The 72,089-nt window shown below is 39.3% G+C and overlaps 2 protein-coding genes and 1 long non-coding RNA gene across 3 annotated transcripts; 2 read left to right on the top strand and 1 right to left on the bottom strand.

Annotated features, from left to right (window-relative positions):
* Positions 1 to 35,644: 35,644 nt before the first annotated feature.
* LOC143876901 (uncharacterized) lies at positions 35,645 to 36,262 on the top strand. The gene has a single exon (XM_077378581.1). The coding sequence runs from the start codon at positions 35,645 to 35,647 to the stop codon at positions 36,260 to 36,262; it is 618 nt and encodes a 205-aa protein (XP_077234696.1).
* A 22,673-nt stretch (positions 36,263 to 58,935) lies between these two features.
* LOC143877125 (AIG2-like (avirulence induced gene) family protein) lies at positions 58,936 to 60,136 on the top strand. Its single transcript, XM_077378978.1, has one exon. It carries the CDS (start codon positions 59,123 to 59,125, stop codon positions 59,642 to 59,644), a length of 522 nt encoding a protein of 173 aa, XP_077235093.1. The 5' UTR covers positions 58,936 to 59,122; the 3' UTR covers positions 59,645 to 60,136.
* A 7,758-nt stretch (positions 60,137 to 67,894) lies between these two features.
* Positions 67,895 to 68,939, bottom strand: LOC143877124 (uncharacterized). The gene is made up of 2 exons (XR_013250562.1): positions 68,838 to 68,939; positions 67,895 to 68,192 (listed from the first exon to the last, which is right to left on the bottom strand). It is a non-coding gene; the product is annotated as an uncharacterized LOC143877124 (long non-coding RNA).
* Between the last annotated feature and the right edge of the window lie 3,150 nt (positions 68,940 to 72,089).

The following is a 72,089-nucleotide window of genomic DNA, read 5'->3' as shown; positions in this document are numbered from 1 at the left end:
AGCCCAAGCCCATCCTTAAGGGACTTGCACAGTCCAAGTAGCCGTCCCCTAGTTTATTTTTAAGACTTGCCTAAGTCTTTTAGATGTACATTCCTTAAACCATTGGTCCTCTAACATTGCCAGGGCAATGAAAGAGATATCTGGAGCCCCTCTCTTTTTGGAGACCTACTTAGTCTCATTGACACCCCTCCTTGTCTCCCCTCTTATTTGTTTAGACTTACTCAGTGTTTAGAAACCCTTATAATTTGTCCTCTCATTGCAAGGGCAATGAAGGAGTTATCCAGAGCTTACCCTTTTAGAGAGACATACTTTGTCTTGTAGGGAAGCTTACCTTCAGGGAGACACCCCTCCTTGTCTCCCCTCTTATTTTTTTTAGACTTACTCAGTGTTTAGAAACCCTTATAATTTGTCCTCTCATTGCAAGGGCAATGAAGGAGTTATCCAGAGCTTACCATTTTAGAGAGACATACTTTGTCTTGTAGGGAAGCTTACCTTCAGGGAGACAGGCTATGTCTCATGCAGAGAATGTTCTATCTTTTAGAGACAAGCTTTGTCTCATTAGTGAGTCCATCCCTAGGAAATATGCCATGTCTCGTTAGCAACTCTCTTAGAGTCATTTGTTTGAGAGTCAGTCATTTAGCATAGGAATCTGTCCTTAGAGAGTTAGTATTTCTTTCAAGAGTCAGTTCTATCATCATAAGGGTTAGGATTTTGTCCAACCTCTCATGAAATCATGTGATTTTATCCAGTTCCTTGCAAGGTATAGGATGCTGTCCAACCCTTATAGAGCTGTGTTTCTGTTCTTTCCCCCCGCAAAGCATATGATGCTGTCCAACCTTTGCGGCATTTCAGGAGTCTGTCCTCCCCTTATTATGATAGGGATTTGTCCTCTTGTGTCAAAAACTCAAAAACATTCAAAAATTTCAAAAGCACTTGAAAACTCAAAAAACATCTGAAAAATCAAAAATCTCAAAAATCTTCAGTCATTAGGAGAGTAGTTAGGAATTCTATTCCGAACTACATTGGCTTGATCCCTTTCAACATGGTACGTAGTGCAGCTTGGGATTCATATCCCAAGTCCAGCCAAACCTTTCAAAATAAACATTTTAAACCTTCAAAAAAATATAAAATTCTTCAAAAACCTTTTAAAAAATATCTTCCCCTAGAGTTAGGAGTCTGTCTTAGTTGTTTGAGGTATTTTACAGTTAGGAGTCTGTCATGATTTGTATTGATATGATGTGTCTTGTCGTGTGAGTGTCCCTAAAGTTAGGAGGCCTCGAGTTGATCAGTTAGATATTTAGTCGAACTGATGGCTAGACTAGGAAGCAGATAGTCAGCCCATGATTTTTATTAGGATGCACAGCCTAGATACACATAAAATGTACGGCCCACCTGTATTAGCTTAAGGCTAATCAACTTGCATTAGTTATGGCATATAGAGAGTCCTAAAAACTACAATTCACTTGAATTTAAGCAATCGTACAAAAAAACTTTAAAAATCAGTCGAGTCTAGTGGATCGAGTCTAGGATAGCGGTTCTAGATGGTTAGACATTGTAGTTTAGAATAGGTCATCGAACTACGTTGACTCCGATTCTTCCCGAGGCCGGAATACGTAGAGCAGCTGGGATGGACGGCCATCTTGGTCTGAGTCAAGTCGCATTAGAGTTTTAGGATTCATCTTGTCCAGTCATATATAGAATTATTTTGTGTTGTATGTTTTGCTGTGTTTTCTTTCTTTCATGTACAGATCCTATACTTTTAGCTGTAGCATGCATGTGTTTGCACACCAGAACTCAGACACCAACTAGGTATGACACTCATAACCTAGCTATTCTTAGGCGACACTTCTTTCATTTATTTTGTGTGTGCTTATTAATCATCTCCGAGACATGCATGATTAGATAGACGTCTTCTCGGAGATATTCATTCCCATTTCATATGACTTTCGCCCAAAACTCTTCAAAATCAATAATAAATGGCATAAGAGACCAGGTGCTTGCACTTGGGCGGACGAGGTACTCTTCAGACCTTCTAAATTCGTAACCAGGAACGAACCTTCTTTTTATATCTCTAGTTATCTGTGGCAACAGAGCAGAGTATGGGATCCTTGGCCCACTTCCTTGGATGGCGACTCTTCTTTATTTAAGGTACGCCTCTGTAGACACCCCATTTTGACCGTACCCTAAACCTCCCACGTTTGAGCAAAACCTAACCAAATCAATCAGCTAGGGCCTCAAAATTCACCCTAAGCTAGGTTAGGATCCCAGCTAGGTCCCTGCAAAATTTCGTTGAAATCTGAGTGTGTTTACCTAGCGAACGAACCAAAGAGGTGTTCGTGGTGTAAATCAGAAAGGGGGTGAGTTTATCCTGAGAGGAGGGCGAATTTATTCCAGAAAGGACATGATTTCTCCGCCCGCTTATCACTTTTTTCGCGCAACCGCGCGCCCATCACAAATGGTAGTGCCATTATCATCACCCGAAAATGCCTAATAAATATTGATTTTTTCGTCTCATTTGCTGGGGGGGATTTTTGCAGAAATCAGATCTGAGAAAGAGGGAGGAGGGAGTCGATTTCCAGATCTGTAAAAGGAGAGAAAGAGAGAAAGAAAAATCTGTTCAAAGCCCTAGCTCGTTTGCATCTTCTCCGGCAAATCTCCGTCCGGCATCTTCTTCTCCGAGGAGAAGAAAAATTCGTCTGAAGAGAGAGAAAGCCGGTGAGAGAAAGTAGATCTCGCCGTTCTTTTCTCCGATCGATCTTCTCCGGCCAGATCCACCGGAGCTCTGCCAAGATCTGCAACCTCCGATCATATTCTCCATCTCTTCTTATTTACAGCCTCAAACCCTTTCCTGCAGCTAGAAATGCTAGATCTACTCTTAGAACCTCTTCTTCTCCGGTGATCTTTGATTTCTCCGGTCATTTTTCCGGTAAGCCTTCGGTCAATCCCTTCTTTGTAATAATCTTGCAGTTCTAATCTTCCATTGAGCCTTAAAATCCCTATTCCTCTTTTTCTTCTTCGGCAAAGTATTTCTCTGTCCGATTGTCCTGTGAAATCTTGGATTTGTGTTTAAAAATCTTAAATCCGATTTGTATAAATCCTTCAGATCTACAATTTTTTGTATCCAAAACCCCTTTCTTACCTCTTCCGTTCACCTACTCCGGCAAGAACAGATCGGCATATCTTTTTCTTCTCCAGCTATGCTCAAACCCTAAGCGATCTTCTTCTCCGATCAATTCTTACCAGAGCTCCGTTCAATTTTTGGCAAATCTGATTCTTGTTCTTATTCTGCTAATCTTTCTTCCTCTGTTATCATCCCTAACCATGGAGCCTCGGATTTGCCTTCTAACCTTAGTTCTTTTCCATTTCTTCCTCTCTGGCTTATCTCCAATTGAATTCCTAATCGGTTTCTGATATTTTCTCGAAGTTATTACATCTTTAGATGTTAGAGCTGCTCATACTTCCTTTTTCCTCATCTTCAAACCCTAGCAAGTTATCTCAATTTTAAATTTATACATTTAAGTCCTACATTGGAGTTCTATGATTTGTCTCATTTCAACCGAACATTACTCTATTTGGATCGGATTAAAGCTTAAAGTTTAGTAAGCAAGGAGCCAATTTGGACCTACAACACAGATTCTCATGATTTTATTCACAAAGAGAGAAGGTAGCAAAAATTTGGAGCAAGAAGTAAAGGAATCCAAAGAAATTAAGAGATTTCAGGTATTTTGTATATATTCTTTTTGTTTGGTTTCCTTTGATTATACACTGATGTGCTGGAATAACTTCTTTAGTCTTTATCTCTTTTGATTAAATTCTTTCAACTGTTTGTGATATGATCGATTTCATGTGCTAATACTTGCGTATGTTAGTAAGAGTCATATACTATGTTTTATAAGATTTAGGTTAGGGTGTGTTTTGAATTCTTAGAGTTCCTTCAAAGGTTAGATCGATCGAAATTCTCAGGTTCATAAATTTTTGTACTGTTACTGCTATTGTGAGCCTTTATACTCTATGGCTTTAATCTCTATGGGCTTGAATGAAATTGTTAAGACTTTCAATGACTTAACCTGTTGTGAATGGGGTCTCTGTTCTTTTGTATTTGCTAAGCGTCTGTGTATGTTCTAGTGGTCTCAGTAGTTAAATGAATGTGAAGAATCAATTATTCGAAAATTCTTTTTGTCTTTGGTTAATGAATATAGCTTTGTGTACAGATGTTCGTAAATTTATCAAAGACAATATTATTCCCTTGATTTTGTGTGATCGGATACAAGTTGTCTGGCAGCTTTGATTTCTTATCTTTTAGTTTCTTCATCTCATTCATATGGTTTGTAGAAGATAGCCTTGTGCTTTTGTTTGCCTTCTATCTCATTGTAAGCTAATTTCTTTGGGGTTTCGGGCATGTGATTGGGAGTTTAGATTCGGCCATGGTTATGTTCCCTGTTTTAGCATAATTCAGCCATGGTTATGTTCCCTGTTTTAGCACAATTCAGCCTATGATTATGCTCTTTGTTTTGTCACATTTCAATCCTTACATGTTCCTTGTTTGGCTTATCTAATTTTGAAGCTTGTATGGTCCCAATTTTCCTTCTTGTTAGTTTAGCTTGAGCTTTATATGATTTGTAGTGTAATTTTCCCATATATGCTATTGTGGTCTGTTGTAAATATTACCATCTGTTGGAAATTTAATACTTATTTTTCATACTAAGCTTTGAGTTAAGGTTCGAAGACAGTAATAAGTGGATTGTTCAGGTGAGATTATCTCAAAGCTTATTATACTCATTCCTATTTATTTAAATAAATTGTTAATAGGAAGAAGGAGATCAGATGACTACTCTGTTCGATATCATCGACATGAGTACTGTCTGATCTCAAGGCGGGATTAGAAATATTATCATGTGTATTTGATATCAGATGATTACTTTGGCATCATCTGATTTCATTGGAGTCCCCGTATTGGGGTTTGTGGTTGGTTTTGAAGTGTTTGATATTGTTTTTACTTTATTAGGCTATCCAGCGGCTGGTCTGGACTAATTAATGTTATTTATCATTTTATGATTGCTATTAGATTGTATATTCTTCTTTGCTTAGCATTTGATTTATTCTTAGAATAAAATTTGCGATTATCTGGTATCCTTTTCTTCTCTTTTTGATAGACTAACACAGTCTTATAGATTTCTGTTAAAATTCTTTAGATATTAGAATTCTCTCTCGTTGCAAGGGCGATGAAGGCGCTAGCCTAAGCTCATCCTTAGGGGACTCGCTTAGTCCAAATAGCACTCCTCTCATTTATTTAAGGACTTGTCCAAGTCTTTATGATGTGTATCCCCTAGAAATTAGAAATCTATTCATTGCAAGGGCAATGAAAGAGTTCTCTAGAACCCTCTCAGGGAGACAGGCTATGTCTCAGACAGAGAAAGTTGTATCCTTTAGAGACAAGCTTTGTCTCATTAGTGAGTCCATCCTTAGGAGACATGCCATGTCTCGTCAGCACCTCTCTTGGAGCTCATCTTTGTGTTTAGGAGTCTCACCCAATCTCATTCTCTTACTAAACCTCCTCTTTGTGCATCATTTGGTTTTTGGGAGAACATCCTACTCGGCTTGGCAACATACCCCTTACCCTTATGGGTATTGGGTTGCACATTTGTTGCACCCTAGGGCTAGGTAGCTGTCCGGGCCGGCTGGTTGTTTTACCTTTGCCAAATATGCACAAGGTTTCTTTTTCCTTATTACTTGTTGAGCTTTATCTTAGTTTGATAATTCACTAGCATAGGAATCCGTCCTTAGTCTAGAGAGTCAGTCCTCTTGTTCAGGAATCAAATTCTATCATCATAGGGGTTAGGATTTTATCCAACCTTTCATCAGATCATGTTTCTTCTATCCTCTCTTGCAAGGTATAGGATGCTGTCCAACCCTTGCAGAGTCGTGTTTCTGTCTTTTTCCCCCGCAAAGCATAGGATGCTGTCCAACCTTTGCGGGATATCGGGAGTCTGTCCTCCCCTTATGATGATAGGATTTGTCCCCCTTGAGTCAAAAACACTTAAAAACAACAAAAACATCTGAAAAACCAAAAATCTCAAAAATCTTGAGTCATTAGAATTAGTTAGGAAATCTGTTCCGAACTACGTTGGCTTGATCCCTTTCAACAGGGTACGTAGTGCAGCTTGGGATTCACATCCTAGGTCCAGCCAAACCTTTCAAAATAAACATTTCAAACCTTTCAAAAAATTACAAAAATATTTCAAAACCTTTTTCAAAAAGATCTTCCTCTAGAGTTAGGAGTCTGTCTTAGCTGTTTGCAGTGTTTAGAGTTAGGAGGCTGTCCTGATTTGTATTGATATGGTGTGTCCTGTCGTGTGAGTGTCCCTAGAGTTAGGAGGCCTCGAGTCGATCGGTTAGACATTTAGTCGAACCGATGGCTAGACTAGGAAGCATATAGTCAGCCCATGGTTTTCCTTAGGTTGCACAGCCTAGATACACATAGGATATAAGGCCCACCTGCATTAGCTTAAGGCTAATCAACTTGCATTAGTTAGGGTATATAAAGAGTCCTGAAAATTACAATTCACTTGAACTTAAGCAATTGTATAAAAAGCTTTAAAAAAATCAGTCGAGTCTAGTGGATCGAGTCTAGGATAGCGGTTTTAGATGGTTAGGCATCATAGTTTAGAATAGGTCATCGAACTACGTTGACTCCGATTCTTCCCGAGGCCGGGATACGTAGAGCAGCTAAGATGGACGGCCATCTTGGTCCGAGTCAATGCATTAGAGTTTTAAGACTCATTTTTTGTCCAGTCATGTATAAAATTGAATTGTGTTGTATGTTTTGCTGTGTTTTCTTACTTTTATGTACAGATCCTATACCTTTAGCTGGAGTATGCATGTGTTTGCACACCAGAACTCAGACACCAACTAGGTATGACACTCATAACCTAGCTATTTTTAGGCGACACTTCTTTCATTTATTTTGTGTGTGTTTATTAATCATCTCCGAGACATGCATGATTAGATAGACGTCTTCTCGGAGATATTCGTTCCCATTTCATATGACTTTAGCTCAAAACTCTTCAAAATCAATTATAAATGGCATAAGAGACCAGGTGCTTGCACTTGGGCGGATGAGGTGCTCTTTAGACCTTCCGATTTCGTAACCAGGCACGAACCTTCTTTTTATATCTCTGGTTATCCGTTGCAACAGAGCATAGTATGGGATCCTTGGCCCACTTCCTTGGATGGCGACTCTTCTTTGTTTAAGGTACACATCGAATCTGGGCTAGTCCCCGAATCGAGAGGTATCTCACCTTTGCATCGCCACTCATGCTGTGAGAGGCACATTCTTTCGAGAGTTCCTTGGTAGAGCTCTCCATTCACGTGGATGATCCATAGACTGTGAGGCGTGGGGGCACGTCCCCCGCCGTCTCTCTCGGATCGGGGTCCACAGCCTCGAATCTGGGCTAGTCCCCGAATTGAGAGGTATCTCACCCTTTGTATCGCCACTTATGCTGAGAGATGGGACGGGCCCCACATGAACAGTCTCAGGATCATCCACGTGAATGGAGAGCTCTACCAAGGAACTCTAGAAAGAATGTGCCCCTCACAGCATGAGTGGCGATACAAAGGGTGAGATACCTCTCGATTCGGGGACTAGCCCAGATTCGAGGCATACCTTAAATAAAGAAGAGTCGCCATCCAAGGAAGTGGGCAAAGGATCCCATACTATGCTCTGTTGCCACGGATAACCAGAGATATAAAAAGAAGGTTCGTGCCTGGTTACGAATTTGGAAGGTCTGAAGAGCACCTCGTCCGCCCAGGCGCAAGCACCTGGTCTCTTATGCCATTTATTATTGATTTTGAAGAGTTTTGGGCGAAAGTCATATGAAATGGGAACGAATATCACCGAGAAGACGTCTATCTAATCATGCATGTCTCGGAGATGATTAATAAGCACACACAAAATAAATAAAAGAAGTGTCGCCTAAGAATAGCTAGGTTATGAGTGTCATACCTAGTTGGTGTCTGAATTCTGGTATGCAAACACATGCATGCTACAGCTAAAAGTATAGGATCTGTACATGAAAGTAAGAAAACACAGCAAAACATACAACACAAAATAATTCTATATATGATTGGACAAGATGAATCCTAAAACTCTAATGCGACTTGACTCGGACCAAGATGGCCGTCCATCCCAGCTGCTGTGGACCCCGATCCGGGACGGGCGTGGAGGACGTGCCCCCGCGCGAGTCTCTCTAGATCGTCCACGTGAAGGAGAGCCCCACCAAGGAACTCTCGAAAGAGTGCCCCTCACAGCATGAGCGGCGATGTAAAGTGAGATACCTCTCGATTCGGGGACTAGCCCAGATTCGAGGCGTACCTTAAACAAAGAAGAGTCGCCATCCAAGGAAGTGGGCCCTGGATCCCATGCTGTGCTCTGTTGCAACGGATAACCAGAGATATAAAATAGGGTTCGTGCCTGATGACGAATGGGGAAGGGATTAGGCGCCCCCAATTCGCCCAAGTGCTAGCACCTGGTCTCTTATGCCATTTATTATTAATTTTGAAGAGTTTTGGGCGAAAATCATGCGAAATGGGAACGAATATCTCCGAGATAACGTCTAGCTAATCATGCATGTCTCGGAGATGAATAAGAAGCACACACAAAAGAAATGAAAGATATGTCGCCTAAGAATAGCTAGGTTATGAGTGCCATGCCTAATTGGTGTCTAAGTTCTGGTGGACAAGCACATGCATGTTACAGCTAAAGGTATAAGATCTGTACATAAAAATAAGAAAACACAGCAAAACACACAACACAACATGACTCGACACACGACCCGACACGACAAACCCTAGACTCTAATGCAATACTTGACTCGGACCAGAATGGCCATCCATCCTAGCTGCACTACGTATCCCGGCCTCGGGAAGAATCAGAGCCAACGTAGTTCGGTGCCCTATTCTAAACTACGATGCCTAAAACTCTAGGACCGCTATCCTAGACTCGATCCACTAGACTCGACTGATGTTTAAAGCTTTTTGTGCGATTGCTTAAATTCAAGTGGATTGTAATTTTTAGGACTCTATATGCCCTAACTAATGCAAGTTGATTAGCCTTAAGCTAATGCAGGTGGGCCCTATATCCTATGTGTATCTAGGCTGTGCATTCTAAGGAAAACCATGGGTTGACTATATGCTTCCTAGTCTAGCCATCGGTTCGACTAAATGTCTAACCGATCGACTTGAGGCCTCCTAACTCTAGGGACACTCACACGACAGGACACACCATATCAATACAAATCAGGACCGACTCCTAACTCTAAAACACCCTAAATATCTAGGACAGACTCCTAACTCTAGGGGAAGATCTTTTTTGAAAAGGTTTTGAAGTTTTTTTGTATTTTTTGGAGGTTTTGAAGTTATGAAAAATGGTGAAAGGGTGTAAAAATGGTGACTGAACTCAGGGTGCCAGCAGCACGCCTGAGCTGCCTACGTACCCCTCAGCTAGGGATCAAGCCATCCGTAGTTCGGAACGAATTCCTAACTACTCTGCACATGACTCAAGATTTTTTGAGATTTTTGATTTTGATTATGTTTTTGGATTTTGAATTGTTTTTGAGATGTTTTTGAATTTTCAAGTGTTTTTTGGAATGTTTTTGTTGTTTTCAAGTATTTTTGAAATGTTTTTATTGTTTTTTGACACCAGAGAATAAAATCCTATCATCATACGGGTAGGGAGACTTCTGGAATCCCGCAAAGGTTGGATAGCATCCTATGCTTTGCGGGGGAACGAACAGGAAAATAACTCGGCAAGGGTTGGACAGCATCCTGTACCTTGCAGGAGCGGGTAAAGATCACGACTTGATGAGAGGATGGACAGAATCCTAACCCCTATGATAATAGGAAAAACTCCTGGACTGACTGAAGGACTAACTCCTGTGCTGAAGACTGTTATAATTACTATTTATAATTACTATACAAGATTACTATTCAAAAATACTATTCATAATTACTATTTATAGGTACTATTCAAAACTACTATTCATAATTACTATTTGTAAGTACTATTCAAAACTACTATTCATAATTACTATTTATAAGTACTATTCAAAACTACTATTCATAGTAGGACTCGTTGATGTGGGACCCGCTGTTGTGGGACCCGCTGCGGGACCCGCTGTTGTGGGACCCGTTGATGTGGGACCCGCTGGGACCCGCTGATGTGGGACCCGCTGATGTGGGACCCGCTGATGTGGGACCCACTGCTGTGGGACCCACTGTTGTGGGACCCGTTGTGGGACCCGCTGTTGTGGGACCCGCTGTGACCCGCTGGGACCCGCTGTGGGACCTACTGATGTGGGACCCGCGGATGTGGGACCCGCTGTGGGACCTACTGCTGTGGGACCTACTGATGTGGGACCCGCTGTGGGACCCGCGGATGTGGGACCCCCTGTGGGACCCGCTTGTGGGACCCGCTGTGGGACCCGCGGATGTGGGACCCGCGGATGTGGGACCCGCTGTGGGACCTACTGCTGTGGGACCTACTGATGTGGGACCCGCTGTGGGACCCGCGGATGTGGGACCCCCTGTGGGACCCGCTTGTGGGACCCGCTGTGGGACCCGCGGATGTGGGACCCGCAGATGTGGGACCCTCTGTGGGACCCGCTGTGGGACCTACCGCTGTGGGACCCGCTGTGGGACCCGCGGATGTGGGACCCGCAGATGTGGGACCCTCTGTGGGACCCGCTTTGGGACCCGCGGATGTGGGACCCGCTGTGGGACCCGCTGTGGGACCCGTGTGTGTAGTGCAAAGAATGAATAATTAAAAAATAAAAAAAAAAAAAAAAAAAAAAAAAAAAAAAAAAAAAAATGAACTTACGCCACAAGAGATCCAGGAAGGTGTTGACAGAGTCGTGCTTGTGTGGGGCCCGCTGATGTGGGACCCGCCGATGTGGGACCCGCTGATGTGGGACCCGCTGGAGGTGGGGCCCGCTGGAGGTGGGGTGGAGGAGATGTGGATGCCGGTGGAGCTCCGGTGGTTGGTTGGGAGGATGTCGGAGAAGGTGGCCGGAATCCGGTTGGGTTGCCGGAGGAGAAGAGGTGGTGGTCTGTGGTGGATGGAGGGTCGGATGATGGTGGTGGTGATCGGTGGATGGCCGGTCGGAAATGGGTTTGGCCTCGCCGGATTCCGGCTGGGTTGCCGGAGGAGAAGACTCTCTCTCTCTCTCTCTCTCTCTCTACAGATCTCTCCTCTCTCTCTCTCTCTCTCTCTCTCTCTCTCTCTCCCCTCTGCAGATCTCTCTCTCCTCTTTCTCTTTTTTCCTCTGGTTTTTCCTTTCTTTTCTTCCTCTCGTTTTTCTTTTTTCTGTGTTTTTTTTTTTCTCCCTTCCCCTTCTGGTTTCTCCTCGCGAGAGAGAAGAAAACCATCATGAGTCATCATGAGGGGGAGAGAAAGTGAGAGTGGTTGTCCCCCTCATGTCCCCCATTTTCTTAATTTTTTTTTTTTTTTTAAAAAAAATAAAATAAAAAATCATTACATGCATAGGATACCAAAAGAAAACAAAAAACATAATCATTGCTTACAAATTTTAAAAATCAAAAGAAAATGATGATGTCCCCTTTCTTCTTTCTTTGAATATAATCGGATCCCACATCAACGGGTCCCACACAAACGGGTCCCACACCAGCGGGCCCCACACAAGCGGGCCCCACACAAGCGGGTCCCACACAAGTGAGCCCCACACAAGCGGGTCCCACATTATATATATATATATATATTTTTTTTTTTTTTTATAAAAACAGGGTGGTGATATTGACACTACCAATATTGATGGGCGCACTATTGGCGGAAAAATTGATGGACGCACCATCCAATCGTGTCTTATTCGAAATCTGCTCTGCACCGTTCCAGGATAATTCACCCCCCTTTTCTGGTTTACACTACGGTCCTTTCTCTGCTCGTTCGCTAGGCAAATGTACTCGGATTTTGACGAAATTTTGCGGGGACCTAGCTGGGACCCAAAGCTAGCCTAGGGTTAAGTTTGGGACCCTAGATCATTGATCTGATGGGGTTTTGCACAAAATGGGAAGGGTTTAGGGCACGGTCAAAATGGGGTGTCTACAGCTGCTCTACGTATCCCGGCCTCAGGAAGAATCAGAGTCAACGTAGTTCGATGACCTATTCTAAACTACAATGTCTAACCATCTAGAACCGCTATCCTAGACTCGATCCACTAGACTCGACTGATTTTTAAAGCTCTTTTGTACGATTGCTTAAATTCAAGTGAATTGTAGTTTTTAGGACTCTCTATATGCCCTAACTAATGCAAGTTGATTAGCCTTAAGCTAATGCAGGTGGGCCCTACATTCTATGTGTATCTAGGCTGTGTATCTAGGCTGTGCATCCTAATAAAAACCATGGGCTGACTATATGTTTCCTAGTCTAGCCATCAGTTCGACTAAATATCTAACTGATCAACTCGAGGCCTCCTAACTCTCCTAATGACTGAAGATTTTTGAGATTTTTAGTTTTTCAGATGTTTTTTGAGTTTTCAAGTGCTTTTGAAATTTTTGAATGTTTTTGAGTTTTTGACACAAGAGGACAAATCCCCATCATCATAAGGGGACAACAGACTCCTGAAATCCCGCAAAGGTTGGACAGCATCCTATGCTTTGCGGGGGAAAAGAACAGAAACACAGCTCTACAAGGGTTGGACACATCATCCTATACCTTGCAAGGAATTGGATAAAATCACATGATTTCATGAGAGGTTGGACAAAATCCTAACCCCTATGATGATAGAACTGACTCTTGAAAGAAATACTAACTCTCTAAGGACAGATTCCTATGCTAAAGGACTGACTCTCAAACAAATGACTCTAAGAGAGTTGCTAATGAGACATGGTATGTCTCCTAGGGATGGACTCACTAATGAGACAAAGCTTGTCTCTAAAAGATAGAACATTCTCTGCATGAGACATAGCCTGTCTCCCTGAAGGTAAGCTTCCCTACAAGACAAAGTATATCTCTCTAAAAGGGTAAGCTCTGGATAACTCCTTCATTGCCCTTGCAATGAGATGACAAATTATAAGGGTTTCTAAACACTGAGTAAGTCTAAACAAATAAGAGGGGAGACAAGGAGGGGTGTCAATGAGACTAAGCAGGTCTCCAAAAAGAGAGGGGCTCCAGATATCTCTTTCATTGCCCTGGCAATGTTAGAGGACGAATGGTTTAAGGAATGTACATCTAAAAGACTTAGGCAAGTCTTAAAAATAAACTAGGGGACGGCTACTTGGACTGTGCAAGTCCCCTAAGGATGGGCTTGGGCTAGCGCCTTCATCGCCCTGCTATGATAGAGCATCTAATAAATAATTTTTAAGAGACTAAGTCAGTCTCACTTCTGAAGGAAAAAGAAAAGAAAAGAAAGTGATGACAATGAGACTAAGCAAGTCTTAAAAAGCAAAGGAAAAGGAGAAGATACAGACCTAAAATGATCATGAGAGGGTTGTTTTAATAGAAGATAAACATGCATACCAAAATAGAAGATGTCATAAATCACAAGGAGCAATGTTTTAATAAAGGCCTTGACTGATTAAGCACAATTATGTTGATATCTACTCTCACAGGAATACTAGAGAATAGGACTCGTTTAAGAACCAACAAAAGGAATTGTTTGAGTAATATAAAAAATCAATGGCATGAGATGCAAGGCGAATTGACAAGAATATGATATACCAAGCAAAACCAAGTAAGAAAGAAATTATGAATAACTACAATATACCCTTTAATTCATGTTTCTTTTTTTTATTAACTGATATGATTAAATGGTCTCTTTAATGACTTTGCATCAACCAAGAATAATAAAATGCATAACCTGTAAAATCAAAAAGGACATCCCTAAGGTGAGAAAGTTATGGCCTAAAAGGGATTCTAAGAGGTGAGATAAAAGTGAGAGAGAGTCAGGAGATAGAATTATTGGGTAGCTCGGCTGATTTTAAGAGGCCTAGAAAATAAAAAGAATTAGAGGATAAGGAATGTATAGTAATAATGAAGTGATATCATTCAATGACCCTAAACCATTTAATCCCAAGATTTTTTTATTTAGGAATCATAAAAGCACATGAAAGAAAGATATACTAGCAACAGACATGAACTCCTCAGTGTAACAATTATAGTTAAAGTCACATTGTGATTAGGCTAAAATCCGAATAAGTGACTTGACATACATGTGTAGACACCCCATTTTGTTTTGTTTTAATCAACAAATAAATTAGTGTGTTAAATCCATGTGAGAACCCCCTCTATCATTGATTTATATGTTTTAGGTCATTAATATCTTGATCTGACTTTACGGATCATCAATCGGGACAAAATAAGCTAGGGTCACTTCATAGCCCGGACCCTGATTCCATTCCGAGACCCGATTTCCGTAAATCGTTAGATCAATGGCAGATCATGACCTGGGTCTAACCATCCAAAACCACCTAACCTCTCCTCTCATCCTAACCATTCAAACCTCACCTAACCTCACCTAACCTCTCCTCCCATCATAACCATCCAAACCTCACCTAACCTCACCTAACCTCACCTAACATCACCTAACCTCACCTAACCTTACCTAACCTCACCTAACCTCACCTAACCTCCTATCCCATTCTCTTATAAATACCCTCTCATCTCACCAAAGAGAAGGAGGAAAAAAAAAGAAAAGAGGAGAGAACCCCTCTCTTAGAAAATTCAAGCCCTCTCTCTAGACCAAATCCCTCTTCTCCATAAGTTTGCATGGAATATCGTCTACAAAAAGGTATGTCTTTTGGAATTTTATTTTCTTTTCTATATTTGTAGGATTGAGTGTTGTTTTGCGTATATTTTGGTTGATGTCATGTTTAATTTTGTACTAGTTTGGCCTTGGTCATGTTCTCACTTATGCTAAATATAATTAATGTGTTAGGGTCATTAGAACCTATTTGCGATGGGATGTTGAAATCATTGGCTTGTTAGGGAATTTAGATTTCTTTTGGGAAAACAATTCATTAAAAATTTTATACATTTACAAGAAAGAAAACTTGAATTTTACATGAATTATCAAAACCCATTTAATTTGGCTTACAAAACCTCCATCTTTCAATTGATAACAACAGCCCCCACTCCAATTTGATAACAACAGCCCCCACTCAATCTCAAGAACCCAATATCCATACCCCACCTTGCCAAGTAGATAAAAACAACCCCTTTTTCAAACATCCCATTTGAATCTAATCTCAGGCCCATTCAAGCCATTTTTCATATTCACCGTCTTTTAATCACTAAAAAAATAAGAACTATCAAAAGAAAACATGGGGGTGCCAATATCATTCCCGTCATAGTGCTAGCTGTTAGACTTTAAACAGATTTTTCGACCTCTAAACAACAGAATCGTGGGAAATGGTTAACTACAAAGTAGTAGATATTTTCGTGCCGTTTCCAACGAGTATTCGTGCTAGATCAGACAGCGAGCGGTTAAAAAGTTAAGTCCAAAATGGTTGCGGCACACCTTTAGGCATTTCCAGTTTAATGTTGCTGTCCTTTTGTTTGCAACACAAATTCGAACCTCTAAATCACAGATTTACAAACAATGGAGAACTACAAAGTTGTAGCCCTATAAAAGATCTTTCCAACGCATGTTTGTACGTTGAATTTGGCCAAGCGGTTAAAGAGTTACGACAGTTTTAGTGGGCTGCATTTGTCAGATCTTTTAATGGTCAATGGTTTGTCGAATTTGTGCAATTGTCAAAACTTGGTTGTGTTAACGTCATTTTCCAAACCAAAATCGAAAGACATTAATCTAAAGTACATCCAACCTAAAATTAACAAAACTAAAATTCACCCATTTAAAATCCACTGATAAAAATCCGTTAAAAGCCATTAACCAAAAGACCACTAAAAATTTCAAATGAAACTAAAACCTTCTAAATAAACAACTTTAAAAGCTACCAAACACACTAAATACCTTCAGATAATAAAAGCTTCAAGAAAACTCTAAAAGTTTCCACAAACCCAAAAGAATTCGAGATTCCCAAGAGCCGGTGGATTCAAAATTCCTTTAGGAACCCTTAGAGCCCAATTTAGGAACACTGGTGTCGTGTCGTGTCGTGTCCTAAGTTTTAGGGAGTCCTAGGTTTTAGGGAGTCCTAGAGTCAGGAGTCCAGCCTCATCACGGACGTTTGCTATGTATAGCAACCGTGCCATAGGTCTAGTTACACTAGTCACCCAATCTTTCCCTAGGACAAGCCTAGTAAACTAGGATGTAAGGCAAACCTGCATTAGTCTAAGGGACAACTTGCATTCAGATAAGAATCATATAGCATCTTAGATGAAATCCTAAGATAATAAAATCCTCAACTTGAATTAAATAATTCCTCTTAAAACTGTTGAAACAGTCAAATCCGTCTAAGTCGGTGTCCTAGTTGAGTTAGGCATATGTAGCTTAGCTTAGGTGCACCGAACTACGTCGACTCTGATCCCAGTGAGGCTTGGGTACGTAGGCAGCTTGGATGTCTGATGGCATACCACCCGCGAGTCGGCACCACAAACAAATTGTGGTGTTTTGTATATTAATTTTCTTGTAAATGCTTAATCAAATCACTTAGGACTTTCCATGAAATTAGAATTTTAGGAGAACTTTCACTTAGATTGAATCCAGACAAATTAATAAATCAAGATACACATTTAGGATTCACATTGAAATTAGATCATAGGATGCATGTCACTTAGTTCGCACATTAACATAGAGTTGAATGAGCCATTTAAAATAAATTTAAAAGAGTTAGCTTTTGGAATCGAAGACCGATTATCGGGCAAGAATGGTGCATGTGGCGGATAACTCCCCATACCTTCCATTCTCGTAACCAGGTAGCGAGTCTAGATTTCTGGTTAATTATGGGTCCTAGATCCCACATCTAGGTGGCGACTCTGTCAGTCTCTTTCGTGTGGAATTCGGATTGCCTTAGTGATCCCAAGTTCACAGGAAAGATTAATTCAAATCAATAATAAAATGCACACGCCAATCGCGTGGATACGAGAGACCAAGAGAGAAGGCGCGGCGGCTCGAGCCACACCCCTCTCGCGGGATCAGGGTACCACAGTCTGGCGACTCTGCTGGGGATCACCTAACTTCATTAAAATTTCAAAAGATAATTCATTTGAATTTAATTTAACTGGCTCATAAAAACTCTATACTTGATAGATTACTTTGTCTTGTTTTATTTTCTCATCACATTTTACTTGAACTTAATCTAACAAAACCTGAAGGCATCGTAGATTGCGCAAACATATTGCATACACTTACATCACTTGCATCTAAACCCTTGCATCTCACGTGCACACACATCCTATTTTAGGAACCCGGAGTGTTATCTAGCATGGTTGACTGGGATTTCATCACCTGGTGCCTCTGTGCTAGAGAAGCATTCCACCCTTAGCCTAGTACCTTTATGGTACGTAAACGGATCTCTTGTTCACGTACTGATACGCCGGACACTGGTACAGTATATCGAACATGGATTCGCGCTAAGGGAACTCTTGGCCTTACCCCTAGATTAACCCACACATGCATGTAGTATACGAACACATGTGCATCACGTGTGTGAGCCTAGTTTAGGATATCCTACCTATTTGTGTCTAGATTAGGCCGTAGTCCATCTTCCAATGGCTACGATCGGTCCTTAGATACACGAACAAAGTCATGAGTCGAGATCCTCTCTCCACTCCGATAGATTAGGATTAGGGTTGATGCCTTCAGGTAACACTGATAAAATGTGAAAAAAAAAAAAAAAAAAAAATTTCCCTTTGGGTTAGGATATAAATCCCATAATTTTCAAAGATCTCATAGGATTAGTCATTCATGATCTATCCGTTGAAAGCAATCTTATGCTATCTCATCTAATCTTTTGATCGTGCGTCTTTCGTTCTTCTGTCATACGATTCGATCGTATCTTCATGCCATCCCCTAACTGGCAGATGCAGAATCTCACAATCTTTCGATTATGCGTTCTCATGATCTGATCATGCCTGGTCCAGATAATCCAATCTTGCTTGTACCCCTGGTCTGTTCCTCCTCTAGGGGCTACCTTTTTCAAGATTATTTTGCTAAGTCCTTCAGAGTTCACTCTCAGAATCATTGAGCTAGGGGCATTTCCCTATGCGAATCAGTCATCATTGTCCAAAATTGAAAGTATCAGCCATGATGATGTTCAGAACGAACCAGCCTTCGCCGAGCCTTCAACGCCAAACAGTTGCAGCAGTTAAACTTTTAGTCACTTACTATTTTATGTTGAGTCAGTCATCATGGTCAGTATAATTGTTGAGTCCGGTCTTACAGTTAAAGGTCAATGCCTAGTCCAGGCAAGTTATCTTCTGTTTCTCTTTCTTATTTAGAGTTGTGAATCGTGAGCATGTTCAGGATAGGTCGTCTGATGTAATAGCTTTTCTTTAAATAAAATTTCAGTCAGTTCCAAAAAGTTCACTTGTGTCTGTTCTTAAGTGTGCTTCTGGTCTTAAAATAAGACTCCCTCCTCAAATGAGGACAAAATTGACGAAACTCCACTTGAGTCACAGCAATTACTTGAACGAGAGGAGGAGCGCCAATCCCAACCTTTCAAAGATGAAATTGAAATGATAAACACTGGCACTGAAACTTTGATTCAGTGAATGCCGATTGAAAATACATTACCCTCTAAAGAGTGTGAAGAATTGATAAAATTATTTCAAGAATAAGAAGATTGTCTAGAAAAGCTACAACCGATACCAGGGGCAAGACATAGATGGAAAGCTCAAAGAAAATGAAGAAAGTAAGAAGATATATGCTATACAAGGGGCATAGAGTGGAAACAACTTTCATATTTCCAATCAATGACCTTGGTTCTCAAATTCATAAAGCCAACAAATTCAAGATGAAAAGTTCAAAAGCAAACAATGAAAAGTGATCATCAGATATCGAGAGTACGAATCCATAGATGGAGGATGTCAAAGAACAAGTTTCGCTCTATGAAAGTCAAAAGCACATATTAGAATCTTGAAAGAAGAAGATCCATTATCTCTTACCTGGAAATGCCGTCAAACTCCGCGAAAAAAAAAAAAACAAAAGAGAAAAAAAAAATAATCAGTACCAGAGGGACTCTAGTAACCTAGATCGATTCCCAATCTGAACATCGAAAGGCCTCCTTTGGCCGATTAAATCCCAAAATCAAAACCCAATGTCAAAAGAATACCGATTTGCAAACCCTTCGAGCCTAAATCAAATTTTCTTGAAAACCCATCAAACTTGGGGCATTCCCCCGAACTACGCGAGACCTGATCCCTATACTGGGGTACGTAGGCAACTCGGTTGAACCGAGTTCGGTCGATTCAAAAAGGAAAAGAAATTCAATCCTTTCAAAAAAAAAGAGAGAGGGACAAGTTCCAAAAGAAGAGAAGTTAATTGTTCCAGAAAGAAAAGAAAAAAGGAAAAAAAAAATCAAACAATTTATCTTCAAACTAGGGGCATTCGCCCTGAACTACACACGACCTGATTCCTACCTTGGGATATGTAGGCGACCTGTTCACAGGTTCGGTCGAAATCTTTGTTGAGCCTTAAGCCATTCTTTGAAAAGCCCTATCCTACCTATAAAAGTCCTTCTGGTGTTCAGAACTAATGAGCTAGGTCCTGAGATACAATAAAAAAATGAAATGATGATGAATAAGAAAAATAACGGAGTTTGAAGATCTGCTAGACTGAAAACCTGAAAGGGCGGTCTAGGCAAAATTTAAGATCATTTCCCTGCTAAGTTGAAAACCCGAAAGGGCGGCTTAGGCAAAAGCTAAGGGGATAGCCTGCTGGATCGAAAACCTAGAAAGGTGGTTCAGGCAAAAGTTAAGGCTAGCGCGGTCCGCCAAGTTAAAAACCCTGAAGAGGTAACTTGGTCACGGTAAGAGAATCAGTATAAGAAGGCTACAGCCGGTATCAAGACTGAAGATCAACTGAAATTCAAGCAAATTCAAGTGATATCCTCAAAACTGGGGGCATTGAAGCTAAGCAATCTTAAGGGGTGTAATTAAATCCTTGAGGCATTACTGTTTCAAGGAAGAAGTCCCATGTGCACCAATTGAAAAAAAACATTCCTTGAAAGGATAGACTTACCAAATAAAATATTAACTAAGTCAGAAGTATTACTGTGTCTGTCAGTGTAGTCAGTCAATCTTTGTCATTCTATGTTCACTCCTTCAGAGCTGCTCAATCTTTTGAGTAGTGCATTTTATCTAAGTTTTCTCTTTAGAAAGAGTCAATCGTCGTCCTGGTGTCCAAATGATGCAACTGTCTCGGTGAAGAAGGCCCAGCCTCGTCAGCTCCCTGCGATCGTATGAAGGAGTTCGAGAATCTAGTCAAACAGCTACATTTCAAAGAAGATCAACTCAGAAGAGTTCAGAAGTAGAAACATCAGAAAGCCCAACTTTCGTAAAAAGATCATACCCCAGGAAGGCACCTTAAGCTTGGAAGAGCCCCAGATGCAATGGTGGTTGAGCCAATTTCTCAGAAAGATGAACCATTAAAATTCAGAATCTCCTTCCAGTTGTTAAATACTATCCTGGTCAAGAAATGTTTATCTAAACACCTGTCAAGAGGCAAATCCCACTTTTCCATGATTATATCCAAGAGAGCCATTGTTCTAAATTACCAATCTCAACTGTCTTGTTCAAGGTTTCAGTTATCAAAATCCCCAGAAGACAAGACCAACAGTCTCATTGAGAAAAATCTTGTTGAAGTTTCATAAAAGTGTTCCTAATCCATCCTTGTTACTAATGGTTCTTCGTTCATAAGGTTGGTCGTCTCATCATTCGTCAAAGTCTTGGTTTCCAATATCTTTACTGGGCACGATCTATAATGTCCCCGATTTCATTGAGTTCAAAAAAAAAAAAAAAAATCCAAAATTCATCAAATCCAATTCTACGTCAAATTCAAATTCATGAAAACCTCTAAATTCTTCGAGCCCGTTTGTGAACGGTGCCACTTTTCTCGAGGCCATTTGGGAATGTTCTCGTCTTCTCCTTGAGCCCGTTTGTGAACGGTGCCTCATTTTCTGAGTCCATTTGTGAATGGTCTCATGTCCTCCTTGAGCCCGTTTGTGAATGGTGCCTCATTTCTCGAGTCCATTTGTGAATGGTCTCGTCTTCTCCTTGAGCCCGTTTGTGAACGGTGCCTCATTTTTTTGAGTCCATTTGTGAATGGTCTCGTCTTCTCCTTGAACCCGTTTGTGAACGGTGTCTCATTCTCTGAGTCCATTTGTGAATGGTCTCATCTTCTCCTTGAGCCCGTTTGTGAACGGTGCCTCATTTTCTGAGTCCATTTGTGAATGGTCTCGTGTCCTCTTTGAGCCCGTTTGTGAACGGTGCCTCATTTCTCGAGTCCATTTGTGAATGGTCTTGTCTTCTCCTTGAGCCCGTTTGTGAACGGTGCCTCATTTCTCGAATCCATTTGTGAATGGTCTTGTCTTCTCCTTGAGCCCGTTTGTGAACGGTGCCTCATTTCTCGAATCCATTTGTGAATGGTCTCGTCTTCTCCTTGAGCCCGTTTGTGAACGGTGCCTCATTTCTCGAGTCCATTTGTGAATGGTCTCGTCTTCTCCTTGAGCCTGTTTGTGAATGGTGCCTCATTTCTCGAGTCCATTTGTGAATGGTCTTGTCTTATCCTTGAGCCCGTTTGTGAATGGTGCCTCTTTTCTCGAATCCATTTGTGAATGGTATCGTCCTCCTTGAGCCCGTTTGTGAACGGTGCCTCATTTCTCGAGTCCATTTGTGAATGGTCTTGTCTTCTCCTTGAGCCCGTTTGTGAACGGTGCCTCTTTTCTCGAATCCATTTGTGAATGGTATCTTCCTCCTTGAGCCCGTTTGTGAACGGTGCCTCATTTCTCGAGTCCATTTGTGAATGGTCTTGTCTTCTCCTTGAGCCCGTTTGTGAACGGTGCCTCTTTTCTCGAGTCCATTTGTGAATGGTTTTCTATCCTCCTTGAGGCCGTTTGTGAACGGTGCCTCATTATCCAAGTCCATTTGGGAATGCTTCTTATCCTCGTTGAACCCGCTTGTGAGCGGCGTCTCATCTCCTTCTAAAAACTGTTTGAGAGCGATCTTTGTCCTTTCCCTTCAGAATCCATTCGAAAATGATATCTCATTCTCTAATTGCCCGTTTGTGAACGGCGCCGCATCGAGTTTTTATTATTATTCAAGTTCTAGGGTTTCATCTAAGGTTTTGCATTATGTTAAGGTGCGTTGTATCTAGAGAGTCCTTTGTCGATTAAAACTACGCAAAATGGTTCTGTCATTTTTAACTTTGGTATTCAATGACTACGTCATCTCTACCAAAGAGGGGCATCTGTAGACACCCCATTTTGTTTTGTTTTAATCAACAAATAAATTAGTGTGTTAAATCCATGTGAGAACCCCCTCTATCATTGATTTATATGTTTTAGGTCATTAATATCTTGATCTGACTTTACGGATCATCAATCGGGACAAAATAAGCTAGGGTCACTTCATAGCCCGGACCCTGATTCCATTCCGAGACCCGATTTCCGTAAATCGTTAGATCAATGGCAGATCATGACCTGGGTCTAACCATCCAAAACCACCTAACCTCTCCTCTCATCCTAACCATTCAAACCTCACCTAACCTCACCTAACCTCTCCTCCCATCATAACCATCCAAACCTCACCTAACCTCACCTAACCTCACCTAACATCACCTAACCTCACCTAACCTTACCTAACCTCACCTAACCTCACCTAACCTCCTATCCCATTCTCTTATAAATACCCTCTCATCTCACCAAAGAGAAGGAGGAAAAAAAAAGAAAAGAGGAGAGAACCCCTCTCTTAGAAAATTCAAGCCCTCTCTCTAGACCAAATCCCTCTTCTCCATAAGTTTGCATGGAATATCGTCTACAAAAAGGTATGTCTTTTGGAATTTTATTTTCTTTTCTATATTTGTAGGATTGAGTGTTGTTTTGCGTATATTTTGGTTGATGTCATGTTTAATTTTGTACTAGTTTGGCCTTGGTCATGTTCTCACTTATGCTAAATATAATTAATGTGTTAGGGTCATTAGAACCTATTTGCGATGGGATGTTGAAATCATTGGCTTGTTAGGGAATTTAGATTTCTTTTGGGAAAACAATTCATTAAAAATTTTATACATTTACAAGAAAGAAAACTTGAATTTTACATGAATTATCAAAACCCATTTAATTTGGCTTACAAAACCTCCATCTTTCAATTGATAACAACAGCCCCCACTCCAATTTGATAACAACAGCCCCCACTCAATCTCAAGAACCCAATATCCATACCCCACCTTGCCAAGTAGATAAAAACAACCCCTTTTTCAAACATCCCATTTGAATCTAATCTCAGGCCCATTCAAGCCATTTTTCATATTCACCGTCTTTTAATCACTAAAAAAATAAGAACTATCAAAAGAAAACATGGGGGTGCCAATATCATTCCCGTCATAGTGCTAGCTGTTAGACTTTAAACAGATTTTTCGACCTCTAAACAACAGAATCGTGGGAAATGGTTAACTACAAAGTAGTAGATATTTTCGTGCCGTTTCCAACGAGTATTCGTGCTAGATCAGACAGCGAGCGGTTAAAAAGTTAAGTCCAAAATGGTTGCGGCACACCTTTAGGCATTTCCAGTTTAATGTTGCTGTCCTTTTGTTTGCAACACAAATTCGAACCTCTAAATCACAGATTTACAAACAATGGAGAACTACAAAGTTGTAGCCCTATAAAAGATCTTTCCAACGCATGTTTGTACGTTGAATTTGGCCAAGCGGTTAAAGAGTTACGACAGTTTTAGTGGGCTGCATTTGTCAGATCTTTTAATGGTCAATGGTTTGTCGAATTTGTGCAATTGTCAAAACTTGGTTGTGTTAACGTCATTTTCCAAACCAAAATCGAAAGACATTAATCTAAAGTACATCCAACCTAAAATTAACAAAACTAAAATTCACCCATTTAAAATCCACTGATAAAAATCCGTTAAAAGCCATTAACCAAAAGACCACTAAAAATTTCAAATGAAACTAAAACCTTCTAAATAAACAACTTTAAAAGCTACCAAACACACTAAATACCTTCAGATAATAAAAGCTTCAAGAAAACTCTAAAAGTTTCCACAAACCCAAAAGAATTCGAGATTCCCAAGAGCCGGTGGATTCAAAATTCCTTTAGGAACCCTTAGAGCCCAATTTAGGAACACTGGTGTCGTGTCGTGTCGTGTCCTAAGTTTTAGGGAGTCCTAGGTTTTAGGGAGTCCTAGAGTCAGGAGTCCAGCCTCATCACGGACGTTTGCTATGTATAGCAACCGTGCCATAGGTCTAGTTACACTAGTCACCCAATCTTTCCCTAGGACAAGCCTAGTAAACTAGGATGTAAGGCAAACCTGCATTAGTCTAAGGGACAACTTGCATTCAGATAAGAATCATATAGCATCTTAGATGAAATCCTAAGATAATAAAATCCTCAACTTGAATTAAATAATTCCTCTTAAAACTGTTGAAACAGTCAAATCCGTCTAAGTCGGTGTCCTAGTTGAGTTAGGCATATGTAGCTTAGCTTAGGTGCACCGAACTACGTCGACTCTGATCCCAGTGAGGCTTGGGTACGTAGGCAGCTTGGATGTCTGATGGCATACCACCCGCGAGTCGGCACCACAAACAAATTGTGGTGTTTTGTATATTAATTTTCTTGTAAATGCTTAATCAAATCACTTAGGACTTTCCATGAAATTAGAATTTTAGGAGAACTTTCACTTAGATTGAATCCAGACAAATTAATAAATCAAGATACACATTTAGGATTCACATTGAAATTAGATCATAGGATGCATGTCACTTAGTTCGCACATTAACATAGAGTTGAATGAGCCATTTAAAATAAATTTAAAAGAGTTAGCTTTTGGAATCGAAGACCGATTATCGGGCAAGAATGGTGCATGTGGCGGATAACTCCCCATACCTTCCATTCTCGTAACCAGGTAGCGAGTCTAGATTTCTGGTTAATTATGGGTCCTAGATCCCACATCTAGGTGGCGACTCTGTCAGTCTCTTTCGTGTGGAATTCGGATTGCCTTAGTGATCCCAAGTTCACAGGAAAGATTAATTCAAATCAATAATAAAATGCACACGCCAATCGCGTGGATACGAGAGACCAAGAGAGAAGGCGCGGCGGCTCGCGCCCCGCCCCTCTCGCGGGATCGGGTACCACAACATGATAGTAACAATTTCTCTCTTTGATTCATACATATGCCTAAGATACCATGATTTTGACAGCTTTTCACAACTAATGATTCCATGTATATATCAAATATCCCCCATTAAAATACCAATAGTGCAGACATAGAACACCCATGTATAATCCAAAACCTATATTAGCAGTGAGATCTACTACTACAGCATTATTTAAGAATCAACATCATTTTAGCCAATTACCTCAAACAAATGCTTCCAACCATGTATCAAGTGTCACTCTCAATTCAGGGTAAAGTTTACTAGGAAATTACTAAGAATTAAGACACAGATCAAGATCCAAATGCTTTACTTATCATTCAAAAGAGAATCACTAAAGAAATCACTAGAAATTAATGCATCATTGACAATCTAAACATTTCATTCCTCAAGAAAACAACTAAAACCAAAGCTTGCTTTCAAAACTAAACCTTTCTATGATCATCGTCTTGTTCCAAAGAAAATAAACACTTCAATTTATAAATTATTTACAAAATGATGAAATGATATCTTTGACCTCATTTTTTTTTTTAAATCTATAAAATCTGAACGAAATCCATAAAATTTCTCCTCAGCTTATACAATATGAAGAATCGAAATGAAGAAAATTCATAGAAATCTTTTTGATCGATCTATTAGAGAACATCTCAAGCAAGAAACAATTATTCATTTACACTGGACATTTTTATCACATTCAAAAACATATAACAAATATAAATGAAGCTAATTACCTAAATTTTTGCCAAACTGAGGAATGAAGCTAGTACATCTGATCCAGATAACCTTATCTTACTTGAGATTGTTCAAAAACTACCAGATCTCAGCCAAACATGGTGAGATTTATACTAGCAGAGACCGGATCCAAAATAACAACCAAAATGATCAAATCTAAAGGGTTAGGAATAGTAAAGATGACTTTGTACTTTGGATCTAAAATTCTGGCCAGAGAGATAGGCTAAATCTTGAAATAGGTGAGATTAATGATAGATCAGAGAGTTTTTGAAAAAAATAACTGATCTATGATTTTAGGGGGAAGGTATATGATAGATCTAAGGTAAAAGTGAATTGATTTGCTAGGAAAAATTAGATCTATTGGCAGAAACGATCAAAGTTAAGGTTAGGGTTAAAGAGATGATCGAAATCTCTGGTTTGAGCTCAACAAAGAGGCGAAAAAAGAGTATCTAATCAAAATAGCAGTATGAAAACATGACCAAAATACTCACCGATGGCGAGAAATATGGTCGGAGCTCGGGTGTTGCCGGAGAAGAAGATAAGGATTTGGAGATTTTCTCCTCTGCCCTCTCTCTCTCTCTCTCTCTCTCTCTCTCTCTCTCACAGATTTTCCTTCCTTTTCTCAGATCTTTACTCAGATCCATGCTTGAAGTGTACAGATCAAAGGTTAAGAGGATTGCTCCAGTCAAAGCTTGGCCAGAATCTGTTGAGGTCGGCCGGAGAAGAAAGATCTATCGAAATTTAGGTCGGAGCTCGCCGGAGATGATCGGAGAATAAGGTGAGTATAGATAGATGATGACAACTGACCGGAGAACAAGGAGTCATGGCCGGGGTTTATCGGAATCCGGTAGATTTCGCCGGAGAAGACGAAAAAAATGAGCTAGGGCTTGGCAGATTTTGGGAATTTCTCCTCTCTCCCCCTCTCTGTAAACGAAAATGAAAAAAATCCTCTGTATTACGAATTTTTTCTGATTTTTATATAAAAAATATGGGTGGTGATATTGGCACTACCGAAATGGATGAGCGCGCGGTTACGCAGGAATCGATAAGCGCACGAATGAATCGTGTCTTATCCGGCCTAGGATCGGCCCTCTCAAGGATAATTCGCCCCCCCCTTTTCTGGTTTACGCTACGACCTCTCTCAGCTCGTTTGCTAAGCAAACGCGCTCAGATTTCGACAAAATTTTGTAGGGACCTTGGTGGGACCTTAAGCAAGCTTAGGGTGAAGTTTGGGAACCTAACTCATTGATTTGATAGGATTATTAATTTTCACAGAGAGGTTTAGGGCCCGGTCAAAATGGGGTGTCTACAGCCATTTATTATTAACTTTGAAGAGTTTTGAGCGAAAATCATGCGAAATGGGAATGAATGTCCCCGAGATAATGTCTAGCTAATCATGCATGTCTCGGAGATGAATAAGAAGCACACACAAAAGAAATGAAAGATATGGCACTTAAGAATAGCTAGGTTATGAGTGTCATGCCTAATTGGTGTCTAAGTTCCGATGGGCAAACACATACATGCTACAGCTAAAGGTATAAGATCTGTACATGAAAGTAAGAAAACACAACCCATGACTCGACACGACAAACCCTAAACTCTAAGGTGATACTTGACTCGGACAATGATGGTCATCCATCCTTGCTCCTCTACGTATCCCGGTCTCGGGAAGAATCAGAGTCAACGTAGTTCAGCAACCTATGCTAAACTACAATGCCTAACCCTCTAGGACCGCTATCCTAGACTCGATCAACTAGAGTCGACTAGTTTTTAAAGCTTCTTGCTATTACTTAAGTTCAAGTAAATTGTAATTTTTAGGACTCCCTGTATGCCCTAACTAATGCAAGTGGATGCTACACCCTATGTGTGACTAGGCTGTGCGTCCTAAGGAAAACCATGGGCTATCTAAGTGCGTTCTAGTCTAGCCATCGGCTCGACTAAGTGTCTAACCGACCACGACTCGAGGCCTCCTAACTCTGAGGACACTCACACGACAAGACTCGACAAAGCAACACAATCAGGACAGACTCCTAACTCTATGACACCCCCAAACATCTAGGACAGACTCGTAACACTATTAGAAGATCTTTTGAAAATGATTTGCAAGGTTATTTTGAAGAATTTTTGTATTTTTGGAAGGTTTGAAAGGTTTTGAAGCTATGGAAGTTTTTGAAGTTGTGACTGAACTCAGGATGCCAGCTGCACGCTTGAGCTGCCTACGTACCCCTCAGCTAGGGATCAAGCCATCCGTAGTTCGGACTGGATTTTCCTAACTACACTCTTAATGACTCAAGATTTTTGAGATTTTTGATGTTTTGAAGCGTTTTTGTTATTTTTGACACAAGAGGACATAATCTTATCATCATAAGGGTAGGACAGACTCCTGATATCCCGCAAAGGTTGGACAACATCCTATGCTTTCCGGGGGAATTGGACAGAATTACGACTCTGCAAGGGTTGGACAGCATCCTATACCTTGCAAGAGCGGATAAAAATCACATGAATTGATGAGAGGATGGACAGAATCCTAACCCCTATGATGATAGGACAGACTCCTGAAAGATTGACTCTCAAAGATGGAAGGACGAAATCCTGAACTCTATGAAGGTTGGATAGAATCCTATATTCTATAGAGGTAGGACAGACTGATGAATTTTAAAAGGGTAGGACAGACTCCTAAACTTTAAAAGGGTAGGACAGACTCCTAAACTCTCTATTACAGACTCTAAAGAGGAAGAAATCCCTTAACCTGTGAAAACTCTAAGGCAGGAAGGGAAGGGGTTGGCTCAAGAAGCATTCCGTCATAGCCAAGGCCCGAAGGAAGGCCTCCGAAAATCAATGGAAAGATCAAACGCCGATAGCATTCCCGAACGTTAATGAAAATACCACAGCCATGGAGAAGCTCTAGAAATCAGAACCCTAATATTAGACCATGCTGTCCAATTCAGGGTGGACTCCAACCTTAAGCATTACAAGAAGAATAGCACCAAAGAAGACGAGAAACATAGGACATTGAGCTGAATTTCCATTTGCTCATGACATCACTATCGTGAAGATCAGATGCCCAACAAAACATTAGAGATGGTTCAACACCTATACCGAAAACAAAGCCATCTGATATACAAAAGAATATAAAGCTTGCAGGAGCAAGAGCTACATCAACCCACAAGTACATTTTGGCATATTCCATAGCATCTTAACAGAGCTTTAGAAAAATTGCATCATAGATGAGTATAGGGTCAACAATTAATCTACTAAAAAGGGTTCTCTATGAACAAAACATGGTTGTGGGGATATCAGCCTTCAATGAATGTCTCATGGAGATGGCACCCTCACAACAATATTTTCACAATGGTATCAACTTACCTTCTCTTTTATTATACACAGAGCCATCAAATGCATTTATAATCTGGAAACAGCCTGTGATAAAAAAAACAATAAAAGGAGAGGAAACGACAAGGTAATTTCCTTGACACCAAGCTTATCCTGTTTTCTCGGTCACATAAGGCAAGCTTGTGCAATCATGAAGACAGAACATGATGATACCATTTTCCACAAGGAACAGAGAAGGGGAGTCTTAATCTCTTGAACATTAGCAACTAACACACAAAACCCAAAATTACATCGTTACCTTGATCTATGATCTAATCATGAGTAAAAATGAAAGGGAAAGAGGATTACCTGAATCTGTCTGGGGTAGAATAGATATCAATTCTATAAGAGCTCTTTCTATTGATGTCTCACAAAATAACCAATCCGGGGATGATCCCGCGCTACGAGAGCATAGTGCTCAGTCAGAACTTCTCCTGGATCGAACGTAATATCAGCGATGACAATGATGACCGAAGCTTATGCCGGTGAAGATGACGATGATCGGATCCAGGAGAAATCACAGGAATCAATAGTGATTGTCGGAATTAATGGCTTCGTGTCCGAATCGGGGTAGGGGATACAAATGATTTTCGGACAGCAGGGGGGAGCGGAGAGATTTGGTGATGGTTTAGAGGTGGGATGGAAGATCTATTGACGGTTTTGATGTGGGTTTCGACTGGAATTTGAAGGTGGGTTTGCAGAGGCAGAAATTGAGTTGGGTATTGACAAAGTAATGGAGATTGGAGGCTATTGAGGATAGAGGTGGTCGAATTGAAGGCAATAGGGGTGAAGATGGGTGTTGATGAGCTGGATTTGGGTAGTGAAGAGGGTGGGTTAGCTAGAGATGGAGGTTAGAAATGGGAAAAGGGTAAAAACAGGGGAAGTTGAAAGTGGTGGTAGAGATGGTGGCTGGCGGTATGGAGATAGGAGGTGGCTGCAGAATCCCCTTCTTCCTCTCTCTCTCTCTCTCTCTCTCTCTCTCTCTCTCTCTCTCTCTCTCTGCAGAAAGCCCTCTTTTTTTTCTTTTCTTCTTTCACCCTCTTCTCTGCAAACAGCTCCGGCGATGGGGGCCAGAAAAATATGGGAGAATGACCGGAGGTGGTAGAAATTGTTGTTAATGGGTTTTGGGGTGAAGAAGTAGTTGGTGAGGAAGATGGGGGTTAGATGTGGAGGAGGAGAATGGAATGGCAAAGAGGGTTTACCGAAATCTGTTGAGGATGGGTTTGGATTCCGGTGGGGTTTGCCGGATTTCGGCCGGAGAAGATGGGTTTTAAAAAATAAAAAAAATGTAATGGGTGTGGTTGATGATGGTGAGGATGACGATAAGGTGGTCGGTGGTGAGGGCAATGGTGAATGGGGAGAAGGCTGGCCGGAGAAGGAGTGTCCGGAGGTGGAAGAAGGGTTGCAGAGGTTGTGGTGGCTGGGCTTTTAGAAACAAGCTTATGAAAATGATGTGGGTTTGATGGGGGAGATGAGGTTCGGATGAGGAGATGGTGGTCGGTGGTGATGGTGGGTGGCTTTAGTGGTGGCCGGAGAAGAAGGTTTGATGGGGGAGATGGAAAATTTCAGAGGAGGGGTTTAGAGAAGATGAAGAGGCGGCTGATTTGGGGTTGAAGAGAGTGGCGGCTGGTGGAGCCAAGGTAGACGTGGCGGTGATGGTGGGTGGAGCTTGAGCTCCCTTCCTCTCTCTGCTATTCTCTTCTCCTCTCTGTTTTTCTTGATTTTTTTCTTGCAAAATGAGGCTTTCGTTTTTTGAGAAACCCTAGCCGATCATTTATATTCGAAGGGAAATGATATATTCCACCCCCTTTTCTGCCTAGGAACAGCCCCACAATGATTTATGACTACCCTTTTTAATTTCTAAAGGGGTGGTCCAGGTAGAAAAGGAGGCAGAAATTTTCTTCTTTTCAGATGATCCTAACCCTCTAATTCGATCCAAAGGCCAATAGGGCTTGCTTACACCTTAAGTAATTTCAGAATTCCAAAATTACCCCTCTAAGGTTGGCAAATCACCTTTCTACCAACAAAAATATCTTGTCTTTTACAGAAAAAGGAGGGTGATATCTACACAACCAAGCTTTGATAATTCATACCCTATCACAACCCAGTTTTGATTATTGCACAAACTTCGCCTATCTTTCTTTACATTTTTCGCCCGATTGCCATGAAATTTTGCAGGGGTATCCCTGTGAATACTAACAACCTCCTGGGGAATTTGTACCCAGGAATACGCAGAATAAGATGCTCAAAACTCGAGCCTTCTTCTCATTTTGGGCTCAGTCCTTCAGGAATTTTTGAGATTAATTTCGGGATATTTTGGGACTCGGAATTTGAGAATTTCATTCGATTTTTGAAGTTCTTATTCGATTTTGGGGAATTTTAGGGTCCGGTCAAAATGGGGTGTCTACATCCGGCGGCGTACTCACATGTTTGAACTGAGAAAATCCGGCGGCGTACTCTATATTCCATCGGCGTACTCTATATTCCATCGGCGTACTCTAGAATCCGGTAGTGTACTTGATATCTTTGAACAATGGGTGCTTCTTGAATCCGGCGGCGTACGGCGTGCTCAAGAATCCGGTGGCGTACGTGATATCTTTGAACGATGGGTGTTTCTTGAATTCAGCAGTGTACTCAAGAATCCATCGGCATTCTAAGCGAAAAGAGACGTGGGAAAAAATAAAATATTCAATAACGTTACCATTCTAAGCCAAAAGAGACATACGTGATTTGGCCTGACAAGTGGGAAACTTTAACGTTTTTTTATGATATTTTCACTCCCCACCATTGACGTTCTCATCCTTTAAGATTTTTAAAGATAATGTTGATGTTCTCATCCATCAGGAAGGGCAACATATGAGGACTTTGATCATGTCAGAAGGGTGTCAGGGTCTTTTTTTTTCACTCCAAAAGTACTCAAAATCCGTAATTTCTTGAAACTAACACTCATTCCGTACTTTTCTCTTAATAAAACACTATAGAAGCCCATTTTCAAATGATCTTGGTAAGCACCACCAGGATAGTCATAATTGTACACTTCCCCCCACTTTTTCTGTTTTTATTTTGCAAATGGGACGTTATCCGACGACCAAGTCTTAATTATGGGACTAACTCACCATGATTTACATTTTCTAACGAGGTGTTAAAGGCATTACTGTTCTCAAAAAGCTCTCAGCAGCCAATCACAGTGTAAAACAAAATGAAAAGTTCCATTATCAACACATGGTCATGGGGATATTAGCAGCCTTTTGTGAACGATTCTATACTTTACCATGAGAAGTCGCTTGATAAGCCTAATCTGGGCCCACCAAAATGCAGTTAGAATGAACCGGAGATTGTTTCAAAGGTCTAATCAATGGATTTCAAATATGGCTTGTTGCGTGGAAATGGGCAACATTTTAAAGTCAAGTTCGTTCGATATGCCATCTACAATCAGTAGGCCTGAAGATCAACGATCCAGAATCATTCTTACATCATGTGGGTGCGCCCAACTCTAGCTTTTCATATGAAAATAAAGACTCATAAAGCAGCCATTGAAAAAATAAAATAACAAAAGAGTCAAACGCTTAAACAATTCGATTTAAGGTTAAATAAAATGCCAAAATTCAACAATAGGGAAAAAGAAAGCAGTCAAATTATTGAAACGAGGGAGGATAGCTTTTCCTATGGCCACATTTGTGTTGGGAATGGGCACAACACAAATTCCCTTATATATAACACATCCATATCCACCCATTTTTCCGATGTGGGATGATTTGTTTTTGCATGGAACACTGACAATCTCCCCCTCCATGCGGAAGCAACATGGACAATCTCAGGCTTGTAGGCTTATGAGATAGTGCACCACATGAGAGCATTTTAATTTTAATTCTTCATTTACTTTCCCCCATGAAATATTTTTCCGACCTCTTTGTTTTAGATTGGGAGAAGCGATTGTGAGTCCAAAGCCGATTACCAGAATCAAACTTGGGTTTGTTTAATATTTTGAGAACCGATTGTGAGTCGAGAGCTCATTATGGTGGTACTCACAAAATTAATAATTTTGAGTACAATAATCAGTTTTGGACTCACAATCAGTTCTCATAATCCAAAACAAAAATTACTTTAATTTTGAGTCCAGTAATCAGCTTTGGACTCACAATTATTTCTCAAAATCCCAAGGTCCTATTCTTTTTAGACCATGACAAGCAATTTTGAGTCCAGTGATTGGTATTGTTGTCATAATCTATAAGGAACAGGCCCTAAACAAAGAGGACCTTAATAATTACTCCTTATTTTGCAAGAAACGAAGGAAAATAATTAAAACTTAATTTAAAAATAATACAGTAGTATTTATTCCGCCCTTTGATTTTCCAAAAGCAATGGACCCCCCCCATGAAATGATGGGACTTACCTGCAAATCGTGTCAGTCTCTCTCACTTTTAGACTCTAGTCATTCTCCATGAGCTACAGTGAGTGGGCCCACTATTGCTTAGTGGGCCCGACTTTTGTTTGATATGAACTGTCCACTCGATAGGCCTTGCCTTGGATCTCCTATGGCCCACAGATAATGCCAATCATAATAATCCTATCATAACATCTAACAATATGCATTTTTTTGTCTATTAACATGGTTGGTCAAAAACTGCATATGGGAAAGTGTTAATATTCAAACACAAAAAAACACAAAAAAAATGCTATATATGCTGAAAGTCTGAAAATATGATGTGCTTTGGATGATCCAAATTCCAAACCGTGACCCCAATGTCAATAGGTTGTGCTTTGAACTGAAAGTTTGAAACTCTGACCCCAATGTTATATATGCTTTGGATGATCCAAATTCCAAACCGTGCATTTGATGGGCAATAATGTAAATAGGTTAGGCCTAAAAAATCATTAGCGTACGATGATTCTAACCCTCCGATCAAAAGAGGGACTCACAATATGGCAATTTCTATATATCAAACGGTCGAGATCATCCTATGGCAATGATTTTTGGAGCACGATCTATTTACGATGTGGGCCATCAAATGGACGGTTTGGATCATCCTATGGTGTAGGTTGTAACGTCCATCTTGAAAATTAAGGGGTGAATTTATCGCCGGCAAAAAAAAAAAAAAAAAACTGTTTTGGAAAAAATTGTGGGTTGACCCGACCCACCTGCACTGGGTACGGGTCACTAGTTGCTGACCCGTAGGAATGCGGTTCATTTTGACCTGTAACCTATGTGAAACCCGACCCGACCCACCCGTTTGCCAGGTCTAAGATCATCTTAAACATCAACAATGTGGCCCACTAGATTTGTATAGTATAGAGTGTGGTACCATGAGAAATCTGATTCGGAATGGCCCAAATGATGTCATCCTGATCCTGATCTTGCATCACTTGATCTGAAATTTCCAACTGTTGGATGGTTGAAATTAAATGTAAATCGATTGCTCATCTTCTTAACGATCCATTTGCAACCTAATAAAAAGACAATTAAGATAATCCAATAATTACGACTTTCTGGCCATGTCATGCCCCAAATGCAGCCTATAAAATGAAGAGCCCAGATTGTGTTAGTGTCATGAGAGAAAGCCTAGATTAGGCTTCTCAAACACTCACCATTTTAAATTGGACTGTTCATCTGTATGTGCTAGGTCCTACTTGCGTTGTAGAGTTTAAGTGTGTGTGTGTGTGTGTGCACAATTTTTTCAGTCAAAGCAACCCTCTACCTGCATGTGATAAATCTAAATATTTTAACAAAGATATTAATATGATATCCATCTGAGCATTAAGTCTGTAGGATTAGATTAATGTTCAGAGGAAGATCCAAGAGGTATGAGCAAAAAAATCAACCTGAGACTTTGTCTGTTATGTCATCAAGGAAGGAAGACAGAGTGATAGAGGATGAAAATATGATTCATAAATGCTCTTTCATTTCAAACATTTACAGCATGCTATCTAATCTAGAACGCTCCAGTGGTGCGAATTATCCTCCAGGGGTGCGAATTTACCGTCGCCCTTTCTGAATTTCTAAGATTTAACTCGAGTGCCACTTTGGTGGGCCTAGTGTGAAAACCCGTAAGGGCGTAACCAAGACTAATCCCAAGTCCCAACCCAATACTGGCAAAACCAAACCAAACTCGAGGTATTTAACCGCGGTTAACCTAAACCTAACCCTGATTCTAACAGAGCACACCTCCCAAAAATCTACACGATCCTTTCTCTATTTAAAACCAAACGCAACTCACTAAAACAGAAACGAGTAGAAGAGAGGGCAGAAAGCCATGGAGATTTTTACAGACGATGACGAATATTGGAAATGCCAAAAACACCCTTCCCAATCCAGAAATGGCGTTTGCCCCATCTGTCTCAAGAACAGACTCAACCTTCTCTGCCCCCACTGTGCTAACGTGCGCCCCTGCTTATGCTGCGTCCCTTCCTCCTCATCTTCTTCCTCCTCTTCTTCATCTCTCTCCTCCGTCGAAAAATACGGCACCGGAGTAGGTTCCGTCGGCCGGATCTCAATCCTCATCGACAGCGAGCCTGCCTTCAAACCTACTTTCAAACGATCCAGATCTGCCGCCTTACCATTCCTCCGGCAGAATCCCGGCGAGAAAGTTGCCGGAATCCGGCAACCGGAGTACCATAGGAGCAAGTCTACTTCTTTTTTCCTGTCTCTTTTTAAGGCCGAAAAGACGAAGAAGAAGGTTGACGTAGGTAAGAATATGACGACTAAGCTTCCGAGATCGAGATCGGTTGGTTTTGTTTGTTACTCAGATCCCGGCGAGATTTCCGGCGGTGAAGTCAGATTGAAAGGGAAAGGGTGGTCTTTTCCGAGCCCTAGCAAGGTTTTCCGGCTGCCGAAGTTCGTTCACGAACGATCGCCCATGCGGCGAGGTTGAAGTGAAGACAAGAAACGAAGCTTCTCGTACGTTTGTTTTTTTTTTTTTCTCTTTTTTGGTACAAATTTTTATAATTTCATTTTTAAATGTTAGATTTGTATATCTCTATGCTTACATGGAAAGCCTTTTCCTTTTCTTTTTTTTTCTTTTGTGCTAATTTTAATTATATCTAATCAATTTTATTTATGGCAAAGACAATTTTAATAAATATAGTACATGAGTTTTTTTTTTTTTTTTTTTTTTCTCTTCAATCGAATTTTATGATTTTAATGAATAAAAAAAGTTGGTGGCAATTTCCAATTCTGATAATGATGGATGTAAAGAGGTGGAAAAAAAGGAGGTCAAATAGTGTTAGAAACGTAATCCCATTACTTAAAAAGGGGTTTCTGATTATTCTAAGCATGTATGTATGTATGTATGCAGTCGTCAGAGGGCTTTTCTTGACTGCTGATTCATCGCTTGACCCTCGCGAACCCATTTTCCAAAAGCCAATCTCAAGACATGTTTGGCAACCATGGATACTTTTCCATGGAATATTAGTTTAGTGGGAGGGCATGACTGAGTAGAGCGTGGGAAAAAGGCTAAAAATCACTCAAAATATTAAAGGGTGACGATAAATTCGCACCTCCTGTAGGATAATTTGCACCCACTTTGAATTGACGTCACAAAATGTCAAAAAAGGAGGGCATGTGGCAGACTTCAACGTTTTTTTACGTCAATTCAAGTTAAAGGGGTGTGAATTATCCTATAGGGGGCGTGAATATATCATTGCCCAAATTAAATCATATTTTGATTACAGCTCAAAATATGGCCTGTCCTCCTCCTTGTTTTCCAGCCTTCCCTCATTCCCTCTTAGATCTCCCTCCCTCATCGTTGAGTAAACAATTATTCCATGGAAAAAGAATTCATGGTTGCCAAACATGGCTTTTCTTCATTTTTTTTCTGTATATTAGAAGCGTGTTTCTTATTCAATGTGTACACAATGTCACCAACCTCTACATTTTGGATTTCTTAATACAAAGCCATTTTTTGTGCTGTAATAGTTCGCAATTTTACGTGAAACTGAAGTATTTTTTTTGCTATACTTCTACGTATCTTGATACATGCGACTGTTATTAGCACCACCATGTTTTAATAATTGCACTAACTTCTCCTTCTTTTACTCTATAAATGAAAAGATCTTAGAAGCCAATTAAACCAGAAAAGACAAGCTGAGTTTGTGCAATTATTAAGATGTGGCAGTGCCAATATCATTAGCCCTGATATATATTGTTTTAGGAGAAATTAATGCGGGGAATGATATCCGTACTCATGTTTTATTTACGGGACTGATAAATCGACTCCCCATGTGTGTTTCTCTCTCTAACCCAGAGGAGAGAGAAAGACACATGGGGAGTCGATTTAAGATATTTGAGAGTTATGATGGAAGTCAGTCCACCTTTACCTAATATTTTTAGTTGGGATTTGCTTGTAAATACTGTTATAAAGTGAGTGCCACAATCAAATTTAAGAGAGGAAATCATGTGACTAAAACATTTACAAGAGGTTGGTGAATGATGATACTGTTAATAACAACCACCTTGAGGCTGACTAAAAGAAACTGATCTTTAAAGTCGTTTAGCTCTTAATTCAAAGCCAGAGCCCCCATTATAGGATCCATGATGGGTTGATGGGGGCAATGGATGACTTTTCCCATTCCTATTTATTTAGTCACCTTTTTCGTTTTCTTCTCCGGGAGGGGTGATGACTTTTGTAAAAGGTAGGTCCAGGCAAAACGCACTCAATAAATGTAGTTACCTCTTTGCATGGGCAGTGCTTGAAAGATTGGTCAAAGGCAAAAGTATTGGGATGGCTTAGATCATTATGTACAACTGCCTAACGAATTGCTCAAAGATTACGAGGACCAAGACAATGGTCTTAGTTAGGGGCGTCAACGGATCCACTTCGGATTTGGAACCACCTTTGTTTTAGTCACCATCCATTCAAATCTTTGGAACGGATTCATAGTATTCTTTGGATCCTACTAACAATGCTCACATTTATAATTCTCAAAAGATGGCAAGGGTGAGGAAAGCCACATAGATGGTGGCAAAAGGAAGAGAAGAAGGAGACGTGAGATTGGAGATAAGAGAATCATAAAATACAGAAACTAGGTATCATTCGTAAAACAATGCGTATGGCATATTTTTACTAAAATATCCCTGAAAAAATACTTGAATTATAAAAATGTGGAGAGCATTTTCGTAAAATAATATTAAAAAATCAAATTCAAAATTGTCCCATAGGTTTTTATTAGTTGCTTGGATAAAAAATAATTGCGGATCAGTGCCACCTTATGTTGCACATGCACCAAGAAACTACTTGAGTTGATAATCAAACACCATGTACCACTGCTCTACGAGGACACTATCTCACTGCTATTACACATGTTGACTACTTAAGTTCTAATTTTGAGTTGATAATCAAACACCATATAGCTAGGAGTGTCAACGAACTAAAGCTCTAACATATGCTGAATATCTGAGCTGATTAAAATGGATCTTAGATGTTTTAATGGCACAAGTACATTAAGGATCTATATTTTTGGATTTAATTAGGGTACAAAAATGTATGGATCCATATTGAAGTTCAGCAGACATGTCTGAATCAAATAGGGTCCACAGACTTAAAGAAATACCTCACATGTTTTGTAAGGATGAGTATATATAATAGTCGCATGTTTGTAATTTTAGTTTAATATGATTAATTTAACATAAATTATAAGAATATTTTAGTAATTGTTATTAGCAAAAATGTAAATATTCACTCAATGGCAGAAATATAAGGGATTTACTAGGGACCATCGCAGAGGGCATTTCACAGATGGGCTGTTGCATGAGCATTGGCTCACCTTTTGTCTTATTCATTTAATCTATCTGAGGTGGCTGTTCTCTCATGCAACAGCCGGTCCGCGACATGCCTTCTGCGATGATCGCTAGCAAATCCCTAAATGTAACATGCATTGGATAATTTTGTAATGATAGTAAGATAGTTTTTCATTTTTGTGTTCAATCTCAACAATCTGACAGTCTGAATAATAATAATGGACATGGATTGAGACAAGGAGGGTGAAAATGGTGGCCTGAACATGTGTTGATCTGATCTGAATCCCACCACTTGACACTCCTATCTGTTACCAATAAATTAACATTTTGATATGTTCCCTCCGTTTGCTAAATAGTACCTTTCCTTAACCCATCTCTCAAAAGCAAGTAAGATCACAATAACGTTTGCTAGAAACACTTGCTCTTGTTGCCGTGTTGGAGACACAGAGCAAGCATCCAATCTCATCTCCAACCAAACCCGATAAGGGAAGACGGTGAAAATGAATTCCTTGCAATTTTATAAGAGAGCGATGAATGGATACCTTCTAATCTTCCCAAAACTTCGAGGACCAAACCAAATAGAAAGTGAAGAGAGGGTGGCACCTTTTCTGTCTTTCCACGTGCAACATGTTCTCTACACCCGTGACACTGTCGCTACCTCCTTGTCTGCACATCTAAGACGACTTCATCCACCCTCTCTTTTTTCCCACACAAGAAATTGAAAAAAAAGACCCATACCATCCATTAATATAAACTCTACCCCTTCAAATGATCCAACATCTATGGAAAATGGATTAACTGAAATACTTGAGAGCAAACGTTCCATGCTCAAAAGCAATACACTGATCACAGGTTAGAATCATCTAAAGCTGATACCCTAATGAAAATTCGTTTTCCCCTTTGGGGGAGGGGCATTTTTGTTCCTCTTGTGTTTTATTTAATTAGGGCTTCTCAAAGAAAGCCTATGAATACATCTCTTGGGAGTTAATTAAAACTCTAAACACGTTTTCTATAGCCCTAAGAGAAGATTTTCGTGTGGAAAAAGAAGAAAACCAAGTTTTGGAATTAAAGAGTGAAGATCAAGGAATAAGAACTATGTTCTTTATTGATTTATGTTATTAAAACCATAAAATAAGAATTTTGTGATCTTAAAAAGATGAAATCAAAGGTTTGATTTCGTTTAAGATGTGCCTAAGGACTGATCTCGGATTCCTTAGGATTCGCTTTGTTATGGAATCCCTAGCGAGCTCAAGATCGGATCGTTTTGGTTTTAAGAAAAGTTTGTCTTGAAAGGTTGAACCTAAAAATTTAGATTATTTTTACAATTATTATATGTGTCGATTCGAGCGTGAAATTAGATTAGTTGGATTTCTCTCGTCGATACGAATTCAATGGATTCAATCACGCGCGAATCGGAGCTAAAACGAGAAAGTTTGGTCCGTAGAAGTATTGGTAAAATCAGGGACGAATATGAAATTATTAGAAAGAAATTGTGAAATTTCGAAAATTTATAACTTCTTCGTTTCTTGTCCATTTTCGACGCTCTTGTACTCTACGGACATGCTAGAAACGAGTACTTTCTATTAAAAATAGTTTTAAAATTTTTTGGAGACTCTATAATGATGATAATTCTAAAATACTGCCAATTATTTTCCGAAGAAGCACCAAAGGGTGCCTTATGTCAATAGGAGGATATATATGCCTGATAGGAGTGAAATTAATGATGAAATTCATGAAGAATATTCATACTCTTGATTGTATGTGATTATAAAAGGAAAAGCAGTTTGATATAAGATACGTAATTTCCTATCACTTTAGTAATATGATTCTCCATTGAATGATATGCCCTTTTGATTTGTAACTCTCTATTCTCTTTGAAAATATGAAATCTCTGATAACCTTAGTCTTTGATTTGGATCTTGCATGCTTATTGAATATGTGACACTTGTGATATAAGAACCTTTTGGTTGTTGTATACCCAACTATTCTGAAAAATCTTGTGGAACCAACGTAAATCACAATCTTTGGAACTTTGTACTTACCTTTGGACTTTGTGTATATGTGGATACCTTTTGTGAGGCTTAGGTATATATGTGAACTATAAGGGCACGCACCAATGGGGTTATACGTTGGATTTTGGGTCCCGTCAGTGGGTGCTATTCGCTGACCCTGTCGACAGGTATATGAACTTAGAAATTAGTTTCAAACCGCGGTCAGTCGGATAAAATAACATGCTTTTTGGGCTAAGCCAATGACTTTTGGGTGATTTCGTATCTTTTTTATCGCTTTCAGTGATCTCTTAAAACTTTATGACTTCTCATATTAACCCCACTTTTGTGGTGCGTCATTATGTACTAAGTTTTTCAGCTGATTGTGGTTTAACAATTTTCAGCTTTTGAATCCTCATGAAAATCTCAAGAGAGTGCAGTTGCATCACCACCTATTAGCATAGTGAGTATTATGTAATAGTAAGACTTTGTTCTAAATTTATGTAAGACAGTATTGTTTAGTTTATGTTATGAGTGGTTCTGATGTTATTTTGTTAGCCTTGTATACTTGTTTCTGTTGACGTTGGGGGGCGAATATCACTCCCGTAAAAAAGCTAGACTTTTGGGGCCTATTTAGCAGGGCTTGGACAAGCTGTTGCTAGGAATTGTTACACAAAAGGTCAAGTCAGTCACTATGAAAATAATGTCATCGGATAAAATGTCAAGTCAGTGACCATGAAAATAATGTTATCATACAAAATGTGTGGATCACAATGTGTGTACGCCCGGATCAAGCTTGATGAAAGTACTAATCACCAAAACTATTGGAAACAAAGAGAAGCTTTGGAGGCTTGAATCGCAAGCAGAGGCTTCCATACCCTGTGCCGACAAATCTATGGCAACAAGACACCTGGTAAAGAAGGGTTGAAAATTCGTGTGAACATATCCAAACAGAAGAGACTCTGGGGTCGCACGGAAAGAAGAAAAAAAAGGCTGCCAACCCCTCGACTTCTTTCACAAGTTGGGTTGTCTTACTGTCCACCTTTTTCTTAAAGGTTGTCTAGGCTTTCTACTTCTGACAAGTCTTATGCGATTCTCACTGAGTATTTTGTTCTGCAGCACAAAAGGAGAGAATACGCTTGAATTACCGCTGCTACTACTACTACAGCTTTCTTACTTTTCTTGTAATATAGGCTGCCTAAAGGGGACTCACGTGCACACTTTACTGCCTTTGGATTAAGATTATTTAACTGTGTGTGTGTGTGAGTGAGAGAGAGAGAGACAGGATCTTGAAATCTTACCTTTGAGGCAAGATTTTAATATTCGGATGCAGCTGTAAAATAAAAGTATTTTTTAGCCTAATAATCAGTTTTTGACTCACAATCGGTTCTCAAAATCCAAAACAAACAGGGGGCATAAATATACTTTTGATTCCAATAATCAGTTTTGGGCTCAATATTGTTTGTCAAAATCCAAAACAAACAGGGTCTAGATGAAGTGAAAGATTGGGAAATCTTTGGCTTTTTATGCACTTTGCATAATAAGCTTTCCTCACATTATCATTATCCGTAATGAAAAACAGAATGAGTCGAAAACAACTCACATTGGCTCTCACACAAAAGTGGAACATAAAGGATAGGGATTTGCTAGGGCCTAGGGACCAACCATCACATAGATTAATTAAATGAATAAGACAAAATCTGTTGAGAAGTGAAGCTATGTGGCTGCTCTCTCATGCAAGAGCCGGTCCCCAAAATGACTTCTGCGATTGTTCCTAGAGGATAATTTCCCTCGTCGGTCTTCAAATAATGAATCAAATAATGTAGGATAAGCTTAATCCGAGCCCACCAAAAAACAAAGGGTTCTTATACGATGAATGCGAATATTTTTTCCAAGGAAAGTATGAGCACAAGTGGGATTGCATGCTCAATGATCCAAACCATGTAGTCGTAGGCGTCACGGAACAAAATCCTCCCGCATTGGACAATAGACGATTGTAAGGCTCCGAATTTGTGGTAAATAAATGGATGGTGAAAAAAATAAAAGGGAAAGGCTTTTGTTTATCAAGAGAGTCTTTACAAATTGAAGGGCTAGATCCAAGGGAGATGGACTGCACTCCATGGCCACCCATACAAATTGATAACTAGACGAACTCACCTTGTCTTTTATTATTTAATAAGCAATCAAATATTATTATAAATTCCCAACAAGCTCTCATAAGCCCAATAAAAAGGAAAAGACAAGGCCAATTTGTCTCATTATCAAAACATTGTAGCGCACATTTGTAGCCTTTTCTTTTTGCTGGGTATTTTACTAGAGCTCAACATTCTGAAAAACTTTAATTTTTAAATAATTGAACATTATAATTTGCAGGGATTGATAAACTAAACAGGTAATCTATCAAATGCATAGACATGTACATTGCAGATAGCATATCTGCAATGTATATATGTACAGAAACTAGGATGGTTCTGGCATGCTTGGCAGATGGAGAGTGTAGCAAAAAAAGGAGAGGGGAGGGGAGCCAGGACAGATTGGAAAGAGAAATTTTTTAAAATGTTTTAAAAGCCTTTATAAAACAAGTTTAGTTTAGAATCATTCCCATTGTTTCACGTACAAGTTCTAATATCAACTACCAGCTGTTTAACTTTGCAGTATTTTTTTCTTGGGATTTCGGTATTATTACCTTTTATCTTATATTATTTGTTTTTGGTAGGTTAATTTCACCTTAGCAACCATGCAAGAAGACTCATAGGAGCTGCATTGTGCTATAAATTTCAAGAACAAATGCCACAACAAATGATGAACAGGGCATTTGATCGGGTGGATCGTTCTGTGGTTGGAGTAGATGCGAAAATCAACTGCTGTAATCACCATAAACGTGTCACATGTCCAATAGGAGCAGTATGGCATGGAACCTGTACTTAATTTGCATTAGTAGTTATTTGGCTAGTTGGTATAGACTCTAATAGTAGTGGGAACCCTACCAATAGAAGGGGGATAAAGTAAAGTGACATTATAAAAAAGAGAACCCTGCACCCATTGACAGAATTGGTGGGCTCTAAGAGAATAAAGGGTGAAATGATAATCATGTCAGGGAGGGTAGAACCGTAGAACCACCCCCACCAATAGAAGTGGGCAGACTAGAGTCTCGGATGTGAGATCCATGGTCTCGAAGATCTCGTGTAAAGTTACACTTCTATAAGAATCTTACTGTGGTTCTGATTAACTGGCAATGTAAAATTGGCTGAAATTTAAAACTAGGGTAGAGCAACCAGCAGATATGCAATCAGATGGAGATTTCCAAGAGAGGTTTTAAATTTCAGGAAGCTATATTTCCCAACGGAAAAAGCTTTACTATGCCTCTCTACCAAGAGAGGTTTCTCTGTGTCCACAAGTTAACATCAAATGTGCTATCAAATAATAGGAACACTCACAGAATAGGCTTTACGCATCCAAATTATAGTATTCAATGGATCTCCTCTAATGGATAAGCATCCTAGAGACAATGTAGGTGCTAGATTGATTATGCTACTAAATGCTTGAGTTTTGAGATTACATTAGCCATATCAGCAACTGAAGAATTTACTAGATTCTGACATATTAACTCAAAATTGTTTCTCATACACCTGTGTTGATTTCTTGGCTGGCCATAATTGGAAGATGGAACACTAGTACACTTACAATAGAAGGAAACTACATTTGGGTAAACCAGAGGAATGTTTTGCACGTGATTCCATCTCAGATATTTAGCCCCTTTTCTTCTCCTTTTCAACCTCATCCATTGGCAACAAGATAACCATTTTCTTCTCAGGAACAACCTGCAGATACTAGAGGAAAAAGTTTGGCACTTAGACAAGAGGATGGAGTGATCACAATGAGGATGAAGTAATCACCATCGGACGAGAATACTCAAGTAGCTCAGTGGAAACAATATTTGAATTGAGAGAATGAGAAATGCATTAGTGCTAGTAGACTAAATTGAATGAACTTGAGAACCTGTCACAAGACTCCCACATGTAAGGCTCCTGTCTAGATCACTCTACTAAAATGCATGGTCACCCATAAAAAAACAAGGGCAGCATGACAAACATTGATTGACTCAAAGGTTCTGTTTAATCTACGTTTTATGTAAACACTAAGAATTTCTATTTAAACAAGGAGATGCATTGACAGTATTGTAGTTTCCCTCCTTTAAATTAAAAAAATGAAACATTGGTCTTTCTAGGTGATATGCCATCTTTGTGCGCAAATTCTCAAACCCCTGAATTATTGAGGAAAAGGATCATAATAGACAACTTCTCTACATATTTCAAAGAGATGCCCTCGCAGGATGGTATATTCCCCTCATTTCAATAAAATATGAAACTTTTTTTGTAGGTGATCCTGACATGTTCGTGCCTAAATTCTCTAATGTCAAAATTATTGAGGGGGAAAAGATCATATTGGACTCCTTTTCTGATTGTTTCAAAAGGTTGGGCACTAGGATTTGCTGCCCCTGATATGTAATTTGCATGATAGAACTGCAGAGTTTAAGGCTCTCTGACTGGGACCCCTGTTTCAAAAGATTATATCATGATAGTGCATGATATGTTTCAAGTGTCCCAGTCTTATTTTCCCCACAGTTTCTAAAGAAGAGATCTAAAAGAAAGTCAGGTACATCCTAGGAATGATTTTTTTTTTTTTTTTTTGGGGGGGGGGGGGTTAGGAATCCCCTTTCTTTGAAGATTCTTACTGGGATATGGAACTCTATAAGGAGGGAGAAGTTGCTGAGCATCAGCTTGATTTCTGAGTATCCAAATAGATTGCGTTCTTTATTGAAATTAAGGTTTAGCACTAAGTCCGTCCACCAATTTCCTTATAGAGAAAGAAGAAAAACAATTATCATCTCAAGATTCATGTGAGCGTCTGTGCCCATGCCCTTCTTAACCCAAAAACATAAAACCATAAACTACATACTCTAGTGAAACACAAGCTTCTAATTCCCTTTTTAAGTTCCAACACAAATGAAATATGAAAATTACTGGCAATAAGATGATAAGAAATACGCAATGTAGAAAGAAAAGGCATCATCATCACTTCCCTACCCTCAATGTCCTTTTCCCCTCACTCTAGCTCCAACCAAACCTCTCGAAGAAACAACCCTTTCTTCATCCTAGACAACCAAATAGTGTTTGAGACCACAATTTATGTATCTTTCTAGCATGGAAAGCTGGCATTGATCACACATTGTGTTGTTTTCTCTTTCATTTGCCCGTTCGTTAGCTAATTACCCTACAATCCTCGCCTGAAATCAATAACTACTAGAGCCTTTTCACTTGAAGTTGCCCTCATGAACTTAAAAATAGTCTCAATGATAACTTTTATAAGTCTTCACTAGAATTTATTGATATTCGATACTAACCCAAGGGCAAGTGCCAAAATATGATCCCTGGGAAGGAAATTCATTACTATTGTAGGAACGCATAAAATCTGATCTATGGGAATGCAACGGATCCTTTAATTTTCTCCTCTATTTATGATTTGAAAGCTACTTTTCAAAACAATACTTATCAACACTTATCCTCGACTGAATCTATTATCTTACCAAATCTAGACAGTTTAGATTGAAACTTTGATCGCTTTTACGTGGACCTGCTCTTTGCGTTTTCTTATTTTTCGTTTTTTTTAATGGTAATTGTTTTTCTTTACTATCCTTTAATCTGATGGAGAGCATCCTCTTGGAGTATTTACATCGCCCCTCGTTGCTCTTTAGGTAGGATTTTTCATGTATCATTAGTGGCAAATGGCATTAGTGTTTTCTTTGTAATTGTCAAGTACTCTTTTGCCCTTATTAGACATTTACTAATAGCCTAGGGGTAGGCAACGATGCTTTTGTAATTGGCTATGAAAGCCAGATGCCCTCATTTTTCTTCATTTTAGACTTTAAGATGGTATTTGAAATTTAGGAGAAATCTCTTTGCAAGGAGAGCTTCTTGCTGGAATTTTCATGGAAGATGAAGATTTGTAAGTTGATTGAGCAACTTTAATCTTCTAATTCAATGTCTTTTATCCTTGAAAATCAAGGATTGTTGCATGCATTTGATTTTGGTGTCTCCATGCCAAGATCCACCTGAAAGTCTGAAACATTTGAATCGAATTCAACAGAGGAAGCCGAATTAGAGTTGATCACTGTTTGTGCAAATTCTTGCTGAAGTGTTGGAAAGTATGGTGAAACTATGATATCATTGGCCCAAATCCCATAACTTCCCATTCTTGTATGTGTTCATCCTCCTTTCTGTTGTAAAGCTTATACTTCTGATGAATTTGTGGGAGAAATCATGCACCGAACAGCAAGGTAAAGCAGATTCATGTTTTGCTTGTCGTTTTCTTATTTTAGAGTCTAGTTCCTTGCACTTCAAACTTGCTTTCAACTCCAGCTTCAAGAAACCATTCTGCAGTTCTTTTCCTCTGAATTGGGCACCTTGACTTTGGCGAACTGCAGGAGTTGTGACATTGAAGATTCAAGGCAGACTTTATAACCATAACATTTCAATTGATGTGGCTAAGTATCATTTCTTAGATCTAAAGGTGTGTTACTGTTGGATATTATAATTTGTGCTGGCTAGATGCATCTCTGACTCTCTGAGCATGGTGACATACTGACATTCGAAAGATAGAGCAGAATTTTGCTTTTGTGCTTATGTTCTGCCTTAGAATCTGAGAATTGAAGTCAACCCCAATTGATATGTGTTCACAATTAATTGAGAAGGCTAAGTGAACGACAGCTTATGCACATTAAATGATTCTTGCACAGATCGCCTTCAGCCTAACAGTGACTCTGGAGCATTAGATATTCACATATCCACTAGTGGTTATCATCTTGGAACCAAGAACCGTCCACACATTTGATTTTGAAGGCCTTCGATCTTTGCAAGTCTTGTTTGTTCAGCTTCTATTACTTGTTTTACACAACCTCTATGGCCATTCCTTTAGGCTACCATGGTTGGTGTCTCAAACAAAGGCCTCAATAACCGCTTCTTCTTCTTCCAAGACTTGCTATCATCTGAAACTTGAGTGCTAGAACAAGTTAGACAGCTTATGTGCACATTTTCTCCAACAGATATGAAAGCTTATTGGCTTTTAAGGACCTATGGTTTAGTTTGTAAACTAGTTGGAAATTGTACTAGCAAGCCACTTCAAAGAAGCTGAATATACAGACATTGACATCTATGCGTGGTTGAATATTGCATTGAATGTCTGATTATTTCAGGGTAGAACTGAAACGAAATGCAATTGCGATCGTCTGATTATTTCAGGCAAGATTTTAATATCCAATGGAATTTTTTTTACTAGCAACCAAACGAAGCCAAGGATAATTTCCCTTGTCGGTCTTCAAATAATGTAGGATAAGCTTAATCTGAGCCCACCAAAAAACAAAGGGTTCTTATACGGTGAATGTGAAGATTTTTTCCAAGGAAAGTATGAGCACAAAAAAGTACAAGTGGGACTGCATGCTCAATTATTCAAACCATGTAGTTCGTAGGCCTTGCTATGGACAAAATCCTCCCGCATTGGACAAGTAAAATCACAGTAACGTTTTCTAGAAACACTTGCTGTTGTTGCCTTGTTGGAGACACAAAGCAGCATCCAATCTCATCTCTAAGCAAACCCGATAAGGGAAGACGGTGAAAATGAATTCCTAGCAATTTTATAAGAGAGCTATGAATGGATACATTCATATCTTCCCAAAATTTCGAGGACCAAACCAAATAGAAAGTGAAGAGAGGGTGGCACCACCCTTACCATCTTTTCACGTGCAACATGTTCTCTACACCCGTGACACTGTCGCTACCTCCTTGTCTGCACATCCAAGAAGACTTCATCCACCCCATCTTTTTTTCCCACACAAGAAATAGAAAAAAAAGACCCATACCATCCATTAATATAAACTCTACCCCTTCGAATGATCCAAACTTTATGGCAAATGGATTAGTTGAAATACTTGAGATCGAGCAAACGTTCCATTCTCAAAAGCAATACACTGACCCCAGGTTAGAATCATCTAAAGCCGATACCCTATCTAATGAGATTTAACTGATGAACGGTTTGGATGAATGAACAAGTGCCAGTCTACTTGTACTTTTGCCCACCATTATTTTTCTTCATAAAAAAAAAGTGCACCCTTCCGCCATTTAACTAATTTTCTACAGAACAATAACATCAGAAGAAGTTCAATCCAACGCTAGAGCACATGATAAACAGGATCCAGATCCTTCAATTTTAGGGATACTAATTTCTAGATAGCATGACACCAGAATTACTCCTTTCGAATACTTCTACCCATTCAATTATAAGAATTAAATATGAATCGATTCACAAATTTTCTTAACCATCAAATGAAAAATACTTTTCACAAACATTCCTAACCATTTGATCATAAGACTTGAATATTAACTGTTTCTCAGCTTTTCAGTAACGCTCAGCTCAATCTATAGACGGGACCCCTTGACACTAGATAAAATGACATGAAAATTGTTTTTTAAATATTTCTAACCATTTGATCATGACACTTGAACATGAACTGTTTCACTTTTTCCTAACCGCCACTAATCATAATACAATGGGGATAAAAAAGCTAGACTTTTGGGGACTGTTTAGCAGGGTTTGGACAAGCTGTTGTTAGGAATTGTCACACAAAAGGTCAAGTCAGTCACTATGAAAATAATGTCTTCAGATAAAATGTCAAGTCAGTGACCATGAAAATAAAGTCGTCATACAAAAGGTCTGGATCACAATGTGTGTGTATCCGTATTAAGTTTGTCATTTAATCACAAAAACTATTGGAAACAAAGAGAAGGTTTGGAGGCACGAATTACAAGCGCAAGGAGGACTGGAGGAGGGCTGCTTACATACCCTACCCCGACAAATCTAAGGTAACATGACACCCGGAAGAGTTGAAAATTCGTGTGAACATATCCAGACAGCCTCAGGTCGCACGGAAAGAAAAAATAAAGCTGCCAAGCCCACGACTTCTTTCGCAACTTGGGTTGCCTTACTGTCCTCGTTTTTTTTAAAAGATGTCAAGGCTTTTCAACTTCTAACAATTTGTATGCGATTCTCACCTAGTATTTTGTTCTGCAGCAAAAAGGAGACAGTACGCTTGAGTTACCGCTGCTACTTCTACTGTAGCTTTTCTTACTTTTCTTGTAATGTAGGTTGCCTAAAGGGAGTCACGTGCGTACTAACATAATTAAGGGCTCGTTTGGATGCAGAGAAGATTTTAATTTGGATTTCTCACGTTTGCTGCCCTTTTTATGTTGTAATTTGGATCCGGATCAAATACTTTGATTTCCAAATTAGCAACTTACAGTGAAAAAAATCAGATTTCCAAATATGCTTGGGAAATAAGTAATTGGAAATCCACAGATTTGGCAGTTTCCTTCACCTCTTTGTTCCTCAACCTCTCCCCTCCAACAGAAAGTACCCCCTTTCCTTCTCTATCTCCCTCAACATGAGCTGCCAGATCTATTCATTTTGTATTCAGAACTCGATTCCAAATCCAAATACAAAATATGAGGTATCCAAACGGGCCCTAAAAGTATTCAATTCAAAATTTTCATTCCTACCGGGCAGAATCAGAATACCACCTCTTGGGGTGGGAACAGTTTCCAACAATTTTCCCCTTTCAATTCCACCACCATGTCAATTCCATACATTTTTTGAACCAAATTCTAAAATCTGGCGGAAACGAAATAGTAGCCATCCCAGCGCCTAATTCCTGCAATCCAAATGCAACAATGACAAGATTATTTAGCTCAGGAGAGAGAGGGATGAAGGGAGAGGGAAGGAAAGTTATGTGACGAAAAGGCAGAACAGGATCTTGAAAACTTCAATTTCAGGCAAGATTTTAATACTAGGATGCAGCTGTTAAATAAGAGTATTGTTTAGTCTAATAATCAGTTTTTGACTCACAATCTGTTCTCAAAATCCAAAACAAGCAGGTCACATAAACTTACTTTTAAGTCCAATAATCAGTTTTGGGCTCAATATCGGTTATCAAAATCCAAAACAAACAGGGTGTAGATGAAGTGAGAGATTGGCAAGCCTTTGGCTTTTTATGCACTTCACATGATAAGCCTTCCTCCCATTATCATTATCCATAATGAAAAACAGGATGAGCAAAAAACAACTCACATTGGCTCTCACACAGAAGTGGCTCTCACACAAAAGTGGAACATAAAGAAGGATAGCGATTCTAGGGACCTTCACATAGATTAATTAAATGAATAAGACAAAATCTTTTGAAAAGTGACCCTATGTGGCTGCTCTCATGCAACAGCGGGTCCGCAAAATGCCTTCTGCGACTGTCCCTAAAGGATAGGGATCGGTCTTCAAATAATGTAGGATAAGCTTAATCCGAGCCCACCAAAAACAAAGGGTTCTTATACGGTGAATGCGAATATTTTTTCCAAGGAAAGTATGAGCACAAAAAAGTACAAGTGGGACTGCATGCTCAACGATCCAAACCATGTAGTTCGTAGACCTTGCTATGGACAAAATCCTCCCGCATTGGACAATAGACGATTGTAAGGCCCCGAATTTGTGGTAAATAAATGGATGATGTAAAAAAAAAAAAAAGCAAAGGCTTGTGTTTATCAAGAAAGCCTCTACAAATTGAAGGGCTAGATCCAAGGGAGATGGACTGCGCTCCATGGCCATCCATAGCAAGAACAGGGAAATAAATGGTTGGATCATTGAGGAAGTAGCCCCCATTTGTAATTTTGTCCACTAACATCATTTTTCTTGCAAAAAAATATACACATACATCATATAAAAACCCAAAAACATAACCAAAACCCTTCATTTGGTAAACCTCACATTATCAACTACCAGCTGTTTAACTTTGCAGTATTTTCTTTTTCTTTTTCACTATTATTACCTTCTATTTTAAATTATTTGTTTTTGGTGGGTTAATTTCGCCTTAACAACCATGCAAGAAGACTCATAATAGCTGCATTGTGCTAAAAATCTAAAGCACAAATGGGAAAACAAATGATGAATAGGGCATTTGATCTGGTGGATAATTCTGTGGTTGGACCCCAATGGAAAAAATAGCAGTGACCAGACTATTTTTGTAATCCAATGCACGGATGAATAAGAAAATGTTCAGCTTGATCAATTGCCTTCCTCATACCTGGGTCTCCCATTGGGGGTGGGGAGACCAAAAAAATCTTTGTAGGATCCTGTTGTAGAGAGAATTGAAAGGAGGTTGGAATCATGGAAAAGAAATCTTGTTTCTAGAGGGGGAAGGCTTGTGTTGGTTAAGGCGGTGTTGGCCAATATTCCCATATATTTTTTGTCTTTGTTTAAATGCCCCGTCAGTGTTGTATCGCGTATTGAACAAATCCAACGTAGATTTTTATGGGGAGGCAATGAAAGGAAAAAGGGTATTTCTTTGGTCAGTTGGAAGAGTGTGTGCTTACCTGTTAAGAATGGTGGTTTGGGTATTAGGAGAGTGAAAGAATTAAATCATGCCTTGTTAGGAAAATGGTTATGGAGGTTCGGGGAGGAAAATTCTCAGTTGTGGGTTAGGGTAATTGGGAGTAAATATGGGTGCAAGCCGGGAAAGTGGGAATCTAAAAACCATTACAAGAAACAAGGTCTGACTGTTTGGCGTGACATTTTGAAAGTGTCATTTGCTTTTCTTTTGAGGGTTAGATTTAGAGTGTATTCGGGGGATCGAATAAAATTTTGGAGGGATGTGTGGTGTGCTGATGAGCCTCTTATGAGTTTATTCCCAAATTTATATCGTGTAGCCGCTGAGAAAGAGAGTTTTGTTTCTAAATGCTTTGCTCGAGAAGGGGGTAGTTTAGTTTGGTCCCCTAGGTTTAGAAGGAACTTCTTTGATCGGGAGCTAGAGTCGGTTGCCCAATTTCTTAAGCTTTTAGATGGTTGCTACATTAAGAGAAGCGGTATGGATAAAAGAGTATGGACTGCGGAATCGTCTGGTTTTTTCTCTGTCAAATCTTTCTATTTCAGCTTGTTGCCTTGCAATGTATCCTCCATTTCAGCCGAGGTATGGAAATTTCATTGCCCGCCTAGAGTTGGTTTCTTCGGATGGGCGGTATGTCGTGATCGGATTCAAACGATTAACTTCCTCCGGAAGCGTGGTATGATGCCTGTTGACCATTGCCCCCTCTGCTTGAAAGATGGTGAATCTGTGGATCATCTCTTCATGCATTGCTCCTTTACGCGTCAAGTATGGAGTTTGATATTTCTGAGATTTGGCATATGTTGGATTTTTCCATTTTCTATTCCAGAGTTGATTCTTCTTTGGACCTTTGTGCCATGGAAGAAGAAGGGCAAAGTATTGTGGAATTTGTGTCTTCTTGCAACATGGTGGGTGATATGGAAAGAGAGAAACTCCCGTGTCTTTGAAGGAGTTGCAAAATCTCTGTATTGGATATATATGAAAATTATTGCGCTCACTATTTCATGGGCGAGAATTTTACCGGCTTTCCGTTTTGTATCGGCCTTTGACTTATGGGAGGGTTGGAGGATTGTTTGCTTTAGTAGGAAGATCCGGCATCCGATTGTTCAGAGATGGGAGGCTCCGCCTATTGAAATGTTCAAAATTAACTTTGATGGGTCGAGTATTGGGAACCCGGGCCCGGCCGGTGTTGGTGGGTTGTGTCGGGATGCTTGTGGTGAAGTTATATGGGCTTTTGCCGGCCCTCTTGGAGTTTGTGATGCCTCGGAGGCCGAGGTGAGGGCGGTTTATCATGGCATAAAAAGGCTTGAGAGAGATAGCATGGATATCACTATTGTGGAGGGAGATTCTTTGAATGTGATTAAATGGTTGAAGGGGTTGGTGTCGCCTCCTTGGAGATTTTCTTCTATTTTTGATGAAATAGATGATTTAATTGCGGGCTCATCTATTGTTTTCAATCATGTTCGGCGATCTGCTAATGGGGAGGCGGACTCCTTGGCTAGAAGTGGGGTTAGGAGGTTGGAGATGGAGTGGTTTGACTTCCTCCCTCCCTGAGATTTCTCTTTCTTGTTATTGTTATTGTTGTTTTATTTTCTTGTAATTTTGGTTGAGGCCCACCTCGGTCCCCTTCCTTTTTAATGAATTCATCTTGCCATTTCAAAAAAAATAATAATAATAATAATAAATAAATAAATAAATGTTGAGGCAAAAATTGGGTGAAATCCATGGGACAGGCAGTTAGGATCCCCTGATTGTCGCAATTTTGATCATCCCCCATCGGAGTAGATGCGAAAATCAACTGCTGTAATCACTAGAAACGTGTCACGAGTCTAATAGGAGCAGTATGGCATGGAACCTGTACTTAATCTGCATTGGTCACCAGTTTTTTGGCTAGTTGGTATTAGACTATAATAGCAGTGGGAGCCCTACCAATAGAACGGGGATAAACTAAAGCAAAGTGACATAATAAAAAAGAGAACCCTACACCCATTGACAGAATTGGTGGGCCTTGTGAGAATAAAGGGGGAAATGATAATCATGTCAGGGAGGGTTGAACCACCCCCAACAATAGAAGTGGGCTAGAGTCTCGGATATGAGATCCATGGTCTCGATGATCTCGTGTAAAGTTAGACACTTTTATAAGAATCTTATTGTGGTTCTGATTAACTAGCAATGTAAAATTGGCTGAAATTTAAAACTAGCGTAGAGGAACCAGCAGATATGCAATCAGATGGAGATTTTCAAGTACAGAAGGGAAACTTTTTAGGCGTCAGGAAGCTATATTTCCCAACGGGAAAAGCTTTACTATGCCTCTCTACCAAGAGAGGTTTCTCTGTGTACACAAAAGAACATCAAATATGCTATCAAATAATAGGAACACTCACAGAATAGGCTTTACGCATCCACAGTATAGTATTCAATGGATCTCCTCTAATGAATAAGCATCCAACAGACAATGTAGGTGCTAGATTGATTATACTACTAAATGCCCGAGTTTTGAGATTACATTAGCTATATCAGCAACAAAGAATTTACTAGATTCTGGCATATTACCTCAAAATTGTTTCTCATACACCGGTGCTGGTGTATTGGCTGGCCATAATTGGAAGATGGAACACTAGTACACTTACAATAGAAGGAAACTACATTTGGGTAAACCAGAGGGATGTTTTGCACGAGATTCCATCGCTGATATTTAGCCCCTTTTCTGTTGAGAAAATCCGTCGGGCAATCCGATCCGATTGTGCATAAATTTAACGGAAAAGTAAAATAAACAAACAAGCCACAAGATGAACACCAAGATTTTACATGGTTCAGCCAAACCTACTCCACGGGCGAGAAACACAATCTTCCACAATGAGAAAACAATATACAAGGATTACAATGGATTAATCTCAAACCCACAATCCCGCAACCCTTTCCTTGCTCTCTCAAACCCAAGACCGTACCCAAGAGAACCCAGAGAAATAACCCAAGAGAATACCTAAGAGAGAACCCACAAGAGTTAATCCAAGAAGAAACCCAAGAGAAAAACCTCTCTCTCTCTCTCTCTCTCTCTCTCTCTCTCTCTCTCTCTCTCTCTCTCTCCCCACACCCAAGAGAAAAAACTCACGAGCTCTTTTCTCTCACTCTTACTCGTTTTGTAAAACCCAATAAGAGCAATTACCAATTTCGTTTCCATCGGAATTAGAAAACCCAGTTGCATTAGGTAACTGGTAATAATAGAAACAAGGCAACTTTCTCAACATTTTCTTCTCCTTTTCAACCTCATCCATTGGCAACAGGATAACATTTTTCTTCTCAGGAACAAGCCGCAGATAGTAGAGGAAAAAGTCTGGCACTTAGACAAGAGGATGGAGTGATCACAATGAGGATGAAGTAATCACCATCGGACGAGAATACTCAAGTAGATCAGTCGAAACAATATTTGAAGTGAGAGAATGAGAAATGCATTAGTGCTAGTAGACTAAATTGAATGAACTTGAGAACCTGTGTCACAAGACTCCCACATGTAAGGCTCCGGTCTAGATCTCTCTACTAAAATGCATGGTCACCCATAAAAAAACAAGGGCAGCAGGACAAACATTGTCGACTCAAAGCTTCGGTTTAATTTTTACGTTTTATGTAAACACTAAGAATTTCTATTTAAACAAGGAGATGCATTGACAGTATTGTAGTTTCCCTCCTCTAGATAAAAAAAATGAAACATTTGTTTTTCTAGGTGATATGCCATCTTTGTGCCCAAATTCTCAAACCCCCAAATTATTGAGGAAAAGGATCATAATAGACAACTTCTCTACATATTTCAAAGAGATGCCCTCACAGGATGGTACATTCCCCACATTTCAATAAAATATGGAACTTTTTTTCTAGGTGATTCTGACATGTTCGTGACTAAATTCTCTAAACAAAATTATTGAGGGGGAAAAAATCATATTGGACTCCTTTTCTGATTGTTTCAAAAGGTTGGGCACTAGGATTTGCCGCCCCTGACATGTAATTTGCATGATAGAACTGCAGAGTTTAAGGCTCTCTGACTGGGACCCCTGTTTCAAAAGATCATTTCATGATAGTGCATGATATGTTTCAGGAGTCCCAGTCATATTTTCCCCACAGTTTCTGAGGAAGATGTCTAAAAGGAAGTCAGGTACATCCTAGGAATGATCTTGGGGGGGGTGGGGGAGGAATCATCCCCTTTCTTTGAAGCTTCTTACTGGGATATGGCAAAGTTGCTGAGCATCATTTCTGAGTATCCAAATAGATTGCATTCTTTATTACATTGTAGGATACATTACATTGTATTCTGGAATATGTAATAAATGTTTTCTAATGGGCTAGGATGAAAATAATAATAATAATTTTCTAAAAGGGATTTGCTAGGAACCATCTCAGAAGGTATAGTTCACAGGCCGGCTGTTGCATCAGAGAGCAGCCACATAGGCTTAGATTTTGTCTTATGCGTTTATTCATCTTAGGTGGTCGCTCTCTCATGCAACAGCTGGCCGCGAAATGACTTCTGCAAGGGTCCTTATAGGCTAAGATCATTTAATCCATCTTTGGTGCCTGCTCTCTCATGCAACAGCGAAATGACTTGTGTGATGGTCCCTAGCAAATCCCATTTTCAGACTTTTACAGGTGTTTTGAGATTTCTATCTTTATGAAAACATGTGTCAAATTTCTTTTCCACTGTTACCAAAACGCCAAAACCCTACCCAATAAGCCATTTCGCGGCCGGCTTTTGCATGTGAGAACAGCCACACAGGTTGACTTGTTTGGCTGATTTTATTTTTTCATTTAATTCATTTGAGCTGGCTGTTCTCACATGTGAAAAAGCCAGCCGTAATGAGTCTTTCCGCAAAATTGGCTAGCAAAACACATGGGGTCCTGATATTGTCCTCTAAAAGATGAACACCCAGTGCAGGAAAATCAATATAGAGATAAACTACTCAGGTTGTCGGAAAGTAACCCTGAGCAAACGGTGTTGATCTGTAATTGATCCCCGTGTTGCCCTCTCGTCGATGATGGACAGTCATTTATGGACTATTGGTATTGGAATGGGTCGGCAATGGAACACAAAATCTTTGTGATTTTCTCTATCTACTGACTAGCATTGAAAGGATCTCATCCAGTGCCAAAGTCACTGAGGGGCCACTTGGATACGTAGATTTATAATCCAGGATTGTAAAATTGTAGACTTCACAAGCTAAAAACTTGATTTTATAAGCTAATACCTAGATTTTATAAGCTAGAAAATGAGTTTATGAAGTTACCGTTGCTTATCATACTCTCTGAAATACTGCTTTGTTTTCGACCCAATCACCTAAACCCGCATTATCCAAACATTATTAGAAGGAACAGAGAACAAAAGGAAAACCAAATGATAGTGAAAAAAAGAGCAGAGTAACAATTGACAATGGAATTCTAGGGTTTTATGTATAGAATCGTTGTGGCAAGCAAAGGTTTTGGCGGGCTCGACCTCCTTGTAATTAAATGACGCTCGCCTGGCATAGTGGGTCCCACATTTGCTCGATCTGAACCGTTTATGGGGCCTTGCGTTGGATCTTCATAACCCAAAATGCGCAATTGGACGCTAGGATTGCCTGACTGAGGAAATCGAAGGCTATCAAATGGACGATTCAAATCAATCAAAGATGTGACCCAATCAAATGAGGCATGCCCTACTAGAGCATTGCAGGCTAAACTGAATTCTCCAGCTGTGAATGTGATTAAGAACTTTTGAGAGCAATGGAGGAGAAAGCGACTTTTACAGTCAAATATAAAAGGCAATTTTTGGGAACTATAAGTGGGGATAAGGGGTCATGTCTGTGAGATCAAGACTGTTGATCTTGTAGAGCATCACGAGGCAACCCACATTATATGGTCACGTAAACAAAGCAGAAGTGAGATCCAATAAGCATCTTTTATGGAGAGTAAATCAGTAAAAGTAACTAGTAAGCATTTTTTCAAAACTTCTATAAAGGAGCAAAAAAGAAAGGGTTTTGCTAATGAGTGCTAAGGTGCAGAACGTGTAGCAAAACCCAAAAGAAAATGCATATGATATCCTGGCGATCCAATTTTTCGGGTGCAGGTCCCCTTAAATACAATGTGAATGCAAGTCTTTTTTATGGTGCACAGCTGTGCATGCACATGCATCAAGAAAAATACAATGTGGTCTAAACCATTCATTAGTTTGGCGGTGATGTAGGAAGTTTGTGGCCGAGATTTTTGTGCATAGGATGATCCTAACCCTCCAATCGATGAAGGTGTGCAATCCCTTTTATAAACCCCCACCAGTGAGAGGGTTAGAGTTTATCTACAGAGAAGATTTTATGGTGTGCAACCACATGCTGCCCGTCAAAACCTTCCACCCACCCGTCTCTCTCTCTCTCTCTCTCCTATAGATAAGTCCCATGACTCCCATCCACAGAACCACACACAAACAGAGAACCCAAAAAAAAAAAAAAAATCATCTCCCCGGCCTCGAAGAAAATAAAATCCAATCTTTGTTCGAGGGGCGGAAAAGAAAAACAGAGAGATGGGGGTGGAGGATAGAAAAAGTGTCATCTTCACGTACGGGACCCTAAAGCACGGATTCTCCAACCACAGCCTCATCCAAGAAATGGTCCGTACGGGAGACGCCGTATACCTCGGCGTATACAGGACCGTAGAAAAATACCCTATGGTATGCGGTCCCTACAGGGTGCCTTTTTTACTGAATCTACCGGGATCGGGTGAACGGGTATGGGGTGAGCTGTACGAGGTTTCGGTGTACGGGGTGGGACGGATGGACGAGCTTGAGGGCACGAGTCGAGGGCATTACGAGAGGTTACCGGTTGAGGTTGTACGGGGAGTGGAAAATACGGTTGTTGTGGGGGCGGAAGCGTATTATGGGCACAGGAGTTATGCGGAGGAGCTGTGGAAGAGGAATGGGGAGAAGGGATTTTCGGTTTATTCGGAGAAAGAGGCGAAGGGTTACCTTAAAAGGAAGGATAGGCCTCAGAACATAACCTTTCTTGAACAGATTCGCATCTTTGTAGCTTCTGGAATGAATGAATGAGAGAGAGAGGGAGTGGATCAGTGGATTGTAATTTCAATTTTAGGGGGTCTGAATCTGTATTTTTATTAGCTTCAGTGTGGCTTTTTGGCGTAAAGTCATGGGTTTGCTCTCCAGTGACGAGCGTTCGAATTCCCCTTGCTTACCCGATGCGCGTGGTTTCCGGGTGATTGCGCACATCCGTCGGAAAATAGTCCTACCCCGATGGCGGTGGAGTGTAATGTAATTCATGCCTTTCGCATACTACCTTTACTTCGTTTTACCTTTGTTTTTTCAGGTCTCCCTCTCTCTCTCTCACACACACAGGTGCTCTTTATTTAATTGATAGTAGAGTACACCTTCCCGGTGACCCAAAACAGCCGTCTATTAAGCATTCTAGTAAAGAGAAGGGGTGTTATCAGATCACTTAATCCATTAGATTGCAAATTTGTAGTGTATTCATGTATCTATATATCATTTATCCCCCCAAATCCTCATATCAATTTCTCTACATTAGATTGCAAACTTGCTACTGAATTTCAACTTAGAATATTGATAGGAAGGACCTCATGGTTCACGCACTTTTTTATTGGTGAACTGGTTGGGAAATTTTATAGTGATTAATGGCGTTTACCATTATAAAGTGCCACACGTACCATGAACCATGCGATTCTTCCTAGCACTGCTCTTCCAAAATACCCTACAGTGATGTGTAACAATTTCAGCATGTTAGAGTCGCTAGGTAATTTGAAATTCAGTTTCCGAGATTATTATTATCATATATGCTCTGTTTGATTACTTATTTTTGAGAAAAATATGGGGGAATGATCTTCTCCTAATTTGCCGAAGGTTGTTTGGTCGCCATTTTAGCAATTTTGGGGTCTTTGACCACCGGGGTTGTCGGGAGCCGGTCGGGTGATGTGGCACCCTCTAAATTCGCTCCCCAAGTTTTACCAAAACGTAGAAATTTGAGGAGAAAATCTCGGGGAGATAGAGTTGAGAAGAGGTGTGGGAGATCTCCCACAAATCTTAAGCAACCAAACAACCTTCCCTACATCCTCTCCTAATCTCCCCGTTGACTGATCTTCTTTTGATCTCCTTTTGATCTCCCATTGACTTCTTCTTCTCCTAATCTCCCACCCATCCACAAGCAACCACACAGAGCAATAGGGCATCGAGAATAGAATCTCAAAGAGTAGGTATTTGAAAATTTTCAATTGTTTCACATCAATATGAAAGGGATTTCTTATATATGTCAGATTAATAAGTCTTATAGTCCTAATCAAAGATACCAACTTGGATTAATTTATATGGCAGGTGAGGCAAAAACAGTTGAGTGTGGAAGCAGAATCCATCAAGGTCCACCGTGGCTGGGCCATGTTTATCCAAAAAATGCGCTTATTTGGTCAGACTCAGGACACGAGTTCCTTCCAACCATCTCACATTGATTCGTTTCCAATGTGATGCTAAAATAATATGAAAAGATAAAACTGCCAAAAAACATTGTGAGTTTCTGTCCCGAAACCAAAATCCCCAACTTATAGAAAATTATCAGAGCAGCAATGAATTTAAAGACAATCCAATGTATTTTTAACCCTATGTTGCCTATTTCAACGGTTCACTTGGTTGGGGTTCTGGTTCGCAAGGTTAGCTTGGTTCGGGGTTCGGGATTCGCAACTTTTATATGAACCCAGTTTGATTCAGGTGAACATCTTTGGTTCAATTCTTTTTTCTTTTTCTTTTTTTTGGGTTCAATTCTACTTGCTAGTTTGGGAAACTCTTGGTGTAAGTAATTAGGAAAACTACAAATTACCCCACATATTACATTTCAATCACTACTTACACATTTCATGCTCAAAATTCCCTCACACATTCGGTTGTTTTCGATCAAATGTAAGTGATAGTTTTCTGTCATTTGAGAGTAAAAAATGCTGAGTTATCTATGCAATGTCATCCAATCTGAATGTTCTACAGAAATTTCTCTGTTTTCTGTGGAAATAATGTTTCACAAGCAAAAATCACGTGAGTCAACTTCACATGCATCTCCCAGCATGTTACAAAGAAAATGAAATCTTAAATATTAGAAAATTGAGTTCAAATAAAATATAACTGACTTTAGTTCACCAATTCATGAACAAGATATGCTTAAAAGCTCCGACTTGGATGAGAACTCAGTGAAGGTTAAAAGGAATCAATTCAGGCGAGTCAATGATTGACACGTCAATTTCTCAGCAACTCAGGTGATAAATTTTGATCGACTTTGTAGGACAAAACTTGGACTCTGAGGGGTGGGTTGATAGCTAACTCGGGGATCTTTTAAACAGTGTTAAAAATGTTATTGTGCAGTGATGAAGACACATAATTATACAATGGAAGCCTGTGTTAATAACATCAAACTAGTTCTCTCAATTTCATCCGGGAGCATTGTTGACAGGATAGGGGTGGATATTTTAATCCTTTTTTTTTAATGGACATAAACTCTGCTAGGAGGGATTGATGGATATTTTAATCAATACTCTGCTAGTAATAGTTTTTCATTTATGATTTATATGTTTTAAGAGACCAAGTTGTGTTGAAGATCTTGCTGGACTGTAGTTAGTAACGTTCGATCCTATCAAGTAAATTTGATTAACTAAAATGGTAGTCGACACAGCATTTGTTCAAGAGGTTGCAACTGTTATTTCAGTGCCCTGGGAGTTCAGATGGGCAAATATCAGCATTGATTGGAAGAATTTTATCTAAACAGAGGCAGCTTTGAAGAAGTTCTACTGATGTTTGTATTCCAGAGTCTTCGGGATAATATGTTCGGAAAAAAGATGTCGACAGTTGTTACTTGATAAGAAATAAATTAATCTTGACCAATTATTCACAGACAAATCCGACATGGATGTCTGACAATGCAACCATGGGAATTTTAATACTTCTAATTACCAGGAGAAAATCCATCAGCTTATCACGGAGACCTTATAATCCATAATCTAGGGATAGTATATGAAACAAACAGAGATGTGCCAATACGTCAAACATCAGTTTCTCCCAGATATGCTGGGCTAGGACTCTAGCGTTGTTTACTACAGGACTTTAACCTGACCTTGAGGCCATTCCAGTTTAGATTGCTCAAATGATCCGGGCATTGGCATTGTGGAGGCCAAGGGGGACCCAGTTCTAGAATAAATGAAGCTTTTAGCCAGAAAATATCATGGAAGGATTGACAGACCATGTTTCTGAAAAAAATCAATAGTGACATTGAGAGAGATTAGAGAAAAAAGATGGAGAGATTTTGAATGGAGTTGGAACTCAGTTTCTTCATGCACTTATAATAATCATGTGTGCGCGCGCACATATGTAAGAGGTCGAAAGACCAAAATATCCCCAAGATGGATTTCGACAACCTCAAGCACTCAAGCTCAAAGTGTTCCATGGAACATGTTCAGCTTGTCAACTAAAGAGTGGTGGTCTACAATGAGCCCCTTAGTGAAGACTCTGGGAACTAGATCATGACCGGCAGCATAACTTGGATAAATTTCACCATCCTCAACCCTCTCACAAATAATGTGAGTCTATCTCAATGCGCTTTGTCCTAGGATGAAAGGCATGATTTTGGGACAGCCTAATGGCACTCTGGTTATCACAATAGAGAGAGAGAGAGAGAGAGAGAGTATGTGATCCCAGGCGTACTTCCTTCAAGGATGTCTCAGCCACTAAGCTCTGTTATTGTTGAAGCCAGTAATTTCAACTCACTAATTTGCATTCTGTCCTCTACTTCTTGCTACCCCGTGATATCAGGCAATCTAGCATAATGTAATACCCTATAATACTGAATTGTGTGTATCTATATCTCAAGCCCAATACCCTAATACTGAATTGTATGTATCTATATCTATAGCCCAATCAACATTTGAATAACCACAGTCTTGTTCAGTAGTATTATGTAAATTAATCCATATTACAATGCACCCACGATATATCTCGTGATCTGCTTGGCTGCCTGAAGGAGCTCCTCCCTCGGATCATGAAGATACTGACTAACCTAATTTGCAGCATGTTTTATGTCAGTTCTAGTGAATGTAAGGTTCTAAGGACCCCTATCATACTCGCATTAGCATGAGGAAGTACGTATGAGAGATATGTATATGTAATGGTACCAACTTTCAGGAAGGGTGGTTTAGTCTTGAAAGATCACTGTGTAGAAGTCATCCCAATCTGTATTATTAACTTCTCCCATGAAATCCCATCTCTTATTCTTCTTCTTTGTTTACTAATTTGATTCAACCATAGTTTACATGGTATAAGAGCAGGCAAGATCATAAGGGTAGAACTAGAATCCATCCACATACCATATTTCTTTTCTTAGATCTTAATAACATAGTCTTCTAACATCCCTATCCTCTACTTCTAAAATTTATCCTTTCTTCTTTACCTCTTTTTTTTTTTATCTTACTCAAGTGCCTACATCTCCTCATCTTCTTTATTCTAACATCTAACTCCCTTCTCTCGAGCTGATTGTCTACCTGGAGTGGAAAGGAAAGTGAAATGACACAGCAAAGGGAGAATGGAAAGTGGAGTGAAAATGAAGTAGAGGGAAAACTAGGGGTGTTTGGTTGTCGTGAGGAAGTAAAAACACGGAAAGCATGTGGCTGACGGAGAAGATAATATGGCTTGGAAGAGCGGCGAGCTCAATTCAGTCAAGGGTGCCTGAGCAAAGGTGAAGTGCATCAATATGATTGACAGAGACGAATCAGATTGATCGAATCGAAGAACGTGAAATAAGAGAGGGAGGGAAGAACCCGAAATGGAGGGAAAATTTAGGGAGGAAACTTGCAATAGAAGGGGTTTAGGGAGAGATGAGATGATCGAGCAGGTTCTCACATGCGATCATCATAGAACTTTACGTATCATAGAACTTTACGTCATTAGAGGATATTTTAGTCCAAATGTGTTAGTTTTTTGTTTTACGGTTTTAGAACATTCTAGTTATCTCTGACTACGACTTTGCTAAAGAAAAAGTAAGAGTGATGAGACTTTCCCCTTTTTTGTTTCGAGTAGAGATCAAGTTAGTAATGTATTTACCAAAGGTCCAACATGTGATCATCATAGAACTTTGATTGACAAGTTGTATATGTTCAGGGAACAGCTCAACTTGAGGAGTGTTAGAGATAGGCATACGTTTCGGTGCTATCTTTCATGAAGGTTAGTTTAACCTTTTGAGATCACTGTATATAACTCACAGCAATCTGTATTTTTTACTTCCTCTTTACTCATTTGATTCAAGCATATTTTACATTGATCTTTTCTCCTTTCATACTAGCTTTTTGTTACAAACTACAGGGGTGGTGACAAGTTAACCTTTAATCATGCAAAACCTATTAAAGTAGATCTACAACACACTTCTTAACTGATAGTCACATCCCTTCCTTGGATCTCTGTACCTCAGCCCCAAGGAAGTATCATAGCCGCCTTAAGTCTATAAACAAAGTGGTTCTTGTCTGCAGTCCCAAACCCTTCTGCGTGCACCATTTATACCTTTTTCTTTCATAACCCCAATAGCCCTTAGATCATTTTTGTTGAAGCCTTGTATTATAAGGGAACTGAGTGTGAGACCATGAATAGTTATACCCAGATGAGTGGGGATTCTAAGTCAACAGATTGATTGCAGATTCAAATATAACATTATTCTGCTAATTCCAAATTCTGCCAATATTCCTCCGACAAACAAAGGTCAATTATATGATTTGTACCAAGAAAAAGATCGCTGTTAGTAAAGGTAAGCGTTTCTATACGTGCCACACAAGCATTAGGTTTTGAGGATCTGATTTCTATTTCAAATTGACAAACATCCGTGAGAAAATTGTCAGGATTAGTAAGTGGGCTCATAAGTGCGTGTCTTAAATTTTTGACATTTTCAGAGCATCATAAATAGTAAGTAAAGCAGGAAAAATTTTAAGATGTGCTACCACAACATACTTAATCGGTTCCTTCATTGAAGCAGAATGTGGAATATAAAGAATTACATTTGGGTAGTTCTCAGCCTCTTTTGTCTTTTCTAAAGAATTTACCAGTTTTTTGCCCTTCATTTATTTCAAAGCGATAGCATTTTTCAACTGAATTTTCGGGTGGAAGGTAAAGATCATCATCATCTTCCTTAAATATCATTACCATTAATAAAACCATCATCTTTCTCAAATATTTGTATTTTGTACCATAAAGAAGCTTTATGATCCCAAAGAGAGTTTTAATCCATCCTGTGAGATCTGTTTCAAAGAAATTGCTGGAACTTGAAAACCAAAAGTTTTAATGTTTCAACTTTCAAGGTGTGCATAGGATGGTCGTGCCATGAATCCTGCATCCTCATTCAATGGGGTTTCTTCAAAGCTCGGTGCCAGCCCAGTTTTGACAAGAAATGTCCATGGCCACCCTTTTTCTTTTGACTCCTCTCGCATAGTATGTAATCCTACCCTTCTTAGCTCTTCAATCATCAATCTTTTTTATTTTTGTTTGTCTTTGCAATTGATGAATTCTTGAAGTCCATTTTTCAGATAGGAATCTAAGAAGAATCGTGTCATTATCATAATGATGCAATTATTCAAGAATTAATCCAGAAGACAGATTTACAAGATGTATTGTCGTACATGAGGTTGATTCATAAGATTTCAGTTGAATTTTCATGTCATTATAGAATTTTGGTGGCATAAATTCTCTTTGAATCTTACGGTTTCGAACTTTTTGCGTGACCTCTTCTTGAGGAAAAGATAATATTTCTCTAGAATCTTCTCTTTTAATTTTATTTTTTATTTTTTTTGTATCTTTTTTTCTCTTATGGCTGCTTTGGTTCACCAAATAGTAGTTTTGATGTAGGAGACATATCTTGGACCCGCTTGTATCATCCGGTGGTTGCCTATTCTTCTTGTTTAGACACTGTCGGACTGTCGTCTCTCAATTTCCCATGAGAAAAGGGGCTTTTTTAACATGAATAAGATTAGTAGCCACTATAACAGTTGTGCTTCATTATAATCCCTTTATGGTCCCATCACCAATCAATTTTTGAATTTTGTCTTTCAGAACAAAGCACTCACGTAGACAGTGACTAATGATATGATGATATTTGCAGTATGTCATATGATCAGTCTTTTTGAAGTCTTCAGGATGTTATGGTTGTGGCAATTCTATCAATCCATTTTCTAGTAAAAAGTATTTCCTATTCTTTCCCTTCCTTGATATATCTCGTATCACTTTGATGTTCAAAGGGATGTGCAACTGCTACTTATGATACGAATAGGTAAATGTCAGTTCATAAACCATCTAAATCAACAATATGAGATGTATAACTCTGTTGGGTGCACCAGCTGCAAGCATTTTTTTTCTAATCAATGGTGCCTCTTATCAGCCTTTTTCTTGGATAGTGCCCTCTGCTTTTATATGACCACACTCCACTATCCTTCAAGTCCTAATTTCTCCCGGCACATCGGTTTTTGTGTGACTCAATAACCAAACAAGTAACACCATCTTCACATTCCTATTGATAACAAATCCATTAAGACTTAAGATGGCATTTACTTTCTCAATGTTGGACTTGAAAGGTTTATGTTTATGTCCCATAATGAAATATAGCTTAGTGCAATTTAGGTGCTTAAGAAAGATCTATTATAAAACAGAGGATCAATGGTTTCAAAAGAGATCCTCCCAAAAGTTTTATAAGATTTGTATAGATTTCTCCATAAAGTAAAAACGTACTTCAGTTCCATAGAGCTTACCGTTTCTATCATGCTTAGCATTATCAGTGGAAATGGTTGGCCAATAGTCACATAAAATGGAAAATTGTGTCTTGACCTCTCTAACTGCTTTATCGTGAACTTGACTTGTCCATCTAGAGTACTGAAACTGTGCTAATGTATTTAATAAAACGGTTTGCCATTCAATTAAAAAAAAACTGTGCTAATACATTTGAAATACACTCAATAGAAAAATCTGCTTCCATGGCTTACATACAATCAGATGGCAACAATAAGAATCCTGCTTGGTCCTTCACCAAATAAAAATAAAAGTGAAGGAGTAAAAATTGTATAATGTAGAGATATTCGTCTTATAGATCCACGTGTTCATTTGCTTCCATGTCTGTGTGTGTGTCAGAGCTTTAATAATCTCTAGTGTGCATTTATAACATGGGACTCATTTTCCTGTCGTAAGCACATCATAAGACATATAGAAACTGAAAAGCAAGTATCATGAAGAGTCAAGAAGATGAAGAAGCTGACAAATAATTACCATATCGAAGCGTAAGTAATACCAAGGCCATTGAAGGTCAGTATCATTCACAAGAAAAAATTCAGTTGCATATAACTCACAAAATCTTGAGAAAAGATTCTTGACATTCATCAGGGTTTAACCATCATGCCAACATTGATTAATATAACTGAATGTATTCATCACCCTTATGGAAAGCTCAGTCATGATCTTTCGAGCAACTCACGTGTTACATCACGAAATCAGGAAATTTACCTCTGAAAGCTTCATTAATCTCTTTGAACTTTACAGTTACATCATTGTAACTCTTTCGTTCGTCAGGGTGATACATCTATGGATAGAAAACAAAATAATTATATTAATTTTCTCAGTGGGTAATCCTGTTGTGAGGAACCATTAGAAAACTCAAAATAATCTTGCTGGACTTATGACTAGAAGAAGTGAGTAACAACGTTCTTACGAAGATAGAAAATACCCAAATCATCTTCATAACAAGGTGTGAATGTTAGTTTACATTGTCCTATTGTATTAGATGAAATTCAGGTTCTTTCTTGCTGTATCAAATAAATTCAGGTTGGTTTTCCTTTTTCTTTTATCATGTACGCACAAATTGCAATTTGGGCCTTTTCAGATAACATTTTACACACATAAACTACAATCTAAGAAAGCCCTAGTTTCACCCAAATTGCAATTTGGATGTACAGTCAAACCCAACCTAAATGAAGAAATTATTTTCTCTGGAAGACAGAAACAGAGCTGAACATGTTGAAAGAAATTGAAATACAGATATATTTACGTGAGAATAGTAATTTGTGGCTCTTTGACTTCAAATAATAAAATGGGGGGATCCCTATGTCATAAAAAATAAAAAACGTGAGAAAGCATTCAAATTCGATAAGCTTTCTTCTTCCGAAATCTATGGCGAGGATATGCTGGAGAAATTTCGCAAAGTTGGTGGATGGAATAGGAATTTTACCTTCTTGGTACCCTCTCTGCTTTGCATCTGCTAGAATACGCCGTGCGTGTAAGGCCCTGGTTACATCATTGATACAAACGAGACAGAGAGAGAGAGGGGGGGGGGGGGGGGGGGGGGCGGGGGGGGCCAACGCCAATCTGAGGAAGTTTCTTACTTGGACCAAAATATAGTGGGCCTGAGATGGGTACATGATCAAGGATTCACCATGTGCGGAGAAAATCATCCCCATGTCCTATCCTTCCAATATGTTATAGGTATGACACATTAAACAAAGCTCTTCAGAATTGAGGGTTAAGATCATCCTATGGAGATGATTTTCTTGGCACAGCCTAAGTAAGGACCAAGCAAATGAATGGTGTGGATCATCCAACCACATGAGATCAACTGTAATTTAAAAACGTGCAAATGTGTGGAGAAATCATGTAATATCTCGGGATTAGGCATATAAAGACTAAAGTAATGGTAAATTAATGCACAATGAAGGCATCATGGGGCTAACAGCATGAGATCAATACCATAAACAGATATCTAGTGCAGAAACATGTTAGAACAATTAAGTTTGTCTCCTTCTTAAGAGACACCTAATCGGCCCATCACACACACCCATCACACACATGTACAAATATAAATACACTCATACACAGATATAAACACGCACACACCGATACACATATGTATGGTGTATAGGAGGTAGTTGCGAGGTAGTTATTGTAGGAATAGCATTTTAGGTTTGTGGGTGTGTGGTTTAGTTTTTATTATGTGTCATGTTAGTGGTAAGTGGGTTGATGATGTGGCATTCTAATTGTGCTTGTATTTAAAAATATGTATTTCAATGAAAGGGGAAGAAGAAGAGAAAATTACAGCAAATAAGGGAAAGTTTGTTTAAGAGAGTTATGATTCCTCTCAGTTTGAGCCATTAGGAGGTCTGTTTGCCTCGAATCAACCATTCCCTTATCACTTTCTATCTTTTTTCTTTGTTTAATTCTGTTACGGCCAATTAGGCACGTAACAAGTGGTATCAAAGCCGTTAATCTTGCGTCATAGCTGCGCTTTTGGAGTTCTTGGAATCGATATGTGAAGATTTACAGAAAATTAAAGCATTGGTTTTGAAAATGATAGAAGGACAACAACGATTTGTGGAGGGTGTTAGAGATATTAAATAACCGCAAGTGCACGGATCGTGTAAATACGGATCGAACTCAGGGAAGAGAAATCTAGTTGTCAATCATATTCTTGTACCGATTAGAATTCTAGCTATGATATAATATTGCCTGGAATGGACTCAGGATTTTCGTGGACTTAGACCTCGGAGACAACACTATATATAAGCGTATATTCTATTCAATCTAAGAATCGGATTCAACTACGATCTTGATTTGGAAATCTTAATTTAGGCAAAGTGTATCAAAATTCTAATGATCTTGATTAACTACTTATCTAATCTAATTAGAAAACTAAAATTCTAAAGGCCTAAGTTAATTGAAAAATTGCGAAAGTAATTTGGAATAGTTTAAAAATCTTAATTCAATATAAAAGATTACTTAGGGTTAGAATCCACCATGGGTTTGGATTAGATTAATTAATTAAAACATCTCTTGAATTGGGTTGAAAATTCGATTAACTAGTCAATAAGGGATAAGATCAAAGGGATGTCATTCCTTATAAGTAATTAATCAAATCCACTCTCCAATTTACATTGATTATATAGAACTTTATATTTGTTAATCAACAATCATTCATACGAAAGGGGAAAGCCAATGGCATGAATGATTGGAATTTTTCAAACACAAAATCCTACACAATTTTTCAATTGAGTAGATTGATTTAATTGTAAATATTTCTCCTTCCTCATGGTTTCAACTAAACCCTAAGTAAATAGGATTTAGTTACTCATTAAGAAGGGAAAAACAAAAATAAACGAGATAGATGGGAGAAGAATTGCCATATAGAACTTGAAAGAAAATTAAACAAAAACTAATTACTTCTTCACTAACTTGAATTGAAACAAAATTACATCAAATTGAACTTAAAATAAATAACAAAAATTAAATAAAACTTAGTCTTTTTCTCCTCCAACTTTGGTTGAATCTTCCTCCTTCAAGCTTTAATGTCACCTTGAGTTTGAATGGTGGATGATGATGCTTTGGATTGAGAGTTGAAAAGAAAAAGAAAAAGAAAGAACAAAAAAGACTAAGGGAGAGAGCTTGAGAGTAGTGTAGAGAAAAAGAGAGAATAGAGTGTAGAGAATGTGTAAAGAGAATAAGAGCCAAGAGTGTAAAGAGAATGAGCTGTCTTGAATATATAGCCTTTTCCCCTTCTATCTTCAACACCCAAGAAAAGACACCAATTTGGTAAGTGGGTAAATTTTGCAACTCTTGTCTCTTCCTTAGAAATTTTCCTTCACTTTGGATCCCACCTATATTAAACAAATAAATAAAACAAATTATCAATCAAAAATAAAGAGAAAATAGCATGCTTTTGATAAGTTCAAGTGGGTCCATTATATATAATATAATATATTGTATTGAATTATAATTTAGCCCAAAGCAAAACCGTGGGCTGCTCGTAGTGTTTTTCAACTGAGTCCCACGTTTGATACCCCAAATTAGCACTTTGCTATTTCCAGTAGAAAGGAGAAACGTTGGATGCTTTAAAAATCAAGGTGAGCAAGTGGGTCCCACAAGTATAATATTATATATATTAAAGAAACTTGCATAGTTTTTGAAACAACTAGCCAAAAAAAAAAAACACGAACGAGACTACTGTTATGGAAAGTTTGCTTGCTCTTTTTATTATTTTTAAAAAAACACTCCAATGGTTCCACACGTTTTATATAGCAAGAATGCATGGGCTACTATTTTAAAAAATGGAAAGTGGCTTGCTGTATATTCTCAAGTGGGCAGCTTTGTAATGCATTTGCATGTATTGAAATAAAAAAAAATAGAAGGTTTCTATTGTGTTCAAAACGTGGAGGGCTGAATTGTGTAATTGCATTCATGCTTTGAAATTAGCAAGTGAGTTGAGTGGGTCCCATTTAAGTAATAGAAAGTTGTCATTCCCATGCAAGTTATAAATGTGGGCTGTTTTAGGCCCAAAGAAAGCCACACTTCAAGATGATGATCCAACCATCCACCTCATCATATTTTAAAATGTGAGAGGGCTTCTTTAAACTTGTATATAGAAAAATGGAAAGTTGCATTTGAAATGGACTGTACAGCCCACACCATAGGATGATCAAAACCATCCATTAGA

The sequence above is a fragment of the Tasmannia lanceolata genome, unplaced genomic scaffold, assembly GCF_043159265.1.
Source record: "Tasmannia lanceolata isolate RefF3 unplaced genomic scaffold, GAP_Taslan_0.1 ptg000005l, whole genome shotgun sequence".
Lineage (NCBI taxonomy): Eukaryota > Viridiplantae > Streptophyta > Magnoliopsida > Canellales > Winteraceae > Tasmannia > Tasmannia lanceolata.
Note: the sequence above shows the minus strand (reverse complement) of the source record. Positions and strands in the feature narration are given on the sequence as shown.

Bases quoted from the DNA above. Each gene is read 5' to 3' on its own strand.
- LOC143877125 (XM_077378978.1), top strand. From the start codon at position 59,123: ATGGGGGTGGAGGATAGAAAAAGTGTCATCTTCACGTACGGGACCCTA.
- LOC143876901 (XM_077378581.1), top strand. From the start codon at position 35,645: ATGGAGATTTTTACAGACGATGACGAATATTGGAAATGCCAAAAACAC.